The sequence below is a fragment of the Mustela erminea genome, chromosome 17 (assembly GCF_009829155.1).
Source record: "Mustela erminea isolate mMusErm1 chromosome 17, mMusErm1.Pri, whole genome shotgun sequence".
Classification (NCBI taxonomy): Eukaryota; Metazoa; Chordata; class Mammalia; order Carnivora; family Mustelidae; genus Mustela; species Mustela erminea.
Window position 1 is genome coordinate 45,733,541 of NC_045630.1, and position 66,780 is coordinate 45,800,320.

Genomic DNA, 66,780 nt, shown 5'->3' on the forward strand with positions numbered 1-66,780 from the left:
GAAGCGCTTTGCCAATTACTATGCAACCCCTGCTTGTACGCTGTGAGCTGATTTCAAAGATGCTTAAATATGAAAAATAACACATACTAAGATCAGCAAGATGATTTGAACGACACAGAACACAACGCTGCTATCAGTCCACCTGGCTTTGGTATATGAATCTTTTTATTGGATGTTTATCCCAAATTCAATAGCAAATGGGAAGAGAGTACAGAAAGAGAGAGCGGAGAGGGAGTTTCCCATTTTTGTGATGCTCTCAAAGCCCACTAGAGATTTAAAACATTATGGTTTCATTGCATAGGAGGAATTGTAAGGCTGGAAGACATTACATGCTCCCAAACGCCACAGAGGTAGAAGTGGTGTGGGACACAATACTAGGACTTCTGTCTCAAATTCCAGTGCCTAAACCACCCAAGTGTCTGATCGAAAAACAAGATGTGATATAACCATACGGCGAAATATTATTCAATCAGAAAACGGAACGAGGTACAAGTACGCGCTGTAACACAGATGAACCTTGAAACTATTGTTCAGTGAAAGAAGCCAGACATCAAAAGCTGCGTGTTGTATGATTCCCCTGACATGCAATGTTTAGAACAGGGAAATCTATAGACACAGAAAGCAGGTGAATGGCTGCCCGGGGCTGGGGGTTGGGGGTTGGGGGAGAGGGAGGAGTAACTGTTAATGGGTGGGGAGCTTCCTTCTGGAGTGATGAAATTTCTGGAATTAGAAAGTGGCAATGGCACACCATCTTGTGAGTGTACTAAATGCCCCTAATGGTAAATTTCATGTTATGCGTATTTCACCAAGATTAGGAAGAAAGACCGGGGCTGGGTGGGTGGAGTTCCATTCCTTTTCCTCTGTGATGCTATGATAGCAGCAGGGAGGAGGGGTGGCAAGGGAGAAGGAGAGAGGATGGGGGTGCCAGAGTAGAGGGCACCCAGGCACTTGGCAGGCCTCCCACCACCACGCACCCCCGTTGTGACTCTCCCTCCTCGGGCAGGAAGACAAGCAGAGCTGGCCTGGGATCATCCGTCTTCATTACACCATCCCTACCGGCTCCGTCACTTCTTGCCAGAAAACTCATCAATATTCCCCTGTGGCTTGGCAGACCCAGCCCCCCTCCCTCCCCTGCCCCCACCCTGGCTCCTCCTCTTTTTCCCAGGCTATGAGCTTGGACCAACACACCCCAGCCCTCCACTCTGGGGTCCCTGCTCTTCTTTCTCTCTCCTGGAGATCCAGTCGTGCCCTCCCTCCCGGGCTGCATTGGATACATGTCCTGGGGGTGTGGAGGGGTCTTCAGGAGCCCACCAGGCTCAGAGGTACTGAGTGTTGTCAGCCCCTTCTAGAAGCCATCCTCACCTCTCTACTTGGAATTTCTAAGCACTTCCTCGCACTCGTGGACTCCCTGTGTCTACTTCATTTTTCTCAAGTCTGAAGCATCAGTCATTTTCTAATACAAGTTACATATTAATAGCCTCTAGTACATACTTACGCTGTTTACTCATCCCCCTATCAGAATGGATGCTCTGTGAGGGCAGGGCTCCGTCACACGCATTCACCGGAGCACGTCCAGCACCCAGACTGGTGCCCAAACTAGTAAATGGAATGAATGGATGTCTCAGGGCTGGGTCCAGATGCCCAGCAACAAGGTGTTCGCAACTTCTGCCTTTATCTCTATTCTGTCCTACTCTGCCTCATCCTCTCTTCCAAAGCTACCCTGGACTTCTTGCAATTCCCCCTGCTTACTGCCAAGGCTATTCCCATTCTGGGTCTTAGCACTTGCTCTTTCCACAGCCCTGATTCCAGGGTTATTTCCCATTCCACGTTCAACCAGCCTTCAGATGGCCTGTCTCACACTTCCTTCGGGTGTCAGCTGAAATGTCATCTCCTCCAAGAGAGGACTCCCTGAGCTACCACAGCACCCCTGATGCCCCGTCACCTGCCTTCAGGCTAGGTCACCTGCCTATCTGGCTAGGTACTGCAGATCTTCCTTTCTATCTCTCTCACTAGACTATAAGCTCCATGAGGGCAGGAATCTAGGCTTCCCCCAGGTAGCAGGTGCTGCTGGTGTCCCAGCTCACCTCCTTTGCCCTGGCCCAGTCCTGCACAGCAGATTTGACTCCAGCTGCGAGCATCTGCATTTCTTTGCATGATAGCTTGTTCCCGCTGTGCCCACATTGCTTGCATCTGCATCAAGCAAAAGGGAATTAACAGGAAATTAACACACAGATGCAGACACACACAGAAACACTCATCAAGGCTGCTGGGAATCGGTTTATACATCCCCTTGCTCCCTTCTCCTCTGGCAGGGTGGCTCTGAAGTCCAAGTTCTTTACGGACTCCCAGAGTTAGGCAGTGGCCTTTAAGCTTCAATTATTCTCAGTGGTAATTTTCTTGATAATAATCCTTTATTGGCTGCCTTCCCTTCTCTTTCGCCCTCCCCTATGCTCCTACTGGTGTTTCCTGGGATCACTTCCCAAATAGAATCGTACAGTTAAACTCTTATCTCAAATTGGATCACCCATGCCTTGCTAGTGGGGATGTAAGATGGCCCAGCTGCTTTAGAAAACAGTTTGGCAGTTTCTCAAAGTGTCAAACATGGAGTTACCATATGACACAGGAATCCCATGCCTAGGCGTGGACCCCAAAAGAACTGAAAACATATGTGCACACATGTTCGTAGCAGCATAATCTAGAATAGTCAGAGCACGAAGCAATCTCAGGGACCACTCGCTGATGCATGGAGAAGCAAAATGTGCAGATCGATACGGGGAATAGTATTCAGCCAGAAACACGAAGGGAAGTGCCGGTCGCTGTTGCGGTGTGGGTGGCTGTGCTCAGGGAAGGAAGCTGGTCATGAAAGTCCACGTGGTGTATGATTCCATTCATACCGAGTGTCCAGAACAGGTGTATCTCTAGACAAAGCCCAGTCATGGCTGCCAGGGGGCGGGAAGCGAGGACAGCAGGGAAAGACTGCTAAGGGCTGTGGGATCTCTTTAGGGGATGATGAAAATGTTCTAAAATTGAGTGTGCTGATGGTTATACAACTCTGTAACTATACTAAAAATCCCCAAAGTATACACTGCGGAGGGATGAATTGTACAGTAAATGAATGCTATCTCAATAAAGTCTTTTAGTTTCTTTAGAGCCCTTTTCTCAAGGCCCACTCCTAAAAGAACCCAAAGGAAGGTCACCAGAACCTAGGATTGGGCCTGGCACGTAGCAGGTGCTCAATCAACATAGAAATACACGTGAGGGGGCGCCTGGGTGGCTCAGTGGGTTAAAGCTTCTGCCTTCGGCTCGGGTCATGATCCCAGGGTCCTGGGATCGAGCCCCGCATCGGGCTCTCTGATCAGCAGGGAGCCTGCTTCCTCCTCTCTCTCGGCCTGCCTCTCTGCCTACTTGCGATCTCTATCTGTCAAATAAATAAATAAAATCTTTAAAAAAAAAAAAGAAAGAAATACACGTGAGTAACAATGAATGGGAAAGAGCTGCAGGCAAAGGCTTGATGACAAATCATCCTCGTGTGCTACTGGGAACAAATCCCCAATCTCACAGGCACTTCTGTTTGGAATTATCTCAGTGGGAGAAGGGAGCAGAGTGGTGTGTGTATGTGTGTCCCTGAGATGGGGAGGGTGGGAAAGTGTGTGTGTGTGTGCACGTGTGTGTGTGCAAATACAAGTGTATCTGTGTGTGAGGGTGTGCCCATGTGTAAGCGTGGAAGCATGCATGTGTGAGCATGTTTGTGTGTATGGTTTGCCTGGTGTGTGTATGTTTGTGTGTGTGCGTTGGGGGGGTGAGGCAAGGGTCAGAGTAGGAGCCCCAGGGAATCTTTTTTTTTTTCTTTTTTTTAAGATTTTATTTATTTATTTGACAGAGATCACATGTAGGCAGAGAGGCAGGAGAGAGAGAGAGAGAGAAGCAGGATCCCCACTGAGCAGAGAGCCCAATGCTGGGCTCGATCCCAAGACCCTGAGATCATGACTCAAGCCGAAGGCAGAGGCTTTAACCCACTTAGACACCCAGGCGCCCCGAGCCCCGGGGAATCTAACAACAGAATCGCTGGGTGCTGTGCGGGGAAGGCTCTGAGCAAAAGGGACCACCTCCGGAGACCGGAGATCCAGGGAGATCCTCCCTGCCCCCTTCTTATCTCCTCCAGGCCCATGAAGCAGACGCTGTCCCTTCAGCAGAATGTTCCTACCTGCGAGGGCTTGGCCCACGTTCTCCGCGGCTCACTGCTGGGCGGGTCCCCGGCGCAGGCGTGGAGGGCTGAGAGAGTAGAGCGACCCCTCCACGTGCATAATCCAATAATTCAGAACTTTTCTTGTCCGTTACCAATAAGAACAGTTCTTAATCACCTTAGAGCATAATCCCCGTTAGAATGTGCGTCCAATTATCTGTGACTCATCATCCCACTCAACAGAGACTTCAGAGTCCCCCAGCCCAGCCGCCCAGGGCTCTGCCAAACTCCCCGGATTAACTCTGAGCCGCGCACGGAGTCTCCTTCGAGTCTGTGCAATGCGTGGGAAGCGCCCACGGGTGACCAGAATGTGAGCACTGGGTGGCGCGGGGCAGGGCCCCGCTTGCTCCCGGTGTGGTAAGGGCATGGGGCTGGGAGTCTGCTGACACTGACCTTCCATGTCCTGTGCAACACAGGACAGCCGTCCTCCTCTCGCCACCTTGGCAGCCACCGCGACCACCCCCTCCTTCTTCACACCCCCCGCAGTTCCAGGCAGTTCCAGGAGTGCCTGCCCAGCCGCCCCATCACATTCTGCAGGGCCATGTGGACTCTCCCTCTAGCTGTCCCCGGTCCAGGAGCTCAGGGGCAGAAGACTAAATCCTCTTGGCTGGCTCCGGACTCTGCCTCCCTGGGCACCTGCCCTTCCCGCCCCAGCAGATGGCCACAGCGCCCTCGGGAGCTGAGAGCAGGAAAAGAAGAAGCATGGCGCCGGGACCTGGCGTGCCCTGACGTTGCCTCCCGTGACCCTGCCATCTTCCTTTGGACCCTGCCCCCAGAGAGCTCTGCTCCTGTCCGGGCAGCACTGGCTCTCCACCCCAGCCCATGCCAGCGCTCCTACTGACCATTTAGTCAGTCGGCCCCCAACAAATGGCCTTGGCCCATCTAATCTAGGCCAGGCACTCTGCCAGGTCCGGAGAAGACCAAGATGAGTAAGGAAGTCAGAGGGTCCCTGCCCTCGAGGACCTGGGGAGAAGCAGACAGGTAACACGTAACATGTGGTAAGAGCAAGACTGGCGCTCGTAAAACATGGTGTGAGAGCTTACCGGGTCCAAGCACAGTTTGTTTTTGTGCAATTACTGTTTAAACACACCTCTGTTAAGTCATGAAGTCTCACAACGACGCCATAGCATGGCTATCACAAGGACAGAAGCTGAAGCTCAGAGAGGTTAGGTGACTTGTCCCGGGTCACCCAGCTAGTACAGGGGGTGAGGATGGATTCAAACCCATGCCATCCACCTCCAGAGTGGAACTTTTATTTATATATTTATTTATGTTTTAGAGGAGAAGGGGCAGAGGGAGGAGAGAGAGAATCTTAAGCAGGTTCCACGCCCAGCACAGAGCCTGAGGCAGGGCTCGATCCCCCAACCCTGAGATCGTGACCTGAACTAAAATCAAGAGTTGGGTGTCTAACGTACTGAGCCACCCAGGTGCCCCTAGAGTGGAACTTTTAAACAATGTTAGTTTGCTTCCAGAGTACAGGAGAGAGACACACAGGGGCCATCTCAGCTGCCTGGAAGAGGAGGGAGGGACTACTAGGTCCTGAGAAAAACCTTAAACTTGGCTTTAAACACAAGGGTGGGAGGTACCTGGCTGGCTCAGGCAGAGGAGGAGCATGCAACTCTTGACCTCAGGGTCCCGAGTTCAAGCCCCACACTGGGTAGAGAGATTACTTAAATAAATAAATAAATAAATAAATAAATAAATAAATAAAGGGGGCTTTGAGGCTCCCAATATTAAGCCCTTAATCATCCAAGCCTTTTCATGAACTGAAGGGCAGCAATGTGGTCCTTGGTATAGGGGGGCAGGGTCAAGGTGCCAGGAATCTGTGACCACGAGGGACCACAAGACACCACGTCTCTGGCAGCTGGTACCCCTGCATGAGCAGGGGGCAGTCCTGGGACCCTGGCAAGGATTTCCTTCACTCCCAGGATACACTGCACTTTCACGGTCATAATGCACCACACTTGAACTTCACCGTTTCACGGTTTGTCTGCCTGTCTTGTAATTCTCCAAGTTCCCTGGGAGCCGGGGCTATGCGTGTCTTACTCCAGGTCATGCCCCCGACTCCCAGCCACGCTTGCCTCCTACGGAAAACACACAGTAAAGTCATTGAATGAACGGGTGGGCGGGTGATGGGGTGAGTGAATGAATTTGAGCCTTACCATCCTCCAGGAAGGTGGAGTAGGTAATATCATCCCCTATTTGAAGGGGTTCAGAGCGGAGGCAGGGCAGAGCTGCCGCACCCTAGTGTTGGTCTGACTCCAGCCCAGGGAACTTCTTTGGGTCACACTAGGGCAGGTCCCCAGCATCACAAGAATCAGGGGACAGCAGACTTCTTGCCATCCCAGGTCCCATGTTCCTTCCTCTTTGCCTTCTCCTTCTGTTGGTCCCTCCAGCAGCATGTGCATAGACCCCAAAAGGTTGCAGTCCCTTCCTCTGGCTTGGCTCATTGCTGTGTTCTTGATGCCCATCGTAGTGGAACGGACGTGTGGCTGGGGAGGGACCTAAATATTACACCAGCAAAATCCTCTACACCGGCCCCTTCACTGCAGTGAGGACCCATGTCCCCGACTCCCAGGGAAATCACTCCATTCATTCGTTCACTCGCTCAGTACATACTTATTAAGGGCACACAGTGTACATGGGACCAGGGACGCAGGCATGACCTCAAGTGACTCCCAGTCTAGCAGGAGAGATGGACAGGCCGTCACAAGCCAATGGGCTAAGCAACAAGCATTGCGTTGGGTGCCCCGAGGAGGATAAGAAGGAGTCACCTCCCGGAGGGGCCCAGACACAGAGATGAGAAATAACACAATTTGCAGGGGGTGTGTGTGTGGCGGGGGAGGAGAGGGAGGATTATAAGAAAAGCCAAGCAGCTGAAGCAAATCTATGAGGCAGGAAGGTAGCAGGAGAGGAAGCTGGAGGAGGAGGTGGTAACCATCCCAGTCACCAGAAAAACTCATTTAATTCTCACAAGTCTATGAGGCCAGTAGTCTTAAAATTCTGATCTGGGAAATGGTGGCACAGAGAGGTTCAGTAACTTGCCGTTGGTCACACAGCTAGGCAGCAGCCAGCAGGATTTGAACCCAGGAAGTCAGGCTCCAGCCTCTGTGCCTCTGATCGCACATGGCACAGCCTTGGCCGGCAGGTCAAACCCTTGGCTCTTTGTGGTCATGCTGAGGAGCCCAAGATGATCCCACAGGGGATGCGGAGATCCTGCAGACTTAAATGGCACAGAGGGCTGCTCAGCACGGCCCCTTGGGGGGTAGCGTGGAAGCCACGTGGAGGATGGGTTTGGGGGTGAGGCAGAGAGAGCGGTAGGAGGAAGCTGTTCCTGCAACCCAGATGAGGAGAGGGAAACAGGTTGGTGGGAAACGGGTGCTGGGTTTGAGATAGGCTAAGGTGACCTTGGCACAAGGAAGTGCATGGCAGGACGTGAAGAATCAGAAAGAGGAGGCAGGGGGTGGGGGCGGGGGCGGGGGGGGGGGGGGACCCTCCTGATTTCTGGCTGGTGCTGAGGGCCTGTGCTCCTCCATCTGGGAAACAGAACTCAGGAGAAAGGTGGGGAGCGCCAGAGCTTAGGCGGGGACATGCCACCCCTGAAATGCCTTTAGGACACCCAGGTGGTGATGTCCCACAGGCCCACTGCTGCCTCCCAGGCCCCACTTCCTCCCACCGCCACCCCGCCCTCTCCCCCAGCCAACCACTGCCCACCCCCCAGTCTTCCACAGCGCCCCAGAGCCACCGGCTTGTTGGAAAGCCCCTTCCAGGGCCCTGCGGTTCCCAGGGCCCCTCCCTGCCTCCTTTGGAGGGGGCCCTGCGGACCTTCCCCCACTTCCCGCCTGCCCCCTGACGGTGGGATATGGGACTTTTCCACTTTGGTTTCCCCTGGCAGCGGCAGAACGTTCTCTCTCTTTACGGGACACTTTATGTGACACGACCGCGGCCCATGACCGCACCCCCGATAACCGAACTGGCGCCAGACTGAGGAAGACCCCGCGCCAGTGTGCCTAGGGGAGCGGGCACAGGGCTCCTGGAAGGGAGACCTCTGGTCTATGGCGGGAGATGGGGAAGAGCTGAGTCTGGCAGGCCATGCTTGGGAAGGGAGGGGACCCGAGGTGCACAGCGGGCACTGGTCACTGGGGACTGGGAGGCCTCGATGCTATCCTAGCCCTTTGGCCGCCTCGACATGTGACCTTGGGCAGCACAGTCACTTGCATGGGTCTCCTCTGTACCATACATGACATGAGCTCTGGGCCCTATTGCCCTCACCTCCCGTTGTGGGGAGCCTCTCCCTCCATTAGGAGAGGGGGAACCCAGAGGGCCACACAGTGCTGTTCTAGAGGGAGGCATGGCACTTGGCAGAGAACTCAGCAAGGTGTTTTAGCAACAAGCCCGACAATAGAGCGGCTTAGAGCTGGGAGCTTACTCTGCCGCTTCCCGCTTCCCTCCCCTCTGTGTCGGGACTTGCCGGGGTTGGGTGTCTGCATTTCGGTAAGCCTCTTGCTACAATAGCATTCTCGGCAGCTTCAGTCACTCAGACCACAAGGGTAATCCGCTCCGGAAGAGCCCAGCCCAGCCCAGCCCAGGGGCCTCCTGTCTGGGGCAGGGAGCCCGCCCCAGGTGCCACGGCTCCCACTGGTCTGCCTCCCCGTATCCCTTCTCCCCTCCCCTCACCCGCCATTCCCCAAACGCCCACCAGCAAGCACCTGTCAGTGGGAGGGCGCACGGGTCACTCTCAACTGAAAGGAATCCGTTAGACTGTAGGAAGAACTGTCCCAGGGTTGGGGGGGTTGAGTAAGAAGCAATGTGGTCCCTGTGTGTCTAAAGAGTTCTAAAAGTATGAGCGGTTTTCTTGCCTGAGGTACAAGTTAGCTGAGTGGAGGTTTGGCAAAAGGGCAGGGAGATGGCCATTAATCCTTCAGAACTCTCCAGAAAGGAGGTGAGTGGGAGTTTGGGGTAGGTGCTCTATCAAAGCTGTGCATGAGGAAAACCCCCCAGGAATAGCTCTCCGAGACTCAGCTCCCCTTTGCCTCTTGAGGTAATAAACTTGAGTGTGCGTCCTGAGTCCTGGGTGTGAGTCTGACTACAAGAACCTCTCTGACCCACTGTTTCCTCTTCGGTCACACAATTTTTGGATGGAAAAACATCTCTGACCTGACACCCTCAACATTTGATACTACTCATTTTCCTTCCATTTTGAAATCTTCTCCCTCAATTACCAAAAAGTGGCATTCTTTAGGTTCTCCTTCTTTTGTGTGAATTAAGGATCTTCCCTTAGCAGGAAACAGAAAACTCTACCTTACTGACTTAAACCATAAGGACCTTGGTTCATTCACCAACAGCTCACAAGGATTGATGGGACAACCTCAGGACATCACCGAGGGCCAAGCTTCGTTCCCTCTCCCGCTGTCTTCCTCAGCCTAAGGCTGGCTCCTCTGGGGGTCCCCGATGGGGGTCAAGTTCTCTTGGTCTGACATGGCTCTTTGTTCATGTACCGATGGAAAGAGCTTCTTTGTCCCACTGTCCATCAAAAGTGCTGTCATTCTCTGATTGGCCTGACTTAGGACAAATGTTCCCACTGGACCAATCGTGGTTGCTAGAGGGGCTCCATGTGCCCCACTCAGGAGCTGCTGGAATGAGGAAGGGGGCTGACCCCTGGGGAGACCCATACACACACCCGGCCCCGAGCCCGCCCCTTCTCTCCTCTCTCCCTGCTGGCCTCAGCCTTCCCCCACACCGGCAACAATACTCCCTCTCCCAGCTCCAGAGGTCATGTCCATGTGGCCGATTCCCTCCTGTCTATGTCTCGAGCTCTCTCTTCCAATATCCACGCAGGATATACCCCCAGAGCCTCACTGGGTGCCTGAAACCACAGAGAGGACGGAGCCCAATGTATGCGATGTTTTTCTCCATATGAACACACCTCCAATCAAGTTTAACTTATAAATTAGGCACAGTAAGAGACGAACAACAATAATAACAAAACAGAACAATGATAACAATAGACTGTAATAAAAGTTATACGGATGGGTTCTCTCTCTCAAAATCTCTCACGGTACTGTACTCATCTTTCCTATGATGCTGTGAGATGATAAAAAGCTTATGTGATGAGCCGAGGCGTGGAGAATGACACAGGTGCTGTGACCCAGCGTGAGGGTGCTGTGACCTACCGACGATACTCAGAAGAAGGGTCATACTCAGAAGAAGGGGGGGCTATGGTATCCTGAAGATTTCTTCTTCTTCTTCTTTTTTAAGATCTTATTTATTTATTTGACAGAGATCACAAGTAGGCAGAGAGAGAGTGGGAAGGAGGCTCCCCGCTGAGCAGAGAGCCCGATGCGGGGCTCGATTCCAGGACCTCGAGATCATGACCCGAGCTGAACCCACTGAGCCCCCCCAGATGCCCCTCACAGAGCATTTCTATGTGATGTCCTCGAATTCATCCTCATATAAAAAGAATGAATCATCTTTTCCCGCCCACTGACCCGTCACTCATACACACCGCTTACCTCTCCCGTTCACCCTAACTGAGGCTGGTCCTTCTCCTTTGCCCTCCCACATCCCGTCATCCTCTGTCTGGAACCCGTGCCTTCTCCACTGTGTCCACTGTCATCTTAAGCCTGTACCATAGAAACACCCTCTCTGCCTCCTTCCCAGCGGCCCCCCTCCTCGCCACTCTCGCCTCAGCCTTCCTGAGGCTTCTCCAAAGCCTTCTCGGCTCTCCCCATTGCCCACACGACCAAATCCTCCTCCCTTAGCCTGGCATGCAAGGCTCTTTGCCAAGCAGCCTCCTCGAACTTCATGGGCTCCCATTTTGCCCTCCACTCTGCGCTCTGTTCCAGGCCCCCGCCTGGTTCGCTCCAGACCCTGAAGGACCTTGAGCCTTTCTGCCTCCTCACTCTGCTTCCAGCCGTTTCTGGAAGGCCATCCTCCTGACAGCCTTCCCTGACCCTTGGAGCCCAGCAGCCTCTCTGTCGCAGTCCGCTGCTGAGCCTCCCGTCTGCAAGCGTGTGTGCCAGCCTGCCCTCGGCGTCCCAGCTGTGTCCACAGCCTCCGCACAGAATAGGTGCTGCCTCAAATCCCCTGGGAGAACCTGTTCTCTCTTGAAATGAGCTCACGTCTGTGGAAGCCCCTGAAAGGTTCCCAACCCCCCAGAGGAGTGGTCTGGGGTCTGACCAGCAGGAGTCATCAGAAGACATGCTATGAGCTACCACCCCAGCCACCCCACTAACAAGCAGGGAGGTCTTGGTCACTCCCTGAGCTTCAGTTCCCTCCCTGGGATGACATTATCACACCTGCTCTGCCTGCATCCAGGGGCACCGGAGGATGACATGAGGTGGGAGAAGGAGTGTTTACCCAGCCGTCTGGTCTCAGTCCAGCCTGCCCGAGAAAGAGCAAGAAGGAAGCCCGACCCGCCCCCATTAAGAAGCCCTGCGCCAGTCTGGCCCTCAGCGGGGTGCGGGGGGAGCAGGAGCTGATCAAAGGCCAGGCTCGTAAACAGCGGGGATGGCACCTCTCCCCACGCAGGGAAGCTGCAGACCGACTCCATCTGACACCCTCCTGGCGCCAGCAGGGCCCTCCCGCCCTCTAGTGGGCACCACTGGAAGGTGCACCCACTTCGGTAGCCAGAAGGCAGGCAGAGCCGCCTACCAGAACTGCAGCAAGGTCTATGGACTTGGGGGGATGCCGCCATGTACACCGTGAACCGTGCTACGAGATTTGGCTCCTTAGAGAAGTCTCCACAGTCCTCCAAGTTCTATGTTATCATCCCCTTCTTACAAAATCCTAGGGTTTAGAGGTTTGGGGATTGTATAAGCCCCAGGGTTCATACAGGTAGAGCTGGGATTCCCAGTCCAGAGGCTGCGTGGAGGGGTCCAGGTCCCTTCAGGATTCCCCTAGAGAGCTATCTAAGAGCTGGGAAGATGCAGGTTCATCACCGGGGAATCAGGGCAACTGGCTCCAGCAAAGGTTTCCCAAGAGCCCACCTCCTCCTTCTGCTCCTTGGCCCCACAAAGCCCACCCTTTACGCCCAACCCTACTTCCCACCCCACCCCGCACTTCCTACCCAGCAGCCAGGCTGCTTCCCCTCCCACATGGGGGCCAATTGTGTGGCTCAGGGCCCTTTTTCTCTAAGGTTGGGATCCACAAACTTTTCTACAAAGGGCCAAATAATAACCATTTGAATCTTTGTGGTCCTCTGGTCTGTGCTAGAATTCAAGTCTCCCCTGTAGAAGGAAGCATTCCTAGAGAATGTATGAGTGAACGAGCACGGCTGTGTTTCAATAAAACTTTACCAACAGACACTGACATTAGAATTTCATGTGATTTGGGGTGTCGTAAAATGTTCTTTTTTTGAATGTGTTCAACCATTTAAACATGTTGAGGGTTCGCCAGCCCTCCAGCTTACAGGAGACTCCCTTACCTGTGCATTTGAGAAGGCATTTTTCTTCTCCAAACCGCCAGTGGCAATGAAGTATGCTCCAGAAAGCGTGCCAGTGTTGCTGCCCCTGTGGCAGGGGTCTAAATCCTGATTCTGGCACCAGCAGGCATGGGATCCTTATGTTGTCCTTCTCTGGGGCTCTAACTGTGTCCGTGTCTCGTGCTGTGTCGTTGGAGAAGCAGTGTGGTGCGGAGACATGAGAACTGAGTTACGAGCCAAGACACCAGGCATCTTGTCTCAGCTCTGAAGTTGGGGGGAATTACGGGGTGCTGAGGTGTTAAAGCCATTTGCATCGGGATACACAAACCTGGATCTCAGAAGAGATGAAGATTTGGGCTAAGAATAGATTGTAAATATTCTCACTCCCCCCATTCAAAACTTAACATGCAAGGCCATGGGATGTGTTAACTGACCTTATTGTGGTCAACATTTGTATATAATACATATATCTCTCTCTCACATCGTCAGGTGTACACCATGAATTTATAATGTTATATTTCAACTACATCTCAATAAATATTGGAAAACAAAACCTGGAATAATTTATATATATATATTGAGAGTCAGCAGCATACAAATGGTCACAATGCCCTGGGAGAGGATGACATCTCTGGAGGGAAGTAGAGAGGAATCCTAAAAAACACCCAAAGGGCAAGTCTTAACACCTTGTGGCCAGGAGGTGGCAGCATAGGCCATTAAGGAGCCTTCGGAGGGGCAGGAAACAGGCTGAGGAGAGAGAAGTAGGCCCCCCAGACTTCAGATTTGCCTAAGGGTTTGGGCAGGTAGGGTCGGGTGTGGGGCTGGGCCAGGTGTGGGGGGGAGGGGAGCTGAATCAGAAGGTGTTGTATAGGGGCGCCTGGGTGGCTCAGTGGTTAATACCCTCTGCTTTCTGCTCAGGTCATGATCTCAGGGTCCTGGATTGAGCCCCACATTGGGCTCTCTGCTCAGCGGGGAGCCTGCTCCCGCCTCTCTCTCTCTGCCTGCCTCTCTGCCTATTTGTGATCTCTGCCCATCAAATAAACAAATAAAAATCTTTACTAAAAAAAAAAAAAAAAAAAAAAAGAAGGTGTATGTATATGTTAGGTAGAAAGTATAGCTAGCTTTTTTCAACTAAAAACTCACTGGAAGGGATGAAGCAGGTTTTATCTGGCCTGCAGCACTGACCTGGGAGCCCAAAGGGCAGCCCTCATTTGGAGAAGCCTTCTCCAAATGATGATCTGATCCTAAGCTGCCTAAGTTCAAATCCCAGCTCTAGTGTTTATGAGCTGTGTGACCTTGGGCAAGTTACTTAACTTCTCTGCTTCGGTTTCAACTATACAATAGGAACAATGATAGCATCTCTACCCATAGGGCTATGTAAGGATTGGATGGACTGATACATGACAACTCTTAGGACTGTGCTTGGCACATAGAAAATGCTTAAACATGAGCAATTAATGTCAGTAACTTTAAGATCCCACACTGAATGAGAACCCCACCCTGTTCCTTACTTCCTATGAGGACGCCCCATAGTCTCAGCCTGGGGATCCAGAGTGATAGCAGCCATGTCAGATCAGCCCCTGGGAGAAGGGTCCAGGCAGAAGTGGAGCATGGCTGACCAGCTCAGGGGTCACAGATCTCAGGGGCCATACCCACTGAAGGGTCAGAGGGCACATCCCCCCGATCCTGATCCCTTTTACCTGGTCTGGGTCCCCACCAGTCTCCAGGAGGAATTAGAGATAGAATAGAATAGAACCGTGGGGCGTGTGTGTGTGTGTGTGTGTGTGTGTGTGTGTGTGTGTGACGGGCGTGGGGGGAGAAGACCTTGTCTCCACCCCTCACTTCCTCAGCTACCCCAGTCTGTCTCTGATCATGAAGTCCCATGAAGTGGAAGAACCCTGGGCTAGGCATGAGGTGACCCCGGTTCCAATCCTGGCTCTGTGACTTTAGTTGATGTACCTTCCCTCTCTGACGTGTTCCTCAAAGGTCCCTCCGGGCTCTGGTATCTCATGGTCTTTGGGTGGGTTGACGCTTCCTCTCCCCCAGCCCCGCCACTCCATCCCAGCCACCTCTTCCACTGGCTTCTCCCTCATCGTCCCCCACCCGCCATCCTTGCAAAAGGCTCTTAGGTCTAGAGATGGGATAAGTCTTTCTCGAGAGCGAATAAGAGGAGACAGACAGCCTCGCGGCCTATCAGTTTCCCTCTCCCCTGCAGCAATGCTTCCCAGGGGTCAGTAGGTGGGTCCAGACTGCCAATTTAGCCAACGCTGGGCCCCTGGGAACGGGAGTCTAAAAACAGCTACAGGCGGGCAGACGCTGTAGAGGTCAGACTGCCTGAGAGCAGTCAGCATCGGAGGGAGGGAGCGGGGGCTCCGGCTCCGCCTCGGGTTCCAGTCCTGCGACATCAGTGTCTCCAGTGCCTGCCTGGGCTGTCATTTCCCGACAGGCTGCAGCCCTCACCCCGGTGGGTGCCAAGGGCGCCTCCACCCTCCAGAGCCCCAGGGAGGAAGTGAGTTGGGGGAGATGGAGGCTCCCAATGGGGGGTGGGGCTTTTAATACCTCAGGGGGCTAGTAGCATGGGGGGCAGAACCTCCCTTGCCCACCAGACGCCAGGCCTCGAGGTTTTTCCCCAAAAGGCCCTCTCGTCAGAGCAAGCAAGATTGTGACCTTCTGGGGCAAGATTGTGACCTTCTGGGGCGCCTGGGTGCTTCGGTGGGTTAAAGCCTTTACCTTCAGCTCAGGTTATGGTCTCAGGGTCCTGGGATCGAGCCCCGCATCAGGCTCTCTGCTCGGCAGGGGGCCTGCTTCCCTTCCTCTCTCTGCCTGCCTCTCTGCCTGTTTGTGATCTCTGTCAAATAAATAAATAAAAATCTTTAAAAAAAAAAAAAGAAAGAAAAGAAAAAAATGACCTTCTCCCGATACCACGGAGGTGCCCGAAGAGGTCAGAGAGAGCGGCTCTGGCTGGCTCTCGGATTTCTTGGGAGCCGCACAGCAAGATACGAAGAGGAGAGGCTGAGAGACTTCGAGGGCACAGAGAATCAGGAAAGGACAAAGCAGTGGCCTGCTTGGGTTTGGGGCACAGTCAGTCCCTTCTGGATTCGGGGAACTGAACCCAAACAAATAAGCAGGATTGGCTTGATAATTTGCTGGACCCGAAGCAAAACGAAAACGCAGGGGCCCTTGTTCAAAAGGCATGAAGAATTTCAAGAAGGCAACAACATAGGGCGCCTGTGGCTCGGTTGGTTAAGCGTCTACTTTCGGCTCAGGTCACGATCTCCGGGGCCTGGAATCAAGCCTGTGTCTGGCTCTCTGATCAGTGGGGACCCTGCTTCTCCCTCTCTCGCTCTGCCTGCTGCTCCCCTTGCTTGTAGTCTTTGCTCTTGTCAAATAAAATCTTTAAAAAAAAAAAAAAAAAGGCAACAATAAAGCATTCAACCAGGTGTGGGGCCTTCTGAGTGTGGGACCCCCCAGGGCACTGCATGATCACTTGTCTGTGAAGCCAACCGTGCCCAAAACTTTCATGTATTAAGCACCTACTATGTGCTAGACACTTGATTTACATCCTCTCCTGTGGTCCTCCAACGGCCCTATAAAGTAGGCACGATTAGATTCTCTTTATGGATGAGACAATTTAGAGAACTTAAAGCACCTGGCTAAGGTCACACATGCTGGTGAGTGCTAACGGTACCCAGATTCTTCCGAGGCCAGAACCTGTGTCTTTTCTCGAGCGGCGCTGGCCCTGATCTGCAGTGTCCAGGGGCTGCCAGGATCCCGGAGTTCTAGCGCAGGCACTCTGAGGTGGGGCAGAGACTCCCTGCACAGGGTGGCCGGCCCGGGCCAGGATGCTGGCGCCTGCAGGGGGTCCGGACCCGAACTGGAGCATCAGGGCCCTGTGGACTGTACACGGGCCCCAGACTCAGACGGAACTGGATCTGTAGTCAGCTCTGCACTGCGCTGCGGGACTACGAAAGCCACTTAGCTGCTTTTGGCCTCAGCCTCCTCATCTGTAAAATGGGATAACAATATCGAGTTCATGTTATCATGAGGATTAACTGTGATTTAGATTATGTGCCTGACACATAACAGGCCCCCAGGAAAGTAAACACATTGGCTGTCCTCCTGCCCAGCTTTCCTCTCTTCTGAAAGCCCCATTCTCCACCTGTTCCCTATCTTTCCAAGAAGAGGTGGCAATTCCCTCTATCCCTAGGGCTTCTCCTCTGGGCCTGGCTGGCCAGGGAGATCTCCTCAACTGCTTTCCCCTAAATAACCTGGCGGCAAGGTACACTGATTTATTGCTAATTGTGCCAGGAATAATCAAAACGTAAATGTAGGTAAATGACCAAGTTTCAAGATTCTTACAGGGTCATGGTGGGTCCGACTCCTCTTGGGGGTGGCAGCTGCTGGTCCTGATGCCTGTGTCTGCCTGTTTTCCTTCCTCAGTGGGGTCTCAGTCCAGTGCACCTGCTTTCCTTGCCCGCATCCCCTTCCAGGGAAAAGTGAGCAGTCCCCTTCCTACAGGAAGGCCTCCTGCCCTGGAGGCCTCCAACTGGGTACCGGGGCAGGACCTAAGTGCCTTCTAATTCTCAGGGAGAGGCCTGGGGATCTGGCAACTCCCTGCTTAGGCCCCTCATGGACTTGACTTTAGGACCAAGTCTTCTTTGAGTCCCTCCCAGCCCACAGCAGGAAGAAGAGGTAGATGGTTGGGCTGGGGGACTCCTAAGGTCTGAGAAACACCCTAGTACCTGGGAACACGCAGCAACTTCTCCCTTCCTCTCCCCTCCCCTCCCCCAGAACCCAGCTAACTGCAGCCTCAGGCTGCCTGGGGTGACGCCTGCCCCTTTGCCCTCTCTCCAGGAGTAAATATTGGATCAGCTTCAGTCACCAGCTGTTTAACTAAGAGCGAAGTCGTGAGCTCACCAACGGTTGGGATCCTGGGAAAGAAATGCTGAGCGGTATTAACACCCCAGGGGGACCATGGGCCAGCTCCCTGGGGCACACAGGAGGCCTGGGGGTCCAGACAGTTCACAGTTCCTCCCCCCCACCAGCTCTGCCAGGCACTGCCACATACGTGCCTGCTAGCGAGGCTGTCCCCTGGAGCGGCCTGTCGCCCGGAATCGGTCTTTCTTGCCAGGTCACTTGGCGCTCTAGTCTGATTTGGGGCACTCTGGGCTTCCAGATACCGCACCTGGTCGTACCTGTTCATTCTGTTAGACTTACCCCTCGGCCTGGCCTCTCAGGTGTATTTCCCCGGGTAGCTCCTGACCTGCTCATATGTCTTTGGGTTGGACATACCTGCTCACTCAGGCAGAGGGGCCCCCGGCCCCAGCTGATCATTCAGGGGCATCCAACCCGAGCGGGCCCAGTATCCGCTCCATCACTCACAATCACTCACACGGGGTGCTCCTGGGAGCCCTGGTGCTCACACCACGCTGGTCACCGGCTCACCCCAGAGGCCGAGGACTGAGTAAACCCTTTCTCACGCCTTTCTGGCTCCTCCCCCAACCCCAGGCCCATCCAGATTCCTTCTGGTTCCTGATCCCTCCTGACCCCTGCCACTCACCAGGCACTTACCCCTCAGGCCACACCTGGCGGCTTTGGGGGCTCCACCCCTCCCAGGCGGGCAGGGAAAGGGGAAGTGGGTCTGGGAGGGGCCCCTAGGAAATGAGCTGTGACTCCAGGGCTGGGTTCACACGGGGCGGTGGTGCTGTGGCAAAGGGCTCCGGGCTGATCCCAGCAGGCCACAGGCGGCTCCTGCCTAGGCATTTCTCAGGGCCCTGCTAGCCTCAGAGGCCAGAGCCGTGAGTCACCGCTGGAAGGCTGTCCTCGCCTCTTCCCCTTTCCCCAGACTGGGGTGGCGGTGCTGACCCTGCTGACCCGGGGTCCATCAGAGTCAGGATGACCGCGGGGGAGAGAGCCAGGGGCCCGGAAGGATCTCTGGGCGCTTTTCTGACTGCAGGCGGTTAGCTCCCTGGGTGGCCGCTGGGCACTGGCCATCCACCCAACTGCTCTGTTTTAACCGTTAATGTCTTGCAAATGTATGTCAAACAGCACGCACATCTCCTCTCTTTGCCCTGGTTTCAGAGGCTCTGGCTGCTGGGTCTCCTGGTCTCTGTCCCCGATGAACTCGTCTTCTGGCCTGTGTAGACTGGTTTGCTCTGCGGGTCTGTCCTCCATCAGGATCCAGCTGCCGGAGCCAGAGCTTGGAGCGTGGAGTCACTGAGGCCCAGGCCACTCCGTTAGGGGACCAGGTAACTCTGGAGGGGTGTAGGCACCCCCTCTCCGGGCCTCAGCCAGCCGCCTTCTCTCCCTGTCTCCTGTAGCTCCATCCTCACACGGGGCCCTCCCCGCACAGTCACACTGGTAGAGGGCATGGTCTCTGCCCTTCGGCTGGAGATCAGGTTTGGCTAGAGACGTATGGGTGCCCGGAATATCTTCTTGGTGTTTGTTCAAAGTGGACTTAGCAGAGAGGCCAAGTGCTGGGTTGGGGTGGGCACAGAAGACCTCTGGCTTTCCCAATCAGTGTGTGCTCCCTGCTGCCCAAAGCAGAAACCCTGTGGTTGGCCGACGCCACCATCTTGCCACTAGAGCAGACTTAACCCTGAGGAGAACTCACCTCTACCCTGAAAGGGATTGTCAGATGATTTCTCCTACACACGCCCTGTTATACGTCCAGAGATGGTCTGGGCACCTGCAAACTAGCCCACTCCCTCCTCCAGCTTGGCTGTGGAAGTCTCTGGGGGCTGTCTTGTCCAGCCCCCTCCCCCCAGAATCCACCCCGTCAGCCCCCTTTTGGTTACAAACCAGTGGAGAGTGTGTGTGGTGTGTGTGGTGGTTGTGTGTATGTGTGGGGTGTGCGGGGAGCTGTATGGTGGGCGTGTCTGTGTGTGTCTATGTGTGCGTGTGTGCACGTGTGCATGTGTGTTTGGCGGGAACATGTCTGTGGTGTGGGAACATGCGTGTGGTGTGTGGGTGCTTACACGTTCTCAGACAAACCTGGAGCAAACACTTTCCAAAACCTCTCTTTCTAGAAGCCTGCTTCCTAGCGCCCGGCTCAGAAGTCTCTGCAGAAGCCGATGTGGCGCATTTGCCATCTGTGGGTCCTAGGGGTCCGGGTGGGGAGGAGGCCAGATCCCACCTCTCATTCCATGCCCTTTCATCTCCTTTTCCCAAGAACTTCCCAAATCTCCTCCCCAGCTCAGGGCAGAGTCCTGGGGACACCCACTCGCAACTCACAGCCCTCCGTGTCCCTTCCCCCAGCAGGGTCAGAGCAAGGCCTCACCCCTGCCCAGCCCTTCCCCACTGCTCCCCTACCTCCCCACAGGAGGGAGAGGAGTTTAAGTTTAATTACGGAGCAGACACTCGGCAAGGAGGTGGCTCCCGGCGGGGCGGGCGGCGTCTCGGCACCCCGGCTAATGAGACGGTGCCCGGCTGCTGACGGAGGCAGGCTCTGTGATCAGAGCTGTGAGGGCTGTCGCTTTTCCACACAGTCAAGAGCAACAGCCTCCTTTTTCTCTCTCTTTAATCTGCCTACCCGGGAGAAAAGGAGTTCTGGTCTCTCCTGACGTGTTGTACCAACCTGGACATACCATTCGGTGGCACCGGGATCCGGGATCCCTTTGAATGTCTCTTCTGCATATGACGTTATGGGTGCTCATAGACCCGCTGAAGCCCTGTGTGGACTCCCCCCGCCCCGCCCCTACTCAGGGGTATGAAGTTCTCCACGTGCAGGGGGCCTGAACCCAGATGGAGATACCTGAGGGTAGGAACGGTGTCTGTCACCTTAACCACCGCATAAACAGTGCTTTAATTAGTGTTTACTGAAGGAAGGAGAGAGGGAAGAAAGGGACCCAGGAAGGGAGGGCATGACCCCTGCCTTTAAGAAGCTCAGAATCGAATGAGCTGGACAAGCAACACAAACTAAAAGTTTTAAATAACAGCCCAGGAGAAGAGTCCACCAGTAGCGGCCTTCGTTGTGCTTACTGGACAAAATATCACAGACGCAGGACAGAGGGCCACCGGTGCTGTGCGCCCTGGGATGGTGGCGAGGGTCGGTCCAGGGACAGAGGCGGTGACCTTGTAGCCTTCGAGAAATTGTTGTCGAGGTGTACGCGATGTTCCTGATGCCAGTCTTGTTTGCTTTCTCTGCGGGGCAGTGGGATCGGGACAGATGGGCTGGGAGGCTGGTGCCCTCCGTAGGCTCCTGCTGCCCCGCCCCCATCCCTGGTCCAGCCCACTGGCTCCGCAGTCACCGGTTCTCCCAGCTGCCTCCCAGCCCACCGCATACAGGCTTCTGCCCCCGTCCTGCTTCCGGAACTGCCCTCATTAGGGTCAGTGATCCAGTCTCTGACCAACCACCTCCGTTGGCCTGGGGCTTCCAATTCCAGAACTGGGAGACTCCTGGGCAAACTGGAGCAGTTGGTTACACCACCAATGGCTTCCTCCTTGCCAAATTCAAGGATGCCTCTCAGTCCTTAACCACAGTGACCTCCAGTCTCCTCCGGATACCTCGCTCCTCTTCGACACCTTCTCTCCTCTCCTGGCTCCAGTCCTGACTCCAGGCCTCCACGATCTTCTCCTTCTTTGTCAGCTGTCTCCTCTGCCCATTCGGTCCTGCCGTTTGGGTTCTTCAGACCTGTGATGTGCTAGGGACTAGGGATATAGAGACTAAAGGTGTGGCGTCTGGCCGCGGGAAAGCCCGGTAAAGGTACTGGGAGACACGCAGTGAGCGGATACTTCACACTGAGGCGTGATCAAGCCTGTCCGGCCAGCATCAAAGACTGTGAGGGATGGACGCCCGAACGAACGTGTGGAGGTGCGTGCAAGGGGTGTGCACAGAGTTCCACGTGGCCTGGGCATGTACCAGTGTTGAGGGAGGGCAGAGTAAGCCGAGGAGGGAGGCAGAGGCCGACCACATGGGGCCTCTTGTGCCCTTCTTCCCAAACAAGTCTGCAAATGAGCTTCAAGAGGCCCATAGCTCCCAAAAATGAATGGAAAATGCTGGACATGGATGTTTTTGATTCTAGGAAAGGAGTCCCTTCGCTTTCACCAGATTCTGAAGGAGGGGACCAAAGGCCAACGGTTGGGGAGAAGCAGGAGAAGCAGCAGGCGGCGGAGCCCTTTGTCAAATCTTCATTTGGAATGAAGATCTCCCTGGGAGCTGACCAAAGGCAGGACGAAGACGGGTGGAAGCCAGAAGCCAGGTTGCCAGGGACGCCTGCAGGGTCTGGGCTTCAGCCCGCTTCCCAGGCCCCGAGCAAAGTTTCCTCAAGGCAGTCTTCAGCCCTCCTCCAGCCTTGTCCAACAGACCTCCCCGCCATCTCCAGATGTCTCCGCCAGCACGCTCTGCAGGCTCCTCACAGTCCGCCTGGCCCTCGCTGAAGCCAGCATCGGCGCCTTTCACGTGGTAAATACCAAGGGAATGTTTCTAGACTGAATTGGGGTCCACCTGTACAATGAGCTCACGAGCTGGACTTCGGCGTCCATTTGGGGGTCAGCCAACTTACTTTTACCCAGAAGTCTCAAAATTCTTAGGGTTGTCTGAAAAGACAACCTATGGTTCCTACCCTTATTTAGTAGTTGAAAAGGAATTGCACTATGATATGATAACACAAGCCCATTCTATAGTACACAACACTGAGCATGTCTTCGACCCCATCTACAGGTGAGCAAACTGAGGCCCAGGGCTAAAAATAAAATGGACTTCGCAAGCACAGGTGAACTAACTCTCTTTTCCTTCCCTCCCTGTGTGACAACCCTCTCCCCTTAGTGACCTAATGCTAGCCAGCTGTGGTCTGCGTGCTCACCCCAGTGGCGGGTCCAGTCTTGTTGCTAAGGGCCACTTTCCCATATTCCCTGCTTTGTGGGATGGTTTCGTTGCCATGGCAGTGCAGGTTGTGTGTGCCTGTGGTGTGTTTGGGAGGCACTGCTGGACCCAGGGGTGGGGTTCTAATTGGTTTGGTGGTTGCTAGGGTCAACAGGGCTGTGATTGGCTTGCTCTGTTTATGTGCCCACCCCCTCCTGGAACCCTCTGGAGATGCAGCTGTTGCTCCATCTGAAGTCTGGAGCGGTTGTACATACCGCGCATGAGTATGTGTGTGTGTGTGTGTGCGCGCGAGCTCACACGCACAAGGACATCCATGCCTGTACATTTAGCACAAGCAGTGAGGAGACGGTGTGATGCTTGGTGCCGTGACCAAGTGGCAGCTTCCGGGCTCTTTAGTGGAATCACACCGGAACCAGGTAAATGACATTTGTCTCCTAGTCATCCCCACTCTCCGGAAGTCACTGGAAAACAGTGGTCTGGATTTATTTAGAGGAGGAGGAAGAATTGGCCGCGTCCAGCCAACTCTTGCTGTCCCGACTGACTAGCGCACTTGGAAGGAGCTAGGCCTCAGGGGGTTTGGTCCGTGGGCTAAGGTCCCCACTGCCATTCTCCTTCCTGAGGTTCTTGGGGAGGGTTTCTCTGTGGTCTTATTTCATTTCTCATTTCTCTGGTCTTCACTTGTCTCCTAAGAACCCTAAGAAGGGGGCGCCTGGGTGGCTCAGTGGGTTAAAGCCTCTGCCTTCAGCTCAGATCATGATCCCAGGATTCTGGGATCAAGCCCCACGTCAGACTCTCTGCTCAGCAGGGAGCCTGCTTCCTCCTCTCTCTCTCTCTGCCTGCCTCTCTGTCTACTTGTGATCTCTGTCTGTCAAATAAATAAATAAAATCTTAAAAAAAAAAAAACCTAAAAAAAAAAAAAGAACCCTAAGAAGGTCTCTTTGGCCAAACACTAATGATCTCATAATACATGCAGATCTTTCTAGAGTTTACAAAGTACCTTCACATTCACCCTCTCACCGAACCCTCCTGAGAGGCAGCTTCCACGTCATTCCCATTTTTCAGAGGAGGAAAACTGAGGCCCAGATAAATGAAACGACTCGTGTACCTTAGGGCAGAGTCAGGTCTCTGGCCCTCCCCAGGGTCCCCGCAGTGCTTTGGAAGACTGCTGCCCGTGTGCGGGTAGGACCCGAAGGGAGGACAGCCTGCGGCAGTTTGCAGAAAGGAGATTGTCTGTTGGCTGAACTCTCGCTGTCTGGATGTTGCCCCTCCCTGGGGAAAGGGGGGCGGGCTTGAACTTTGGTTTTTCAGAAGCTATTCGAATGCACTGCCCACACAGTCTGTGAGGGAGAGCTGTTTCCAGCTTCCCCGCTCAGCCCTCGGGCACCCAGGGACGCCTGTCCTCTCCGCAGAGCAGTGGCATGTTATCCGCAGCAGGGGGGGGAGAGAAGGGATTTGAGTGGAGGAGTGGGCTGGGCTGTGCCTGCCCCCCGCCCCCCCCCCCGTTGTCATCCTGCCAGCACTGCCTTGCGGTGACCAGGGTCACCCCCAGATGCCATTTAGGCTAGCAGAGGGGAAGGGGCCTGCAGGCTCTAGAGGGGAGGGGTCCCGGAAGCCGGAGCGCCAGACACCGCTCACTGAGAGTCTCTTGTCTAACCCTCTGCAAGGAGGCTGTGATCAGGCAGAGAAGAGAAACAAGCCTTGACTGGGTGCCGAGTTTCCATCACATTTGAACCTCATGAGAGCCCCATGAGGAAGGGACTATTGCTGTCTCCACGTTACAGACTGGAAAATCAGAGGGGTCATAGTCTGTGGCTGTAAAGCCCAAGGTCTTGCTTGGTGGGGCAGGAGGGCGGGAGTCCTTCCTTTGTGGAGGACCAGGTAGGGCTGCTTCTTCTAAGCCGGGCTCCTTGAGAAATATATGGAAAAAATTGGCATGAGAGGCAAGGCGGGGGACACCAAATGGTTTCACAGGGAATTTTTAGAAGGGCACAGACAGGAAACAGAAAAATCAGGATGGCCCAAAGAGCACACACACACAGCTAGCAAGCTCTGCCCACATGGCCACGTTCGCTCTTACCTCAGTCCCTTCCTCTAACTGCCCGTCTGCGCGTGCCCTTCCCTGGGGCTGCCAAGGTTCTGCAAACAATTCCCTGGGTTCCACACAGACACCCCCCTGCAGTCCACCCCCTTCTCCCAGCCCCAAGGAGCATCACAAATGCGTTCAAACGGAACATTTCAGATTGTGAAACTCAATCCCATGTCAAGGAGTAGGGAGTTGGAGGGGGTGTGCTGGGACCATCTCTGAACAGATAGCTGGCCCTACGTTGTTTAAGTTGTCACCTCTCCCTTGTGAAGTTGTCCCTGAGTCTTTGAGCACCATTTCTTCCTCTGTCCCAGCCCATATTGCTTTGCTATATGACTGTTTCTCTGCATATCTCTCCCCTACTGGATGGGGAGCTACATGAGAATAGGGACTGAGACTTAAGTCCCAAAGATAGAGGACAATTGGTGGCACATGTCAGATCTTCAACAAAGGCTTGTGGCAAGGACAAACAATGGTAATTACATCTACTATTTATTGAATTCCTCTTAGGAGTTGAGCCTTGTGCTTTGGCACACATTATCTTTAATATATACAACAACCACGCAAGATGAATATTAGTATCTTTGTATTACAGATTGCAAAAACTGGGCTCGGAAAGGTTAAGTCATTTGCCCAAGGTCATACAACCAATAAAAGGAGGTTCTAGGAATCACAGCAACCCTAAGAAATATCCAGCTTGGTCTATCACACCAGAGGTTGCTCCCGTATCTTCCAGACTCAAACAGACACAAAGTTCTGTGATCCTGGCTCCTAATCTCAAATCAGCCCCCTCCCCTTTCCCTGCTACCACTGCTCCAGCCTAAGCCGGCATCAGCCTTCACTGCAATCAGCCTGCAAACTGGGGTTCCTGTCTCCTGAAGTGCCCCACCCTCCATCCCCCTCTTGACTGGGGATCATCCTACATCACAAACCTGAGGATTTCTCTTTCCCCCGGAAATGTTCCACATTTCCGAATAGATCAAACGTGGGAAGTTTTTTCGGAATCCAGCACCGGCTCCCTCTATGACATCACCTCCAGTCCCAGCCCCTCTAAGCTCTGACCTCTCAACTCTCAACTCTGCACAGGTGTTACCTACCCTCCTGGGAAAACAGAAACCCCTTCCTGCCCTCCACTGTCCTCTCATCCCGAGACCCTCAGCGCAAGCAGCAAGACACCCCAAACAGACAGCCTCAGCTCTAAGCTGGGTCACACAACATCCCGACTCTTGTTCCCTGTCCCATTAGACTGTGAGCTCCCCGAGGGACTGTGTTCTTTCCACCCCTTGTGCCCAGCATGCTGGCTATTGTCGGGCATAGAAGACATACTAAGAAAACTTTTGTTGAAACTTCTTGACCTCATCCATTCCCCTGATTCCTTGAAACTCTACCCTTTGGTCCATATTCTCGAATCCTCTAATACCCACAGTTCTTTAGCCATAGCCCTCTCCCCTGCCCTCCCTGTCTTTTCCTGCCTCTGTGCCTCCCGTGTTATTATTATACACGTGGATTATGGAGCCCTGCAGCCTGCTGTCCCCAAAGCCTGGAGGTTGTGTATTCATCCAATCTTTGTACCCCTTCAAGCACTAGGCAGATTTCTTTTTCTAGAGGGCATGGCCCAGGAAATCTGCATGCCTTGGCAGAGAAAACAGAGGTAGCGGAGTTGGGAGGCCCTTTGTGGGGTGCCCCTGTGGACCAGCCAAAAGTCACTCTCTTGGAAGCACCCGGGGTCTTCCTTCTTTCTGCATCTCCAGCGCTCCTGGAGTCTTGAGTGATCTCGTGTTGCAGGACTGATGTGCGCTGGTGGCGGAGGCCAGGCAGTGGTCCTGAGAGAGGGACCTCAGACCTGTGGCTTCCAGAAAGGAAACAAATCCATGCTGTGGACCACCCACCTCAAGACACACTCCCCCCAACCCCAGGAGGACACCCAGATTTCAGGGGTCATGTCCACCAGCAAGGCAGAGGACACAGACCTCTTTGGTTTGCTGCCCATATGATCTGATGCCACCCCCCCACCCCCCGCCTCACAGTCTTCAGGAGGTAGCGGGGCTGGGCAGGGCCCAGATGGGGCCTCTGTGATCTTCCCTGCTTCCCGGTCTCCCTTAGACCCCTGAAGTTGGATGGTGTGGCCTTTGGCCTCGGTCCTAGTTGTGGTTTGTCACTAACTCTTTGTGAAATGTTGGGCCAGTCCGATCTCCTTCCTGGGCCTCAATTTCCCCTTCTGTAAAATGAAAGCCGGACTAGGGCTAGCTATTCTGTAAGATTTCTTGGATGATTCTCGGTTGGCCTGTGGGGTTTAATTCCAAAAGGACAAACTGAATTATCCTTCAGGGTAGGAAGTTGGGGGTGATGGCTAACGGGGAAGCTTCAAGGAGGCCCGGAGAGGTGGAGTCAACCAGGTGGGAGCTTGGTCCCAAAAGGTAAGTGACAAGAACCACTGGGCTGGGCCAAGGGAGAACCCCAGGGCCACTGCTGCAAAAGGCCACGATGGCCAACAGGACGGGCCTGGGCGCATTAGCGCCTGCGGTGCCCTGTGCTGGGATCCAGGATCAGACTCAGAAGGTGGGAAAGCTACCTTTAGAGAAAGGCACTGTCAGTAAATCACCCCTGGTGATCTGGCCCCAGTCCTGGGGTGCTCCGATCCAGAGGGGCTCAGCGCATAGTCAAGGCTCTCGGGGCCAGCCCCAGAAGGCTGGCAGACGCCGGGCCTAGGAACGAAACCGGAAGAGGCACTTGGACCCTGGTTCCCAGAGTGGGAGAAAGGGGTGGGCACCCGGGCAGAGGGAGCCCTGGGGATTGGCAGTGGCTGTGGGCAGGGCAGGAGGGACGGGGGAGGAGTCAACTTGTACACGTGAAAAACTCTGGCGGGGGCCGGGTTTTTCCCTTCCTCCTCCTCCTCCCCCTCCCTCCTCTTCCCCACCTTCCTCCACCCTCCCTTCCCCTCCCCTTCTCCCTCCTCCTCCTCCTTCTCCACCTCCTCCTCCAGCTCAGGTTGCAGCTTCTCTGGGGAGCCGCTCACCTTTCCGGAGTAGCCCCCAGCCCGGGCAGGGACCCCAGCAGGGCGCAGGGCACGGCGCCCAGCCCCGCGGCACCCCGGCTGTCGCGGGCGGGAGCCGGCACGCCGCGGCCCCCAGGACACGCGCGGTGAGTCCGGCGGGCGACGCGCAGTGTCCGGAGGGCTGGGCGGGCGGCGCGCCGCGGGGAGGAAGGGGGCGGTCGGAGGAGGGGGCACCGCGGCGCCGGGGAAACCGAGCAAAGGTAAGCGGAGCGGCTCTTAAAGGCGCCGGTCTGCTTTTGCCCTGGGGCGGGAGGTTGGAGGGCAGTGCAGGCGCGCCGCGGGGAGATCGGAGATCACGAGGCGCGCTGGCTCGCGTGCTGGGGGTGGGCGATGCCCCGAGCAGGCCCCTCCCAAGTTCCAGGTGCGCCGGTTCACCTTCGCAGACCCCCGCCTCTCCCCGACCCGGGAGTCTCCGCCGAGACTCACTCCGGCCCCCGGGCTCCCTGAACCCTAGGAAGCAAAGTTTATAACCCAGGTTCAGACCAGGCGCTTTCTCATCGCCCTTCCTTCTGGGAAGGGCAAGGGTCGGGAGTCTCCGGTGACGGGAGAACCCGCGCGAGTGTGGGGCCAGATTGCACCTTGAAGGGCTTTCTGGGCTCCGGTGAACTTTCCAGAGCGGCAGGCTGGAGGGTGGGAGACTAGAGCCCTGGGGTGAAGGTGGAAGGACAGCGTGGGGGCGCTGTGGCCTCTAGGGATCGCTGCCTCTTCTCTGCCCCCCAGGAGACCACAGGGGCAGTGGCTCCCAGTCCGCAGCAGCAGTAAGCAAAGGGTTAATAGAGCCGTGGGGAAGGGCGGCTGGTGGCCTGTTGAGCTGTGCGGGTGAGCATTCGGCCGCATGGGGGGCAGGGGATGGGTTGGGGGAGAGGCTCAGAGGATCGGTAGTCGGTAGGGGCTGGAGGCCTCCCTTCTCTCCGTGTTGGCAGCGGCGGGAGTTCCCGGAGCTGTCTGCAGGCCCTGTGGGCGTCGGGCTGTTCAGACAGTGACCGATTTTCTGTGCTGTAGGGTCAGCACCCTCCTAGGCACCAGCAGCCTCTTTAATGCTTGGTGAACCCTTTCTGGACAGCAGGGGTAGGAAAGTTAGAGCTGTGTGAGGGGTGGGGGGGGGGTCAGCTCCCCCAGAATCTCATCCCCAGGAATTGCTCTGCAGTTCCTCAACTGTGGCCTGGGCACTGTGACTCACTGCCAGCACCAGCTTGCCTTGCCCCCCACCCGGGCCAGGACCCTGTGAGATGCAGGGGGCATCTCCCACGGGGCATGGGCACACAGCACATTCTGGGACACTGGGCTGGGGTGTGCAGAATCCTGGAGGATGCTGGGAGGACTGGCTCCCGGGCTCTGCCCGCCCCCACAGAGATCCTCTACCTTTAGTCTAGCCTTGGGAAGCGACTGGGACACATGGCGAGGGGAGGCAAAGGTGGTTCAAGGCAACCCTAGCTTCTGGGTTTGGGTCTGCATCTTGAAGGCTGTCTAGAGAGAGGGTCACCTTGCCAGAGCAAAGCTACTGGCTCGGATTACTCTCTCTGCCCCAGCTACCTCCTGTGTAGCGGAAGTGGGGCTGGCTTCCCCCCACCCCTGCAACCTCACCAGCCTGTTGGGTTCCTGGGACTCTCCCCACTGGCCAACCATGACCCTCCAGGAGAATGGATCCCTCCTTCTTCCCATATTTATGGGGGTTTCCAGAGCCAGAGTGGACTCCGTAAGCTCCATCTGAATTCTGAATGCCTTGGTGGCTACCAGTTAGAGAGTATCTGCTGGGTTCCCAGCAGATGCAGTAGACATCGCGGTCCCGTTTTATAGGCGAGAAAACAGAGGCTATGAGAGACCAACTTTCCCTCAGCCTCACATTAAGTGGGATCCAGCCCACTTCCATCTGAACCTGGGCTTCCTGCTAGATAGTCCCTGCCCCATCTGGGGAGCTCCTGTCCCGCTCTGGAGTTCTCTGGTTTGACATCAGTCCCCAGGAGAAGGAAGGATGGGTGTGGTGCTCTGGGTAAGAACGTTCCCGCTTGTTCTGTGCCACGCAGAGCCAGGCTTTTCCGTGGGTCGCAGGAGAGGAGACACTAGATCCGAGGAACCTACAATTAGGTTCTTGGTCTCAGATCTCCTGGGATCCAGCCGCCTGCCGGGGAAGCCACCCCCTGGGTCCCTGGGGTCATGATGCTGCCTTTTGGACCACACTTGTTTTCTCTGTAGGCCCAGACTCTGTCATCTGTCAACGTGCCCCATGCTGTAGGGCAGGGCCTGGGTTGGTCTTCCCAGCTTCTACCCCAACTGTGCCTCTTTTTTGGTGGGGGTTGCCCTCTTTGGGACTTTGGGCTCGAGCCTCTATCCATCCCTCCCGATTCCTTTCCTTCCCTGAGTTTGAGACCTAAAGGGGAGGGAGAACCGGGGTCTTGTTGGAATCTGGGTCCAGAACATACTAGCTGAGTCCCCTCACCCCAGCAGGCACCTCCGAGCCTCAGTTTCCTGGTCTCTGAAATGGGAATCCTCGTAGGTTGGGTGGTTAGATGAACGAAATGAAATAACACACAGTGCCTGGCACGTAGCAGATGCTCAGGGACTGTTAGCTGAATCGTGCATGGTTATTTGGGAAGGAAATTTCCCAGTTATCACACCATGCCTGGCTCTGGGGTAGAGACCGAGGCAGGCTTTCCTAATCCCTGCAGGCTGGGCCCTGAGCATCTTTCCTGCTCTTCCAGCTTGGGGAGGAAGGGGTGGTTGGAAACCTGCCAGGAGGGGACCAGGAATCTGGGTTGTGGGGACTCTGCCCTCTAGTTTCTAGCATGAGTGAAGTGGGCACTGGAAGCTGGGAATCCAGCAGTTTCCGGCCGGCCTCTTTGCCCTGGGGTAAAAAGACCCTCGCTCCCTCCTTTATTAATTGCTGTCCCTTTTCTCCTCTGTCGCCAGTGAGGGAGTGGCTGGCCTGGGTCCAAACTTATCTGATTAGCGTCACCTCGTTCCTTGGGAACAAGTCACATTTCTCTTCTGTAGCCCCGAGTCCTACCCCCACCCCTTCTGTCGCCAACCCTGGACCCTTTGCCTTTGGCCCTGCCATCAGCTGCTGAGTGGGCGGCTCGCCATCTCGGGAGGGTGGAGCTGCCCAGGGCTGGGCTTGTCTTGTCCTGGCCCCCACAGCTGTGTGCATTTCCTGGAACCCAGCTCTAAGGCCGGGCTAACAGCAGATCGGGCCAGGGCCTGGGGCCCGGAATCCCCAAAGAGCTGGGGGCTGGGCCTGGCTGGAGCTGGCCAGGGGTGCTGCAGCCGATCAAGAAGGGGGAACGCTGTAGGCGCGTCTCAGCCAGGACTCCTGTCTGAAGGAGAGCCCATCTGCTTCTGAAATCTGCAGTTTTATCTGCAGGGGAGGAGGGACCAGGAGGCAAGTGTGAGGACTGGCCTGCAACCAGAAAGGGTCTTGAAGCTCCTTGCAGACACGAGTGTCCCTGGTGAGTCAGGGCCCCCCTGGGTAAGAAGACATGGGCCAGAACTTTGGAAGGAACGGTGGCGAGACCCTCTTTCTTGGAACTGTGGACCGGGGTCTAACCCTGTGCTGCCTTCCCGCCTACCAACATTAAATCGAGTCTGCCTTCGAATGAGAGGGGTGGGGACAGGCAAGGGGACTCTGTGATGGCCAGCTGGGGCGTTCCTTCATTTATATGCGAGCGCCCGCCTTCTGTCCAGCATGGGGGGCGGTTTGGCGACTTCAGAGTGGGTTCCGGTCCTGCCCCTGCTGCGGAGCGAGGGGCTTCCAGTGCAGGACCTCGTTCACCCAAGCCTTGGATTCCTCTGTGAGAAAGAGAGCGGGAGCATTACACATGAGGATGACAGTGAGACACTGGCCACCACACTTCTGGCTTTTTGCCTCCCCTCGTGTCGTTAGCGAGGGCTGGTGGCTGTCCGAGTCCCTGGGCCACACGTGGCAGTTCTCAGTAGCTTGACTTCTGCTCTGTCCCTGTAGAAACCACAGCTGAGGCCTCGCATAGGGGAAGGGGACTGTCCTTAAAACGTTTCCACTCTCCCTCCTTCCAAGGACCTTCTGTGCTTTATTGTTATGGGGGTTAAGTTCTGACAAAACTCCAGAACGATTTCTCTCTTTACACCCTTACGTCTCTCAAGAAGCCTCCATTTTCTTGTCTTTGTGGGGCCGGGGTTGAGGGGGAGGTCCCTTCAGGAACGAGGGCTGCTTCTCTCCTGTGGTCCCAGCAAAGGAGACCCTTGCTGGGGGACCAGGCCCTGCTCTGTCCTTTCCCGGGTTGTGGCAGGATCCAGTGCCTGGGAGCAGGTAGGAGACAGGTCTTGTGCCCGAGGTTTCACTCATAATGTCAGCAGTGCTGGGGCCCCAGACCACCTCTGCCACCCGGGCATGGGATGAGGCCCGAGAAGGGGTCCCAGAGCCCCTCCCTTACCAGCTGACAGTACCCCCCACTGTGGCTGGGCCGGGTGCCCTGCTCTGTGCGGAGGCCGTAGCTGAGATTGCTTCTTCCCAAGGCAGGGTGGTCCTTGGGTGGGCTTGCTCGGGGACCTCTGGGCAGGTCCTCGAAGTCCCCGAAGGAGCAAAGAGAGCATTGAAGTCCCAGTCACAGGCGCTCAGTTCTGGTCTCAGCTCTGCCCCTTCAGGCTGCATGGCCCGAGGCGGGTCATCCCCTTGGCTGAGTCTTTCCTTCTTCTCCTGAAAAAGGAGGGCACAGACCAAGGGATTTCTAAAGCTCCATCCAAGATGACTGGTTTGTGGTTCCAGCTTTTGGCAGTCCTGCTGCTAAGGTGAGCCGTGCTCTGGGACTCCGGGAGGGACCCTGCCTTCCGTTCTTTTAAACTTGGGAGCCCAGACGAGGGCTTCCCCCAGCCAAGGCCTGCCGTGGCTCAGATGACTGAGGAACCCCTGGGAGGCCTCCTCGCGTCAGATAAGAGGAGAAAAGAACCTCCCGAGGGAGTGGGTGCTGGATTCAAACCCTGTGCAGACACCGGGCGCTCAGGGGCTGCCTCCGGGAGTGAGGGCACGTGAACCAAGAATGGTCGGCATGGTTTTAAACAGTGGGGAAAATTCAAAAGAAGGAAAAAAAAAATACTCCGTGCCACTGAAAATGATATAAAATTCAGATTTTTGCGTCCACGAGTTAAAGTTGACCGGAAGACAGCCCCACTTGTTTGTGTCCATCCTGTCTTTGGGCATTTTCTACAAAGGGCGGGGGCGGGGGTGGGGTGCGGTGGTGTGATTGCGGCGGAGACGGTATGACCCCCAAAGCCGAAAATATTGACTATCTGGCCTTTTACAGAACAAGTGTGCCAATCCCCGTTCGAGATAATTATAGTCCTCCCCAGGCTTGCACTAAAGAGTTTTGGAATCTCAATCTAAAAATACTTTTCTTTTCATTTAAAAAGAAGTGTTACTTCTTTTAACATAAGCAGCGAGTGGCCATTATGCAAGTATTGGAGGAAGCAAGTAAGCAAAAAAGGAGATATTAGAGTCACTCCTGGTTCTGCCACCCAGAGAGACCTGCTGTTAGCCATTTATCTTGTATCCGTCTGGAATGTATACAGTGTCCGTGTTTATAAGCGTGAGTCTCCAGCGTGTGGATACCCAGCCTGCACGGAGCGTCACAATTGTACATGTCGGCCCTTCTCACTTGAAAACACATCTCAAACTGTCTGCTCCCTCCAGACCCAGTGAGGTTTATCCTGGTGTGTCACAACCCCTGGGGATGTCCAGACAGCTGGGCAGGGAATCCTTTGGACCTGCTTATTGCCACTCGGGGGCTTGCTGGGGCCAGAGCTCTGGGTCTGGGAGTCATCAGCACGAGGCTGGCGGTTTCCACCACGGGAAAGCATGAGGTCACCAGGAAGAATGCTCAGAGGGGAAGAACCGGAGGGCCAGGGCCAGAGAGGGAACTCTGGGGAGTGCCAGCTTTGAGAGACAGGTAGAGGAAGTGAGTCTGGGAGATGGGAGAGGGAGAGGGAAGCAGGAGGAGAGCCAGGAGGCCCGGGGAGGGGAAGACTGGGCGTGGCGCTTAGGACAGTGGCTGCCCACCGCCCCCACCCGCACCCCCGGCTTGTACCTGTAGCATGAGTGAGTGACTAGGAGAAACCAGCACCTCCCCCCCAGGAGCCTAGGCTCTGGGCAGCAGGTGCCACTGAAGGGGGCACTTAGAGAACAGCTGAACGAGGGGGAGATGTTCAGAGGTTTCTCGGAGGGGGCCTTGGAGGCAGGGAGGAGCGGGAGGTGGTCCGGGCCAAGGGGGCTACCTGGGCCCAGCCTGGCAGGAGGGAAGCCATGCGGAGCCTGAGGAGGCCAGCTTGCCCTGAAGGTTGGAGCATATTGTTGGGGGTCCTGTTGGAACGCGGGCCAGACTGGAGCGGGTGGGGGGTGCTGGGAGCGGACTAAAAATAGGACTGCAGGCTAGAGACGCTGGAAAAGCTCCTCCCGCCCTGCCTGCTCCTGAGACTGAGAGGTCCCCAGGGATGCCAGCACTTGAAGTTAACAAAGATCCCAGGACGACCACCGAGAAAGCTGGCTTCTTGTTTGGCCGAGGGGGAGCTAGAGCGTGGGCGAACTTGGTCCGCATTATTTCTCCCCCGTTTCATTGGGTGGAAGATGGTGGGCACCAGCCCTGGGGCTTAAGCAAATGGTGAGGAGACAGGTGTGAGCTGTTTCCTTTGGGACTGACCTCAGAAAACGTTCTAGACTTTGGGATTTCGCAAACGCCGAGTGAGGTGGCTAAGGGACCTCCCGTGAGGGTCTTCAGCGGAACCCGCGAAAAGGAGCAAGGAAACGGTTTCCTCTGCCTGGGAGGGAATGTGGGGATGGGTTTTGCCTTTACTGCCCCTTGCTGTAGCCTCTGGTCTAGAATGTTCTGCACAGCCAGGACCAGAGCTGGTGGGAGGGCACCTTGTTACATCTTAGCATTTGCAAATCCAGAGCCTCCCCAAAGACTGCAGACCAGACTTAGCTAGGTCTGAAAAAGGGTCAAGAAAAAAAAAAAGCAGAAGATGATAAATGGGCCTCCGTTCCTTGAGCCTTAGGAAGCCAAAGGGAGCAACAAAGTGAGCATCAGCAGGGCTGATGTGGGGCTAGAAGTGGACAGTCAGGGGGTCAGGAGAAGTCAACTGTAGTTGTCAAGGTCTGTCCCAGATAGTGCACCTGACCTGTGAGGTCCTAGGAATCTACCCCTGAAGGAATGGGAACCCCTGAGGAAGGCCTCAGGACCCTATGAAATCCCCTTGCCACAAGCCCCATAGACCCCAACTCAATGGTGTTTGGTGGGAACCTAGCATTGGGACTTTCCCCATCCCCAGTCAAGAAAAAAAAGTATCCCTCGCTGTGGGTCATCTGCACAAGAGGAGACCTCCACAGACCTCGCTAAGGGAGTCGCTGCCCAGCAGGCAGCTTCCCCTGTGCCTCAGTGATGCCCCTTCCTCCCCACCCCCACCACTGCCATCAGGGTCAAGAGCAGCCCAGGAAGGTGGGTTAGGTCACAACTAAGGCTTCGAGTCCAGAAGACAACTGACAGTTCCTGGCTGCTCTCTGGTCTCCAGGTAGCCCCTAGAACTCGGGACTTGTAGCTTTCAGATACTCACTCGCTGGCCATTTGAGGGTTTGCTCAGTGCCAGTCCTGGGGGTGTAATGATGGGTCAGACCCAGTCCTTGCTGTTAACCTGCTCGCAGGCAAACCTGTGGGTTAGACAAATGAACAGGGACACCTGCGAGCCAGGTGCTCTGCTTGGGAATGTCCAGGATGCCATAGGCTGGTGCCAGTGGGCTTTCAGACCAGGGGAGAAGCGGCAGTCCTCACAGAAGGCCTCTTGGAAGAGGTCGTGCCTTTCTCCAGCCTTGAAGATGCGGACACTTAAACTGGGTTTCTCCAGTCTCTGGCCCACCAGTCCCGCCGTTCCAGAGAACCAAGGATGTCCGGGGTCTTGGGCTGGTTCTCTGGACTGCACACCTTGCTATGCTTGCCCAGAAAGAGAGCAGGGCTGGGCCCACCCCAGGTGTGCTCAGGACCCACCTACTAGGTATGGAGCTGGCCTCGTGAGATAAACCTAGAAATGGGCTTTGGCCGGATGAAAGGAGGAAGAGCCCCAGCGTATACTGCCTTTGTCTTCAATGGGCCTTGTATGTATGTAGAGAAAAGAGTTTTAAGTAAGCCTTTGGGGCTCAGTGGCCTGTGGCCTCATTCATTCCAGTAAGGCACTGGGCAAACAGCTCACCGAACCCCGCTCTCGTCCTGGAGGGCGTCACAGTCTGGTGATAAATGTACACAAGCTGGTTTAGCAGTGACAAGGAGGAAGCGTCCCAATTGTGGTCACATGTGGCTCTGCGGAGGAAGCAACACGAGTTTGGAAGTCGTCTTACCAAGGGAACAATGAGGAAGGGCATCCCGGGCCAAATGAACGGCACGTGCAAAGCTATGGGGCACGAGTGTGGTTTACTCTGGGAACAACAAGCACACCCCATAAAACTGGACCCTCCCGGGAGTGGTGAGAGCCGAGACTCGAGAAGGAGACAGATCAAAACACAAGAGGCCCAGTCTGCTGGGCCCTGGAGTTTGGACTTTTGTCTGAGGGCATTGTCAGGTTGAAGGATTTTAAAGAGGGGAGTGACATTGTCAGAAAGCAACCAAGAAAGTTAAGTCCGGGAGTCTCTTGGCAGTTGGGTCGGGGACTAGATATTCTCCCCATTAGGCAGACTGGGAAACCGAGGCATGGGCTGTTTTCCCAGGTCACGGTGCTGGTGAGTGGGAAGGTTAACGCTGCACGCTCCCGGAAGGCCTTCCCCGCCTGCTTCCCGCATTCCCAGCAGAGGCAGTGGGAAGCACTTGTCCACTGGCCGGCTGCAGGCCTCTCTGTGGCCACCCAGGAGGCCCCAGGCTCCCAGCATCTCCTCCAGGCCGAGCTGGCACAGGGCGAGGTCAATGATGAGGCCCCCTGGGGCTGCTGCTGATTGCCCCTGAGGTTTGTCGCAAGCCCGGGAAACCAAGGCCCCCTGGGCTGGGTCAGCTGCAGGATGGGGGAAGAGATGCTATCTTCCAGGGCTCCCTGAGGCTCGGTCTCCTTGGGAGGAGGGAGTGTCTCTGAAGTCCCAGCTCATGACGTCTGCAAGCTCGGTCAGCCGTGGCCTCTTGTTCTTTTGAAACCCGCCCAAAGGCCCAAAGTGGCTGAGTGGCCGAGGTGGGGGGGCGGGGCAGGGAGAGGGTGGCAGAGGGTGTCCTGGCCAGTGATCAGCCTTTGAGACCAAGGCTCAGCCCCTCTGGGCTCCCGAAAGTGGGCAGTTGTGAGTTAGAGCCTCAGCCCTGCCCCTGGGCCCTCAGAGACTGAGACAGGGGGACTTGGAGAAGCACCTGACTCGTTCCTGGAGCCCAGAAGGTGCTCACCGTGGGCCTGTGTGATGTCTGTGAGCAGCACCAGGCCGACAGAGCAGAGTGGCCCCGGGGACAGAGGCACTTGAAAAGTCTTCGCCGGAGCCCGGGAGAGGATGCAATCTCCCGGCCGCCTGGTGGCCCTGGGGGTCGGGGAAGCCTTGCCAGACTCCCGGCCTGAGCTGGCCTAAATGTGGGCAGGGGTACCGGCGATGGAGCTGAGCTTGGGTTGTGGGGAGCAGGGAGACCAAAGCCGTTGGAGGCAGGAGGCTGGATTGAAGGACCTTGGATGCAGGCTGTAAATTGGGGCTTCATTCAGGGAGGAGGGAAAGGGCTTCTCAGAGGGGTTTGCTTGAGAGGGGCTTCTCAGAGCCTGGCTCCCTGGAGGTTACAGGAGGAAGCCGGCTGCTGCCCTCCATACCTCCTTCCGGGAGAGAGAGGCTGCCCAGCTTCCCCGGAGGCTCTGCCAACCTCCTCCTCTGCCTCTGTAGTCTCGCTGGCAGGGCCTGGCAGGTGGCCCGGGCCTGGGGCAGGTGGGGCTGGGACCTGGCAGAGGCTGTCCTGGGGGCAGCCGGCTGTGTCCGCCCTCCCTGGACACTGGGCCTGGGGGCCAGCCAGGCCTGCTCTGGGGAGCTTTCTCCCTTGCAAGGACCGGGGCTGAGAGCGGTCAGCTGGGAGGCTGGGGTCCTCTGCCCCGTCTGTCTAAGTCAGGGTGGGGGGAGGCCAGGCCCGCCTGGTCTTTCCCTCTTAGTCGGGAGCCTGGGGACTGCCCGGCTTCCTGCCCTTTTCCATCGGGGGTCCCACAGCACTTCATACGCTGTAAGGAGGTCTGTGAGGGACACGTCTCCTGTGTTATCGGGGGCCTCCTTTCCGGCACATCTTTGCGTCTGAGCCGGAGCTTGCGAGAGGAGGAGGGAAGTGCAAGGTGTCCTGGTGTCCTCGTGCTAGGGCTGTGTCATGTTAGCTCACCCGGCGTCTGCACTCACATGTCTGCTGGACATGAAACACTGGCCCCAAACCCAGTTTCTGGACTTGCCTCCTGAACCTGTGCGCCAACATTCCCTGCGTCCCGCGGTGGCCGCTCCGTCCTCCCAGGTGCTCCAGCCAGAGCCCCTCAGGGTCTTGCTCGACTCCTCTCTGACACCCCGTTCTGCAAATCCCTTGGGCTCCACCTGCAAAATATAACCAGACCCAGACGTTTCCACTGTTCCCACACTGCTCTCAGCCACCACCTTCTGTCACCTGGATCTCTCCAGTAGCCTCCCAATAGGCTCCCTGCTTCCTCCCTTGCCCACACAATCTGTTCTCAACACAGTAGCCAGAGGGAGCCTGTTGAAATCTAAGTGCGACCACAACCACATCCCGAAGCTGCTGAAACCCTTCTGTTCCCTGCGGGGGGGCCCACACAGTCTGCTCTGTGCTCCCCTATGGCCTCCTCTGCCTCCACACTGCTGTTCCTAGAGCATACAAGCTCACTTCTGCCTCAGGACCTTTGCACCTCCTGCTCCTGCACTGATCTGCTTCCCCTAGATTCCACATGACTAACTCCCTTGCTTACACCTTCTTGGAATTCTTCCTGAGATGTCACGTTCCCAGGGAGACCTTCCCGACCACCCTGTTTCAAATTGCAACATCCTACCCTCCCCACCCCCATTCTTCTCTGCTGCTTGCTTTTGCACCTGTCACCATCTAACTTCCTGTGCAGGTTATGTATTTATTTTCTTGTCTATGCTGCTCCCCATCATTCAAATGGAAGTGCCATGAGGGCAGAAATTATGTCTGATTCTTTCATACGTGGATTCTCAGGGTCTACAACAGTGTCTGGTATGTGATTCTATTTGCCAACTGAAGGACTGGCGCCAAAGCTCAGTTATATACATTATATACCCTAAGTGCCACCCTCCAGCCCTGCAGAGAGTGGCACCAGAAAATGAATTTGGCTTTTAGGTTGGGGTGGGGGTGGAGACTTGGAGGAGACTTGGAACTGGGAAACAGCTCTTACAGCCTAGGCCCCAGAGAAGGGCAGGGTGGGGAGGGCTCCCGTTAGGAGAAGCAGGGAGCAATATGGTCATGGAGTTTGGGCCCTTACTAACAAGTAGGAAATTGCTGTATGGTTTTGAGCAAGTCGGGTCTCATCTGGGAGCCCCAGTGTCCTCCCCGGGGCAGCAAGGGGATGGAACGGTGGGTCTGTAAGTGCTTCTCCTGCTGCGGTTCCCAGCGTTCAGCCCTTTCTCACTGGAGTTCAGCCCTTTCTCACCGGGCACATGGTGGCCTCTGGGCAAGTGTCAGCTCCCTCGGGGCCTGGCTCCTCCCTCTCCTGGGCCACCCGCTGCTCTGGCACCAGCAGGAAGTTCTAGGCTGGTTGGTGTGTGCCCAGGAGGAAATGACAGGAGGTAAGCTGGGAACTCCAGGCTTACCTGGCAGGCGGGCAGGAGGGAAGGACTGGTTGCAGGGTCTGCTTGTGGGAGGTCTGTGCCCATGGTTCCCGAGGGGCCCTCTTCTCCAACACCTCCCCGGCCAGCCCAACCAGGCCAGCATCCCTGGATGCCCAGCTCCCTCTTCCCCTGGCACCAGTTGCACGAGGACAGCCCCAGATGGCTCCCTGGCCTGGGGACAAAGGCCACACTGTGCCCGGCCTGGGGCTGGCCTCAGGCTGGGTCACACTGAGCCCTTCTGTCCCCAGATGGGGGTGAGGGGCAGACAGCAACAAGGTGACAGGCCTTTTTCCTGTCTCCCTTCCCCCTTGACCCCCCAAAATTGAAGAGCTGATTCTCTCCAGGGAAAAGTGACAGAGGCATCTTATGCCTTGAGCGAGGGGACAACAGAGAGCATTCACGACTCCGTCTGCCCTGTCACACCCAAGACCCTGCCGGGTTCAATGCCCCGATTGTCCCCAGCAGAGCGAGGCGTCCACTCTCTGCTGTGGTCACCACCCCTGCCGCCTGCCTTGCTGTCGCCATCAGTAAGTCCATCCTTACATCCGACCTCCATCCCCGTCCTGCTCCAGGGGAAACTGCTTCCTCTGGGTCTCTCTCGAGTGGGTGGAAGATAACCGGTCTCCCTCGCTCTGAATCGCCTGGCCCCGCGTTCCTGCTAGAGATGCCGTCGCAGCTTTGCTCTCCTTCTAGCTCCCCAGCCCACCTCCATCGCACCCCAGGCCCCAGCTGGTGGCCCCTTGCTCCTAACAGCGCTGAAGGGAGCGGAGGGGACGGCAGGAGCAGGTGCCCCTCAGGGCTGGCTCTCTATTGTTTTGCAGAAATCGGGGGTCTCCCTCCTAGAAGGCTTCTGATGAGCCCCCCTCCCCCACAGGCAAGAGCAAGGGTATAAGATTTATGGCAGCTACTGGTAGATTCCTGAACTCAAACCCAGCATGCCATCCCATAAATCCCAGACGGCAGGACGGCTTTATGGGGGAGCCCTGTTTTTAGAAGGGGGCGTGCCTAGTCCCTCTTGGCAGAGCTCAGACCTGAAGGAGCCAAGTGCCTGGCTCCCGCCATTGCCCTAGGCTAGCCATGACCGAGCTGGGACATCAGTCTGCAGGGCAGACGTTTCTTCCCCTTCCGGGTTGTGGGGTGTTGGGAAAGAGGGGGGGCTCTGCTGCTCCACTCAGCCTGACATCTGCCCTCCTTCTCCCCAGCTCGGAGGATACCGTGTCTCAGCACAGTAGGGCAATCTGGAATCCTGGGTGAACTACCATCCCTTACCCAGACCTCAGATGCTTCTCACCAAGGCTCCAGATCACAAAGAATGCTTTTTTTTTTTTAAAGATTTTATTTATCTATTTGTCAGAGAGCGTGGGGGGCACGAATAGGGGGGAGTGGCAGGCGGAGGGAGGAACGGGCTCCTTGCTTAGCAGGAAGCCTGACGGGGGACTCAATCCCAACACCCTGGGATCATGACCTGAGCTGAAGACAGATGTTTAACTGACTGAGCCCCCCAGATGCCCCTGGGGATTTTTTTTTTTTTTTAAAGATTTTATTTATTTATTTGACAGACAGAGATCACAAGTAGGCAGAGAGGCAGGCAGAGAGAGAGGAGGAAACAGACTCCCCGCAGAGCAGAGAGCCCGATGTGGGGCTTGATCCCAGGATTCTGAGATCATGACCTGAGCCGAAGGCAGCGGCTTAACCCACTGAGCCACCCAGGTGCCCCCTGGGGATGCTTTTTTAAAAAATTTATTTTCACAGTCACCGTCTTCAGTTCCAGACTCTGAGAGGGAGACCCAGGAATCTGAATTTTTAAAAATCCTCCCTGGTGCTACTGAGGTTCAACAACTCTGTAGACAACTGACCTGTCCAGTGGGGACATCTCCACCCTCCTGTCCTCCTGGGAAATGTCCGGCGACGGGTAGGGCACATCTAGGTCCCCCTGTCTCTGGAGCCCATGTGCAGCTGCTGTCCCGAAGCTTCTGTTAGGGGATACACTCTGGCCTCCCACCGGCTGCACACGGCAGGGTAAGGCGGGGTGAGTGCCTGCTGGGAGCTTCACGTCTGTCCGTGCATCCTGCAGACCGTGGGCCTGGGAGTGCAGGGGGCCAGGAAGGAGAGGTGGAAGGTGGCAGGCAGGAACGAGCTTAGGGACGGGGACTCAGGAAAGTCCAAGGTGTTGGGCTTTGCCAAGGAAGCTGGAAGAAGAGCTTCGGATGCCTTCTTAGAGGGGGCATCGGGAGCCCCTGAGTTCCTGGAGAACAGGGACCACACTCGCTCCCCATGTGACTCCATGTGACCCAGGACGTAGTAGCTACTCGGTCCTCACCTGTCTGAACTGAACCTAGGGAGACTCCGGGGCCCAGGGACAGAGATGGCTCTGCCGGAGGCAACCTGAGGGAGGAGGGCCTGGCTGCCACCTGCCTTCATCTCTGCGCTCAGAGCTGCTGCAGGTAGCTGCTCCGGGAGTGTGGGGACAGCCAGGAGCCTCCTGGCCCAGGGAAGAGCCCTCTCCGGGCTGGCTGAGGACAGAGGATGACCGTGAAGCAAAGCGAACATGTTATGACCCAGAACCCCTTAAACCAGGAGGACTCAGAAGGGGTCTTTGGCCTCAAATTACCAGCTAGTGATTGGGAAAGGGCTGTGCCTGGCTGTTCAGGTAAAAGCTGGGAGGAGGTGCGGGGTGGCCCCCCTCCCATCACAGGACTGGCCCTGGATGCCTTCTTGGCCCGTGTCAGTGGGGCGCTTGGGATGCCTCTTGGTCCTCTGTTCACCAGGGAGGTGTGGGCCGAGCAGGACCAGGGGCAGCTGCACCGAGAACTTAGGACATCACGGAGGGAAGTGGCGGGGTGGGGGTGGGGGTGTTGACTGGAGAGGCAGGTGGGTTTTCAAGGCAAGATATGGAAAGAGGGGGAAAGAGGGGTGTGCAGGAAGAGGCAGTCTAACAGAGTGGACAGCAGGGTACCCCCTCGCTCACAGAGCACTAGGCCTGGGGAGCCCCGGGAGGGAACACTTTCTGGCTCGCGAAGGGCCTTGCGGGGAACAGAGCAGCCCACCCTTCCCGCGCTATGTTCTCTGCGGCGTGGACACTCTGCCCCCTCAGGGCTCTGGCATGGGAGGGCCTCGGCCTCCTGTCCCTGGGGCCCTCGTTTTCCGGCAAGCTTCTGTGTTTCCCCTGAGACCTTCAGCTGTTCCTGACCTCCCACATTTCAGCTGGAGAGGCGGCACTGGGCCAGCTCAGAGCACACGTCCCCTCCCTTGTCCCTTCTCCTTTCCTGCCTCCCAGAGGCCTAGGACAAGCCAGAGAGGGACCTCCAGGTGTCTGTGCGAGGGTGAAGTGGGGTTTGGAGCAGACTCTGTCACGAGGCCGCGGGCCAAGCTGGGGTTCAGCTGCTGGGCGTCAGTAAGACTAACTGGCTGTTGACATACTCAAGCTCTTACACACAAGTTGGTGAAGAGCTATTGGCCTGAGTTCTGGTCCCCTCCCTGCCACTCCAGGCCTCTTGGAGAATTCTCTAGACCTCCAGCAGCTCAAAGGTCTGGCCCTGGTGAGGCCCCCAGGATCTTGCTGGCACGTATGGCTGTTAGGCAGCAGTTTGCTGGATTAGTCCATAGTGTGACTACCTCCCAGGGGCGGGGGCGGGGGAGGGGTAGTGATGGGGGAGTGGGATTCACAGGGAGGGAGAGGGCTATGTCCTGGAATCTCCGCGAAGAAGGCCTCCCTGGGTGCAGGCCTCAGAGCTTGATGGGCCAGCGGAGACCCAGACCCAGAATTCGCATCTGCTGTCAGCCCAGCCTTGTGCCTTGTTCTCACCCACTCTGTGTCCCCCCCCGCCCGCCCGCCCCGCATCCCAGGCCCCACCGCCCGGGCCCCGCTGACCATGAACAAGATGAAGAACTTCAAGCGCCGCCTCTCCCTGTCTGTGCCGCGCACCGAGACCATCGAGGAGTCCTTGGCCGAGTTCACAGAGCAGTTCAACCAGCTCCACAACCGGCGCAATGAAGGTGAGGGGTCCAGCTGCTCCCCTGCCCTGCCCTGGCCCTCCCTGACCCAGCCCTCATGGCTGGGGGAGGACAGAGGTGGGAGGCAGTCTCCCTTCCCCTCACCCCCAGCCCCGGGGCGGAGGGGCAGGGTGGGCAGCTGACGCCTCCCCCTCTCAGACCTGCAGCTTGGGCCTCTTGGCAGAGACCCCCAGCCGGAGTCCAGCACCTTCTCCCCGACGGACAGTGGGGAGGACCCTGGGCAGCTGTCCCCTGGTATGCAGTACCGGCGGCAAAACCAGCGCCGCTTCTCCATGGAGGTGAGGGGCGATGGGCTCTCCCCGGGGACCCAGCAACAGTATATGCCCAAGGAGGGGGGCCGCCTGGGACCCCGACTTCATGGATTCACATCCCAGCTCTGCTGTCGGTCATCTCTGTGACTTTGAGCAAGTGTTTCAACCTCTGCATACCAGTCTCCTTGTGTTAAAATGGTCATCGGGAAGATTAAGCAAGTTAATATATACCAAGTGCCTAGAACAATCCTGGTACATAGGAAGCTAGACAACTTGACTGCTGTTCTTATTACTCAGAGGCCTGGACCCACGTATGAGAAAAATAGGCTTCTTATCCATTGGAATCTCATTCTTTAGATGGTTATACTGCAGCCCAGAGAGGGGAAGGGAACTCTTGAGGTCACACAGCAACTCCTGCGTGTTCACATATGTCTCTGAGCGCAGCTTTGAAGCAGCTTTGAGCCTGGGGTCACAGCCTGTGGTTTGGCCCTGCTGGGGTTGCTCTACAGGGAAAGCCAGGTCCTGGGTGATGAGTGAGGGTCCCACAGCACAAGGTAGCCTGGAGCAAGCACAGTTGTCCCCCTCTTACCCCGGCCACTGCAGGACATCAGTAAGAGGCTATCTTTGCCCATGGACATCCGCCTGCCCCAGGAATTCCTGCAGAAGCTACAGCTGGAGAGTCCGGACCTGCCCAAACCGCTCAGCCGCATGTCCCGCCGAGCATCCTTGGTGAGTCCTAAGAGGGTCAGGGGTCACCAGGGGAGACCCAGCTTGGACACATCAGATTGGGTTTGCCTGGCCCCGCGGAGCCCTGCAGCAGTTTGTGGGCCTCTGGCGCCACCTGCTGGCCTCAGCGGATTCCCAAGCTTGTACTCCTTGGTCAGTGACGTGCATTCCCCTAGGTGAGTCCCACCAGGGCTGGAGCAGAGCCCCTAGCCCTCTCTGGGCCCCACGGTTTCCACTGCGGTGAGACCCCTGGACCAGATGGATGGCATATGATAAGCAGTCATGGCTGCTTATCATATTTCTTTGGGAGTCCCTTGCAAAACGTGGACTCTGGTCCCCCACTTCAGATACCTATAGAGTCAGACTCCAGGTGGTGGGGCCCAGGAAACTCCGTTGCTAAGGGTCGGGTACCACTGAGCTAGAGGAAGTATGCTGATGAGAGAGACTGCTGGGGAGGCAGGTTCTGAACTGGACACTTGAGGTACAGTGGGGAACAAGGCAGTTTCTGCTACGAGGCTCTAGTATTCTGAGCACGGTGGAGATGGACAGGTTTTGAAGGTGCGTGGCAATCCCAGGTACCTGGGTCCTGACTCCGCCCCCTCCACTGCCAGGGGAGGAAGAAACTCATACTTCCAAGGGTTCCTTCCTTTCTCATGGGGACAGAGGGGAGAAACCAAGAGGCAGGACTTGTGGCTGCCCTCATCCCTGCTAGGCTCTGTTGTTCCCTCTCCCTGATGGGGGTCTCATTCCCTTCCCTCCTGGAGGCTGGCGCGGGGGGCGGGGGTGTCCTGCACGTTGGGCTGTGTGGCCTTCACGCTCACAGGACCCTGTGTCTTTCCCTCTCAGTCAGATATCGGCTTTGGAAAACTGGAAACGTATGTGAAACTGGACAAACTGGGGGAGGTAAGAGGCTGGGCAGGCGGTGAGGAGCAGGGACAGGCTCTCCCGTGCCGCCCTGTCCTGCCTTATTGCCCCTGCCCCGTGGAGACATACCATCTTGGCCATCCAATCTGGCCCAGCCTTTTGCAGGCGTTGAGGGGGGCCCGGGTCCTGGAGGAGGGCATGAGGATGGCATGGGGCCCGTGGGCTCTGGGCGTAAACCAGTTTGTCTGTTTTTCCTGCAAGTATTTCTCTGGGTTTGAATCCTGTCTCTGCCATTCATTAGCTCTGTGGCCTTGGGTCAGTTATGTGACCTCTCTGTGTCTTTTTTTTTTTCCTCTGTCAAATGGAGATGCGACGGCTGTGTGTCTTGGGGCTGTCGCGAGGGCGGGCTCCGTTACTATAATAAGCTTGCATGCACGCTTACACCGTGCCTGGCACAGGGGCCGCCATATGGGCCGTTAGCTGTCTTTGTTACCACTGCGCCCTGCTTTGTGGCAGGGCTTCGGGGCGGCCAGAGGTTTACAGACAGGAGGAAGACACAGCCGTCTCCCTCCAGGAATCTAGAGAGGAGACCTACCTGTAAACATCAACATAAGGAAGAACAAAACTGGCGTTCTGACAGAAGGGCGCCTCCCCTGCTGGGGGCTCAGGGGAAGGACGTTCATTCGGAACAGGGAGGAGGGAGGACGGAGTCAGAGAGAGATGGGCTTTGGAGCAAACAGGAATTTCAGTGACAGGAGAAGAAGGGGGAAGGGCATAGCCCAAGCAGACACACAGAGAGGAGGGCGCTGGACAGAGGAGTGTGCGCCCTGAGTGTGGCCGGCGCTGTGGGGGTTCTTGTCCCCAGGGAACCTACGCCACGGTCTTCAAAGGGCGCAGCAAGCTGACGGAGAACCTCGTGGCCCTGAAGGAGATCCGGCTGGAGCACGAGGAGGGGGCACCTTGCACGGCCATCCGAGAGGGTATGGCACCCTAGGGTCCTGAGCTCCTGGGGGCTCCTGGGAGGAGGGCTTCATTGACGTGAGCCCCAGTGGGAGCCTTGGGGCAGAAGGTCATTGCCGGAGTGGGGTCTGCTAGGGCTGATCCCAGGAAGAGAGGGTGTGAGGGGTGTGTGGGGCCACAGGGACCCAGGCAGGCCTGTCACCCCACAGTGTCTCTCCTGAGGAACCTAAAGCATGCCAATATTGTGACCCTGCATGACCTCATCCACACGGAGCGGTCTCTCACCCTGGTGTTTGAGTACCTGGTGAGTTGGGCTGGAGCTAGTGGCTTCTCCCCTGTGCGGTGGGGCATGGGGGCGGGGTGGGGGTCAGCCCAGGCCTTGTTCTAGAATCAGGTTCTCAGATGCTCCCATGCAGGAGTGGGCCCATGGGGTGTAAGGGCAGCTCAGAGCCTGAGCCCTGCCCAGGGAGGGGCTTCTGGCCAGAGGTCAAGACAGGTCAGGGCTGAGCCAGGCTCTGTGTTCCAGGACAGTGACCTGAAGCAGTATCTGGACCACTGCGGAAACCTCATGAGCATGCACAATGTCAAGGTGAGGGCCTGGGTAAGGGCTGCCTACCCCCGGGCGCCCCATTTCGGTCGCCATCTATTCTCAAGCCCAACACAGGCACCGTTCTTACCACCAGGGGCCCAGCAGCGAGGTTGCTCAGACCTTTCAAGGTATGAGGGCGTGCAAAGTCACTGCCATTCAGGGAATCCCAGGAACTGTGCTAAGCACTCTACCCCACCAGTGCAGATACACACCCTCTGCCACCATCTAGCCGATGATACAAAATTCCCTCTCCAACTCTGAGCATCAGTTTTCCATCTGTCAAATGGGTATATGGACGAAAGGAGGCTTGTGGAGAAGCTTGAAGAGAGGAAAGACCCCTTCTGGCCATTGTGAGAGAACCAAGTGCATGGCTACCCATCCCGGTGGCCTTCCTGGCCCTGCGTGGCCCCCCTCAGCTCCTGGCCAGACAGTGCTCTGGCCTCCAGCACCCTGCTGCCTCTTCCACACACCTGGGGCCCTCCCCTGTGGATGGGACTCCCTGGATGCATGGAGCCCAGGAGGGGACGGAGGGCGGGTGGTGAACCAGCGTAGCTCCCCAGGGACCTCACCGCACACACCGCCCCCCGCACCCAAGCCATGGGGCAGAAATATAGATTCTCCCAGGCGGGACACACCCACCTTCCACTGCTCACCTTTCTCATCCCCTCCTCCCTCAGATTTTCATGTTCCAGCTGCTCCGGGGCCTTGCCTACTGCCACCGCCGCAAAATCCTGCACCGCGACCTGAAACCGCAGAACCTGCTCATTAGCGAGAGGGGGGAGCTGAAGCTGGCTGACTTCGGTGAGGACGGGGCCTGCTGGGGCCAGGGGGCGGGTCCGGGCCAGGGGGCGGGTCCTGCCCGGTCTTCGCAGGGGCTGGGTGCTGGTGGGGGGCAGGGAGCTGGGAGGCTCAGTGACGTGTCCGTCCCCAGGACTGGCGCGGGCCAAGTCAGTGCCCACGAAGACCTACTCCAATGAGGTGGTGACCCTGTGGTACAGGCCCCCTGATGTGCTGTTGGGGTCTACCGAGTACTCCACCCCCATTGATATGTGGTGAGTGAGCACCGTGGGACCAGGGCCAGGGGGGTTCCCACACCTCCACATTCACTTTTGCTGTCTCAAGGCCCTCTGCCAAGAACTGCCTAACCTCCTTTGACTAGAAGCCATGTGACCCCCTCCTGAAGTAACCGGATGGGAAAGAATTAAGTCTGGACTCAGTTAGCGTTCCCGGGGCTCTAAGTAGACCCTCCCCGGCTCTGCTTCTGAAATACTGCCGCAGGGATCCCTGGGAGGTTCCCAGAGGGTGCGGGAGGGCCGCCACTGTGAATACAACGACTCTTCCCCAAGCATCAGTTCTACTGAAAATTTTGGAAAGGATCTATTATTTGTGTGTGTGTGTGTGTTAAAATTAACATGCATATGATTTGGTGTAGAACGAAAAAAAAAATCAGCCCAATTTTAAAGCTGAAGCCCAGGTTTCTGATTAATGCCACTGTGTTCTGTGCGCCGGGGTCCCCAAGAGAGTGGATTTGCAGACTCGCCTCTTCCGTGGGATAGAGTCTGAGATAGCGCTGCTTTCAAAACTCTACATGGGTGCAGACCCAAACTCTATGGGGTAAGGGGAGAGGTTAAAGCGCCCTAGAGCCCAGAGGAGCCCCAGAGAGAGACCCCAGTGGCGCATGCGGCTGTGCTAGCCTCCGCTGTCCTGGGCCGCCCACCCCAGAGCCAGGACCCTTGGAGCCACGATGGCAGGGCGTCCTTGGTGCCCTGGTGGAACAGCCCTAGGAAGGGCGGGTGCGAAGAGGCCCAGCCTGACGCCGCCCCTGCCCATTGCTCCCCGCAGGGGCGTGGGCTGCATCCACTACGAGATGGCCACGGGGAGGCCCCTCTTCCCCGGCTCCACGGTCAAGGAGGAGCTGCACCTCATCTTCCGACTCCTCGGTCAGTCTCCGGCCGCTCCCACCGTCTCGCCACCAGGGGGCGCCAGAACTCCGCCCAGCCCAGGCTCACAAAGGGACTGGGAAGAGGGGCTCCCACTCGCTCTCCACGGGGCAGCGACCCCTGTGGCCTCTGTCATTGTCTGCCCCCACCTCCTTCACTGCATCCTTCCCAGTCGCCCGTGGCCCTGGCCCCTCACTGTGCGCTTCCCACGCCTTCTCATCTCCCCAGGGACCCCTACGGAAGAGACGTGGCCCGGCGTGATGGCCCTGCCCGAGTTCAGAGCCTACAACTTCCCGCGGTACCTCCCACAGCCACTCATCAGCCATGCTCCCAGGTAGCCCTGCTGCCCCACATCTTCTATCCTGGTCTTGGCCCGGGCTGTCCCTCCTGGAGGTGGCCTCCAGTCCCCCAACCAGGCCAGGCCTGTGCCAGTTCCTTCCTCCTGCAGGTTGGATACTGATGGCATCCACCTTCTGACCAGCCTCCTCCTGGTGAGTGTGCCCCCCGGTAGGGCCCAGGGACAGGCAGCCTGAAGTCCCGAGACCCCACCTGGGCCCTCCACCCGCCTCTGAGCTCACAGTGCACACCCTCCCCCATATTCCACCCCAGCACTGGTTCCTACACAGAGGTGGGAGTGGGCGTACTCTGAACTCAAACCCTCTTACTATGTAGCCTTGGACAAGTTCTAGAACTTTCCTGAGCTTCCATTTCCTCCATTGCAAAGAGGAATTGATAATTCATATTTCCTAAGCTGGTCACAAGGATACACTGAGATGATGGAACACACTTAGTGTGGGACCTGTCTTGAAAGAAGCGCACAGTAAAGGGGAGTTATTGGTATTACATGTTAGTGTTGCTGTTATTAATGTTATGGTCACAGAGGCTTCAGCCTCTGGGTTTCCATCCCAAGAGGAGGTCACTCAGGAAGTCCCATTTCTGGTTTTCTCTTGGTGGCTGGAGATCTGGGAGCTGAGCCCGGAGACTGCCTCAGGCTGGCTTGGAGGGGGAGGCTGGCAGCAGACCCTGTGGGCTCCTGGGTTAGACTCGGGCCCCCCTCATGCTGGCCATCTAACTCAGTGTAGGACTTGCTGCACTGAGGGGTCCCCAGAGTCCCCCAGCCAAGGCCCCATAGCCCACCCTGTGCCTTTCAGTACGAATCCAAGAGTCGCCTGGCAGCAGAGGCAGCCCTGAACCACCCGTACTTCCGGTCTCTGGGAGAGCGTGTGCACCAGCTTGAAGACAGTGCGTGTGGGGAGGTTGGGGGAGGGACCAGGGTCACCCCAGAGTCAAAGAAATGGGGCGGCAGGTGTGGGTGGAAGAGCTGGAGCAAAGAGGCCGGAGGCCCCCAGTGCAGCCAAGTGCTTGGGCACAGGACTTCCCCTCCTTGGGTTCCCGACTGTGACTAAGGGCAAAACTGGGGGATCTAAGAAGCTGCCTGAAAGGCCCAGTTAGGTGCTCCTGGGGCAGTCCCGAATGAAGGGGTTCCCCAGCCAGAGGGCTCTCTGTGAGTGTGCGGGCTCCCCCCAGGGGCTCGGCCCTCTCCCTACCTCTCTCCTCTCTCCCCACAGCGGCGTCCATCTTCTCCCTAAAGGAGATCCAGCTCCAGAAGGACCCGGGCTATCGGGGCCTGGCCTTCCAGCAGCCAGGTAGGGGCTTCCGCCTCCCCCGCCCCCGCCCCTTATTAGAAGAGACCAGGACAGGCTGCTCCTCCCTCCTGAAGAACAGAGTGGGCAATCAGCATGGCCTCCCCGCAACGTTGGCCTCCCTTTGGGGGGCCCAGGGAGAGCAGGGAAGGGACTGGTTTCCCTATCTCCTGCCCAGGCTTCCTCCCACAGCGTGTCCCTTGTCAGCCCCAACCCGGCATCTGACAGAGCCCTGAGGAAGGTGCATGATCTCTGGCTACATTCTGTCTGCAAACCCTGGTTTGCAGGCTAGCAAGCAAACCCTTGCTAGCCCTGTCAGAGCAGCCCCCGAGGTTGTCCCGCCTGGTCCCCAGGGCACCCTGCTGCCCAGCCCCCTCTCTGCAGCCGCACCCTTCCCCCCAACTCTGTTCTCCAGGCCGAGGGAAGAGCCGGCGGCAAAGCATCTTCTGAGCCGGGCCCACCCTGCTGCGGCCCCAGGGACGAGAGACGAGCGTTCTCCGAGAGCACGACGGCGGGCAGGAGGGGGCCTGCGTGGCCCTGGGAGGACTGAGGAAAAAGGGCTAATGGCCGGCCCGGAAGACTTCTTGGCAGCCCTGCTGGCCACGGCTGTTTCCTCTTCCTGCTTCCCATTGCCTCCCCTGTGGCCTTCTCCTCGACACCCACCCCTCTGTCGCTGGCCCCGGAGCTGGGCCTGAGCTGCTTTCCTGGGAGGAGATGAGGGGCAGGGAGGGACCACCGACCCTTTCCCACCCCGAGGTGCTTGGGCACCAGTGTGGGACCCACAGGGACGGGAGAATCCGGGTGCCCGGCTGAGCAGGGTGCACTGAATGTGGGTCCCACCAGAGCCCCCGCCAGGGGCTGCCTGGCGCACGTCACTCTCTTTCTTCCCCTCTGGGAGCAGGAAGCGCAGGGCACTTGTCTGGGACCCTGGAATCCTGGGTGCTGTTGTGGGCACCAAAACCCAGCGTCTACCTGGAGGGCAGGTGTCTCCAGAGCAGCCCAGCCCTTCTCCACACCCTCAGCCTGTCTCTGTTCCCTCTCCTGGCCAGAGGCCCCATATGCTGCTGGCTGCCCAGCTGAGTCCAGAGGCGGCCTGGTCCCACCAGCTGGCCCCTGCCCGCCCGCCCAGCCTGAATGGGATTGCCTTAAATCGGCAGGGAGTAGAGCATCACTGCCCTTGGAGCTCCGACCCAAACTCCTACTTGTCCCCCCTTCCCCAAGAGCGGCTCCTGCTTAACACGCCTGGGCCCTGATAACCCAGCCCGGGCCAGGGGCCAGGGGACGACACCCCGATAGGCAGGGTCACCCTGATTCTGGTACCAGACCAGCCTCAGCTCCTTGGGGCTCGCCCAGCCTCTTCCCTCCTTCCCAGCCCCCACAGCCCGGTCCATGCTGTACCCCACCCCGGCACCAGCCTCCCCATGACCCCGGCCTCCCCAGAGGGCAGGGTGTAAATGCCACAGTCTGACGTGGAGGAAGGTGGGACAGGACGCACAGGCTTTGAGCCCGAGTTGAGGGCCCGCAGCCCCAAAGAAGGCCCCTCACCACCCCTTCCGAGCACGCCTGTTGTATTCCCAAGGTCTCCTCGACACTTGCCTGCATCTCTAATGGCAAGGCCAAGGGGAGGCCGGGCGCGGCTGTTCTCCACAAGCCCCCTGCCCGGCCCAACCCCTAAGCCTGAGGAGCAACCCCGGAGGGTCTTGGCCTCCGCATGAGTCCTTCCCCTCCTCCCCCCACTGTACTGTGAATGTCCCGTGACTCAGCACAAAGACAGATAATATATTTAATTCATGTTGTACAGAAAAGCTGATTTTGACAGATTGATGCCAAAGATGGAGGACGGAAGACCCTTCTCCAGGCCCCATGAGTGTGGGTGGGGCTTGCTTGTATGTGTATATGTATAAAGTGGACAGAGAGTTTGGTTTGTGTATATCTGTGAACCCACCCTGGGCACGGGAGGGGAGCCCGCACCCTTCCTGCTGTATGCCGGAAGCTGCTGCCTCCGGAACCGGAAGTTCACTCTGGGTGTTGTGGGGAGACATGGAGGAGGCCTTCACCCAGGGACCAGGGACAGGGCCTGAGGGGTAGGGCCAGCCAGGAGAGCAAGAAGGAGTCCCCGGGGAAGGGTCTGGGGGGCCGGCTGCTGAACCTGCCCTCTTGCTCCCCCAACCAAACAGCTCCCTGACTTCTTGCGAGGGAAGAAGGGGAGATTTAGGAGAGGGCTGACATGGGGGGTGGCCAAGGCTAGGGCCCAGAACGAGGTTGCACATGTCCCTAATCCAATCCAGGAATTTCTACAAACTTGGACTCCACCTTCTGCTGCCCAGACTGTCTCTTACCTTGGGGGCACATGACCTCCTTGCTCTCTCCCAGAGCTCTCCATGTCTTGCTCTGCTTTCCAGTTCAGTGTCCAGGTTTTTTTTTCCCCAAGAGCACTGTGAGAATGCCAGACCCCAAACGATTCTTCCTGACCCTACCTGTCCAGCAGCCTCCTGGCCAGCCGTAAGGACTTTCCAATTTGAAGACATGCATGGGTTGGCTGCTTTCAGGGAAGGAAGCTAATGCAGAGGTTGGGTGATGTCTTCCGAGGTTGTGAAAGTAAGGGGCAGACCGGGGCTAGGTTCTCTGCCCAGCACGACCACTGCCAGCCCAGACCTCCTCACCTGTTTTAGGCAGCTGGTCACCAAACGGTAGGACAGTTAGTGCTTGATGGGAATGCAGTGGTGGGAACTGGAGTCAGGCCTCTTAAGCAGAGTTTGGAAGGAGACAGGACAGACCTGAGGTCTGCGAGGCTCCCTCCTACGTGCCGGGAGTGGTGGGGGATCATCGCATTGACCCCACACAACAGCCCACTTCTCTCCCCACTGCGGGTGAGGACAGTGAGTGTGAATGACCTCCCCCAGAGTCCTGTAGCAAACAAGAATCCCAGGTCTGTTTGCCCTGCCAGCGCTGGTCTTGCAGGAGGGGAAGGAGCCAAAACAAGGGGGAGTGGAGAACCAGGCCCTGAGAGCCAGGGAAACCACACAGGAAGGAGCTGGGGGCAGAGGCTGCTTTGCGGGGCCTCCAGGAGAGAAATGGGCACTGGGTCCCCACTGTGTTGCAGGCAGTGGCGCTGCCAGTTCATCCAGGTGCCTGTCCCTTTAAGAACAGGTGTGGAGACTCACCTGGCTGGGGGGATGTTGGAGGTCTCTGTGGAGGCAGCAAGGCAGCCAGAGCTGCCCGGGGAAAAGCCTGGGGCACCCAGGCCTTGTGTATAGTTAGTGCTCAAAACCTTTCAGCTGAGAAGTAGTTCAGGAGGAGGCTGGAGGCTCCAGTGACTCTGGTTATGAGTTGTAGGGGCAGACGGGCTTCAAGGGCTGGCCCCAGGTTCCGGTGACCAGACTAAACAGCAGCCCAGGTCCTGGAGCCCCATGTTCCCTGGGCACCACCACCATCATGTCCTTAAGCCTTATGGCTCTCACAGGCAGGAACCTGCCCGTTTTGCTGGAGCCCTGGGCAAAAGCACGCCTTGGGGAGTCTTTCCTATCTCCTGCTGGCCCCCCTGGTGCCATCTACTTCTGGGGTTGGTCAGGGATGCCCATGGTCCCGACTGGCCTTTCCCTTCACCACACCCACTTGGCCTTGGCCTTGGCGGGGGACTCTGGTGGTTTGCAATAGCCCCACAGCTGCCTGACAAAAGATGCTCATGGATATCGGCTGCAGGGGTCAGGGTGGGGGCTGGGGCTGACTCTCCCCTGCCCCACCCTTCCCTTCTATGAGCTCCCTGTCGTCCCGCCCCTACTGCATGGTCCAGTGGCCGGGGCTGTTGTCCCACAGGCCACCACTGCCCTGACCTGCCGGCTGCCCAGGCCAACTAAGTGGTCAGCACTTCGGCCAGATCTCCTCCTCCTTTTCTTCCCGGAAGCAGCTCAGTGCCCTGCGGCCCATTTTCCCACCTCCATCCGCTTGGACCCCTCCTTCTGGTCCTGACGCTCCACGGCATTCCACCAGCCCTTCTGTTTCCAGAGCAAACCACCAGCACCATGAATTGGCCCCAGACTGACTGGTCCTATGCCGGACGCCAGGACGCCCCGATGCAGGAGTCCGCCTTCCCCTTCCAGGAGCTCAGGCCTGGGGCGCAGGGGGACTTTCTTTACACAGATTTCGGCCAAGCAGCCATTGGGTGCCAGGCACTGTGTTGGGCCCTGAGGAGGGGACACTGAATAAACTAGCACGTCCCTGGTGTCCTAGAGCTTAGAGAGATGTCACCCGAGTAAACACACAGCCCATCAGGGGGTCAGCGGTGTGATAAAGCCAAATGAAGCAGGGTCGGGAGAGAGGTGATGGCCCAGGTTGGGGGCTCTATGATAAGATCAGGGGGAGCAGTGAGTAGTGGCGGGGAGTCATGTGGACCCCCAAGGACAGAGCCTTCCAGCAAAGGCCCTGAAGGGTGTGCGTGTGTGTGTGTGTGTGTGTGTGTGTGTGTGTGTGCACAAGGAGGAGGCAGGCTGGGTCACAGAGGCTGGGCAGGCTGGTGAGGTTAGAAAGGACCGATGTCCGGGTCTGGCTCGGATCCCTTCGCCAAGACCCACTGGTGTGGGGCCAAGCATCAGCAGCCAGAAAAGTCTCCCCAGGTGACCCTAACGTGGAGCCAGGCTTGTGAGCCACTCATGTGGGGTCTTGGGCCATGAAGGGAGGAAGCTCTGGGTTTCACTGTGAAGGGGAAGTCACAGATCTCTGTTTTCCGAGGCTCAGAGAGGCCCCAGGAGGAAGGCTGTGAGAGCGGGTGGGGAAGGACATCCACACCCTTCAGGACAAGCCCAGATCCAAGGGAGGAGGGAGGAGGAGCCTCTCTCATGCGGGCTGCTGTGAGGTGGGGGCGGCCATCACATCCCAAGGATGAGACGGCTGGGGTTTGGGGGTGAGCCTGGCCACACTGAGCTAAGGGGGCTGGTCAGAATTTGAACCCAGGTCTGTGCACCTGTGCGGCCACAGGCTCTGTGCTACACCACCTGCCTCCCAGGCAGATGTGGGCCGCTAGTGCGGGCGCTTCAGCTCACTTGTCTGCACGGAGATCCACTTCTGGGATCCTGGGGACTGCGGGCAGCACCCTTGGCCCCACCCCATCACCTACAGGCATAGGTGACCACGGGCACCAGAGAATTAGCTGATAGCCACTGTCCCCTGTCCTCACCACACACCCCCTGCCCTCCCCCAGCCCCTCCTCTGGACCCTCTGGACCTCCCGCCATCCACCAACCGAAGGGGCAGCGTGGGACCTCGGGGTCCGCGTCCTGCTCCAGCGCTCTGGCTGCTGTCCTTTCTGATGCTGCCCTCCCAGGGGCAGAAGGACCGGGCAGAGGCCAGCTTCCCGGCCCATCAGCCATTTCTCCTCCCCCTCCCTCCCTCCTTTGTACCTCTCTCTCCCCTTTCTCCTCTACCGCCCCCTCTTGCTGCCCCTCCCCTCCTTCCTCTTCATGGGGGGCCCTTAAACCTGGGGAGCAGCCAGCAGACCCAGCCTCCTCCCTAAGGGAGATTTTGCAGACTCCCCAAGCCTCCGACCCTTGTGAATTCTCCGGGTGCCAAATGTCATCCTGTCTCTTGTCCTCATGGATTTTCTGGTGACGCCAACACAGACATGGGGGGCCACGGCCTGGGCGGCTGTAGGGGCAGGCAGGGGTGTGGCTCTGCCCTCCGGACCGGCTGCCGTCAGCACTCCTCCCTGCTTGGAGCTTCCAGCCCTGTCCTCATCTTCCTGACTCCTCCTCCCTCCTTCCCTCATTCATTATTCATCTGAGCACTCCTGACTCCGTGCCAGACTGTTTCCAGTACCAGGGATACAAACTTGACCCTGACTTAGACCCTACTTGGGGGAGCTCAGCGTCTCAGAGTCAGTTAGGATGTGGTCTTGGCTTCCTCTCATGAGATCTCAGTTACTTGGGGGGAAAGGGAGTTGTCTTTTAGTCATTCTTTTAAAATTTACCGAGTTCTTTTTTTCTTTTTTCTTTTTTTCCCTTAACATTTCAGAGACAACAAAACCTTTTTTATGTCATCCACGTTTTCCCTGGAGGAGGGGTCAGCTGGGTTCTGGGTTCTTGAGGAGAACTCTTGCACACCCAGAGCTCCAAATACATGGACACGGATTCAAATCCCACCTCTGCTCCCTGCAAGCTGGGTCACCTTGGGCATGTTACTTAACCTCTCTGTGCCTCAGTTTTCTTCTCTGTAAAACAGAGGTAGCAGCAACATCCTTTTTTGCGGGATTTCGAGGATTCATGAACAAGTGCCTGCAAGGGGTCAGGCACCTCCTGCTCATAATGTGGAAGCATCAAGACCCTACCCATGCCCACACCCTTCTCTAAGAGCAGGAATTCCAGCTCCCTCCCTCCCCCAGGGATCCCAGTCCTGGCATTAAAACTGGGCACTTTTTCTTTGCTTGCTTTCTTGACCCTTGATAAGATCTCGATCATTTGTAAGAATATATTAAGCACATTCTACCTAAAAGATTTTGCAAGACTTTTAGAAGACATCCTCAGCCCAGTGTTTTGGGATTTAAATGTAGCTGCAGAAGTCATTATGGAAGAGAGTTCACAATCAAAGCACTGGGTCAAGGTGTCTCAGAGTGGGTCTGCTGCCTTCTGAGCTTGTGAGCTTGGGAAGTGCTCAGGGCGCACTCCAGCTCTGCCAAGTCTCACCTGCTTGCAAAGGACGGTGCCATCTTTGGTTGGCCAGATCTGTACCTGGTCTGACCGTATTCCTTGGGTCTCTACTTTGCCAGGCAGGGCAGCACGGGATGGCCCACAGGTGAGAAGCAGGGCTCAGAGCAGCTAAGGAAACGTGGCACACAGTGGTGCTGGTGTGTGAACCCCTTTCCCGCCTGGATTCCAGGAGGCTGGGCCACTCTCCCCATGAAGTCACTCACTTCATAATAAGACAATTGGCCTTTCCAGAGCAGGGAGTGACCCTGGAGTATGGATAATAACCAGACCTGGGATTCCAGAAGCCGGAGCTGATGAGTGGGAGCGTGGCCTTGGGGAAGAGGGGGTAGGCCCAGGGGTTAGGGGCCAGAACCATTTCCTGCCATGGGCACCTGCCTTGAGAGGTTATCCTCAGCCACCGTGACTGTGCACTTCTGGCCGAGAGCCCCACTGGGTGTTGGAGTTGACTGCCCAGCTCACTGTTCAAGACGGTGGGAAAGGCTAGGACAGATGAGCAAGGGAGCGGTGCGGCGTGGAGGTCAAGAGCCTGGCGGCCTCCACTTGGATCCTGCTCCCTCACTTCCTGGCTGTGGGACCACATCATGTGGCTGCTCTGGGCCTCAGTTTCCCCACCTGTAAAATTGGTTGATCGTAGGAGTACTGTGGAGATGAAATGAGTTAGCACATGGAAAGCACTCAGAAGGTATGGGCCACATAGAAAGCTCAGCATAAGTGTTAGTGTCCTTATCTGCGTCCCATTTAGATGGTGGATGGCCGCAGGGATCAACCACCACCCCCCGTTTTCACCGCTGGTGCTGTGACCAGAGGCCAAAGGGTTCTCACTAGGAAAGAAGGGCTGTGTGGGGGCTCAGGAATGAACAAACCCCCTTCTGTCCGTAGGGAGTATCCGTCCTCCCAAACTGCCGTCAGAGTTTGCAAATTCCCACGTCCGGTATCCTGACAGTTTCCGTGTTACGCAAAGTGCTACAAGCTTAACAAACTACCTAAATGTTCTTTACTTTAACAGACAGTTATTAAAAATCTCCTTGGCCCTAGCAAGTCTGTGAAATACTGAAGATTTGGAAATAAGTAAACAGGGCGCTCTCCCAAGGAACTCCCGTCTGGTCAGGGAAAGATAAGCCGATTGCATAAATTACAGTAGTGGCTTCGAACTGAGCTTAGTTATCTGGACCTCACAGATGCCCCGTGATAAGCCCAAAGGGTGTGAGCGCCTGGCGGGGGTGGGGGTGGGGGTGGTGGTAAGCCTCCCTCCCCTCCCCTTCCTCAGCCTCTGGTGAGTTTTGCAAGCCTCCGAAAGTGAGTTGTACCTGTACCCTCAGTTCAGCTCTGGAGGTGAAGAAAAATGAATTTACATAAAAATGAAGCACCTGATACATCAGGAAACTGCTGGAACCCCCTCTTCCCCAGTCCAACCACCTGCTCTTCCCTACAGCAAGGGAGCGTGCCCCACGCTACCCCTGCCTTGAGACGGGACCTCTTTAGGCGGCGTAAGTGCCCGTTCACAGTCACAAGGTGAAGCCAGTCTTGTTTCTAGGTGTTTCCAGACCCTACTCCCTCCACCCCCCCCACCCCCCCCCCCCCGCTCAGAATGCTTAGGGGAACTTGGCAGCGGTTGAGCTCCAACATGCCATTGAGTGTCCTACTGTCGTTTCTCCTGCAAGGTTCCTGCAACCCGAGCCCTTTGTGCCCCAGCTCTGACCTTCCTTCTCCGGCTTGTATCCCATCGCCCACAGCATGCTCTGTGCTCTGCTGCTAGACCAAGGACCCATCATGCCCTGAGACACTTCCTCCGCCAAGTCTTTGCACTCCCAGAATGTATCTGTCCATGTTTCCTCTGCCTGGACTTCTTCTTCCACCTCCCTCAGTAGCTCCAGCTGAGTCAGACTCCCTGGCCCTTGAGCACATGCCTTCCCCTTGCTGGCGCTCAGTGCCCCTGTTCCTGTCCTGAAGGGGCGTCCCGGATGCCTTGCAGGGCCCTCCCTGCTCCAGATTTTACACCGACCTGTCTGTTTCCACTTTAGCGTTTTGTAGGAGTCATTTCCCTCTCCTCCTTTCAAGCTTGCCTCAAACTCTCTTCCTCCAGGAAGCCCTCCTTTTTTTTTTTTTTTTTAAGATTTTATTTATTTATTTGACAGACAGAGATCACAAGTAGGTGGAGAGGCAGGCAGAGAGAGAAGAAGGGAAGCAGGTTCCCTGCCAAGCAGAGAGCCCGATCCGGGGCTCAATCCCAGGACCCTGGGATCATGACCTGAGCCGAAGGCAGAGGCTTAACCCACTGAGCCACCCAGGCGCCCCTACAAAGCCCTCCTTAATCAACTCCGTGAACACTCTATGTTCTCAGTTCTGTTGGCATCAAGTAAGGCTGCGCCCATTGCAAGGGCATCAGGGGTTTTCAGCCCCTCATAAGCTCCATTGCCCGAAAAGCCACCCAAATATGCACAACCTGAGTAAAAACAGAGCTTAGTATGGAAATGTGACCTCTAGGTAAGTCCTCCAACACTCTCCACCTCTCATCCGTTCTCCCCCAAGCCCGACTATCTAGAAAGTCTAACAGCTTGCATTCTTTTCAAGATTCTTTTTTATTGATTTGAGAGGGAGAGAGAGAGCGAGCAAGAGCAGGGAGGGGCAGAGGGAGAGGGAGAAGCAGACTCCCCACTGAGCAGAGAACCCAGACAGATGCGGGGATCATGATCAAAGCCAAAGGCAGGCACTTAACCTCTTAACTGACTGAGCCACCCAGGCGCCCCTCCCAGCCTGTGTTCCGTACTCAAGTTCCCAGTGTCTGCCAGGTCTCTTCCCAGGGTTCAGATCCTCAGTTCCCTGGGTGGTCTTCAGTGTGATCACCCCCAGGATGCCACCCCCACCGCAACTGCTTTATTGGGGTCATGGTGCCCGTGGGTGACCAGGTAGTCCCTTGGCAACAATGGTGGTACTTTTACGCACAGCAGACCATTTTGCTCTGAAAACATCCTATGAGGTAGACAGGGCAGGCACAATGACCCCATTCCACAGATGTGGAAACTGAGGCTTAAGGAGGTTTAACACCTTGCGCACAGAGTTAGTTAAATGACACAGCAAGGCCTCCCACCAGGTACACCTGAACTGCTTTGTTTGCCTGCTAGGACTTTAATTCATTCCGACCCCGAGCTGTGGAGCCCTTGGCCTCTAGCCCTGGCAAGGGAGCCAGAATAAGCAGATTTGACTTCTAATCTGACTTGCCCAGCTGGTTCAGAATGCGGCCGCTCCTCACCTTCCCTCATCCACAGCTGCTCTGGGCCCCTCTCTGCACCCCTCCTTCTCCTCCCCGACCCCCCCCCCAAAACTCGCTCTGGGAGCCCTGGGGTGGGCGTGGGGTGGGGTCCCCAGGAGGATGTGAGCCTAAGGACAGGCGGGATGTTTTTCCTAGTCCACATTGTTCTGCCCGTGCCCATTGTGTGGGCTGAGAGCTGGACGTCACCAAGTCGCCTGGCAGGCTTTCAGCAGAGCTGGGGAACATTTCCGGAGGGAACTGACCCGTTATGAATGACTGAAGCTTCTCGAAAGCATTGGCATTTCTTTGGATCGGCCAGACTGGGGGAGGCGAGGCAAGGAAGACGAGGGGATGACACCCGTCTCCTGGCCCACCTGCCGTTTGCCAAGAGGTCTTTGTCCCACAGAGCAAGGGGTTGGAAATGTCACGTGGAGGGGAAGCGGGGTGGGAGGGTGGAGGCGGACAGAGGGCTCGGCCAGGGGGAGCCAAATTGGACGATCATTTAGTTTCTGTCACCTGATTCCAACTTGGAGTTCCCACATCTGCGGATGGGAACCCATCTAGACACCTTTGAAAAGCCCCCATTGAGTTCACCGCACAGGAAGTGCGAGGTCAGGAAGGTGTCAAAGCAGCTGAGGGTTTGTGGAGGATGAGTAATGCGGCTGTCCACTCCCAGGGAAGGCATTTATTCACGCATCCCTCTCTCTATCCCCAGGCCGGGTGTGCCTCCAGACACGTCCCTCGGTGCCTCCAGACACGTCCCTCGGTGCCAGCGGCTGGGTAGCCGTGTTCTCTCACGGTCTGATTGAATCCTCACAGCAAGACCAATGAGCAGGGGTGCCTGGGGGTCTCAGTCAATGAAGATTCGGCCTTCGGCTCCGGGCATGATCCCAGGGTCCTGGGAGTAATTGAGTCCTGCATCGGGCTCCCTGCTCCATGGGGAGCCTGCTTCTCCCCTTCCCTCTGCGGGCCACTCCCCCGGCTAGTGCTTGCTCTCTCTCTCTATAACAGATAAATAAAATCTTTTTTTTTTTTTTTTAAGATTTTATTTATTTATTTGACAGAGAGAGATCACAAGTAGGCAGAGAAGCAGGCAGAGAGAGAGAGGAGGAAGCAGGCTCCCTGCTGAGCAGAGAGCCTGATGCGGGACTCGATCCCAGGACCCTGGGATCATGACCCGAGCCGAAGGCAGAGGCTTAACCCACTGAGCCACCCAGGCGCCTTTAAAAAAAAAAAAAAAAAAAAAGCAATGGCAAACATAGTAACCCACATCTTCTTCTTCTTTTTTAAAAAGATTTTATTTATTTATTTGACAGAGAGAGATCACAGGTGGGCAGAGAGGCAGGCAGAAAGAGAGGAGAAAGCAGGCTCCCCGCTGAACAGAGATCCCAACTTGGGGCTCCATCCCAGGACCCTGGGATCATGACCTGAGCTGAAGGCAGAGGCTTAACCACTGAGCCACCCAGGCGCCCCCCGACCATAACCCACTTCTTATAGATGAGGAAATGGAGTCTCACAAAGGTTAGTTCCAGACCACACACACACACACACACACACACACACACAGCTATTTCTTGGCCCAGCTGAGATTTGAACCCATGTCTCTGACACTGCGAAGTCCATGTTCTATAGCAGGGTTTCCCAAACATTCACAAGCGTAAGAATAGACTGCGCGCTAGCTAAGAATGCAGCTCTCTGGGCCCTGTCCCCACACCGTTCCCCATTCTCATTCAATAAAGCAAGAGTGGGTGGCAGGAATTTGCATTTTTGCCAAATAACACAGGTGGTTCTGAAGCAGCTGGACCATAGGCTGAGAAACACTGCCTTGGGGTCTGGGCTCCATTCTATGACTTTAGCCAAAACGGCCCCCCAACCTGGTCTGAAAACATGGGTGCAGCTCCAAGCCCTTGCCAGGACCTCAAGGGGTGGCCCTCTTACCTCGCTTGTCTCTTACCTGAGCAATGAAACCCAGGAAAGGCAGCCTGGAACCTAAGAAGACAGTCAATCTGCAGTCTAGAAAAGTCTCCTGTTGCCCTTTGTAACATTTTAAACCCACAAGAGGAATCCATATAACAGAATCAGGGATAAAGGGGTCCTTGCTCATCCCTGGGATGTCTGTGGACCCCTGCCATGGGAAGAAGCTTGGCACAGACCCCTCAGAGAACCTGAGATGGCGAGGGGTAGAGGTTTCTCAGAGCTGGGTACAAGCGGGAACCTCCTGCCTTAGAATTATTTGGGCTTTGCTAAGAATTCAGAGTCCTGAGCCCCAACCCAGACCTCCAGAGTCAGAAGCTCTGGGAGTCAACTCTGGGGCCCTGCATCTAAAACATATTCCTCAGGCAATTCTGAAGCACATAGAGGCTTGGGAAGCAGTGCCCAGGCTGTCTGGAAGGCAAGGAACTCCTGAAGCTCGGGGACCCCAGGAAGGCTGCAGAGCTACAGCACGGCTGGGAGCCCTGGGCTGCCGCTGTGGGTTAGCAGAAGGAGTGTCACCCTTGGTGTGTGCACATCTGGGTTTGTATCCTGGGCAAGTGACAACCCCCCCACCTCAATTCCTCACAGGACAGATGAGGTTCATCTGGGTCACCTCCCCACATCACTTGGTGGCCCAGGGAGGGCGCTGTAGGCACAGAATGGGCAGCCGTGGGTGTGCAGTGGCAGAAGCTTATTCTAGGTTTTTAGGCGATGCCAACAGAAGGCTCCGGGCAGCATCCGGCATCCAGCTTCCAGCTGGCTCAGACCCACTCCATTCCACTGGGGAGCCAAAAGCGGGGTTGCGTGTGGGGGGTTGGAATTCAGAATTGTGCCTCTGGACTCCCGTAGAGTGGCCTGGGGCATCGTGGGACGGTCAGGGCTCGGGCTATGGCTGGTCGAACTCCGAAGCCCCGGTCAGACCTGGAGGGCCGTTGCCAGCTCTCCATCTGCTCCCCTGTCCGTCCATTCTCAAGCCCCTTCACTCCACTTCAGGGGGTCACACCGAAAGCATGGGCTCTGAGGAGTCAGCTTGAGCCCTTCCTTGTCGTGTTTCCCTGCTGCTGTCCCTGCTGAGCTGGGGGACTCACTGTTCCCCTCTCCTCCCTGCCACCCTCCGGCTGGTAGCCAGGTCCTTCCTGGAGACGGACCTGCTAAGCCAATTCACGGCCAGGCGTGAACTAGGCAGACCCGCGCCCTCCCCGGGAACATGAGCCCTTCATGAGAAGCTGCAAATGACAGACACAGTCAGCTTGGATGACAACCTCTCCCCGGGCAGTTTAGTCTTGTGGTTAGGGGCACAGCCTCTGGAGCAGAAGGGTTCAAATCCTGGCTAGCCCATCCACTAGCCAAGCAACCGGGGCCACCTGCTTTGCCTCTCTGTGTCTCAGTTTCCTTGTGTGCAAAACCAGAGTTGTCATCAACGTGCCCACTTCCTTAACATGGGGAAAGCACTCAGAACATATCTGGCGCATATTAAGCTCTAGGTAAATATTAGCCAGTAGTGCTTATTAATTCGAACACTGGGCTTCATAGGTAAGTGCCCTTGTCTGCCCAGGGTGTGTGCTTGCCGCATCTAGGCTTACTTAGCCCTGGTTCTGTCGTCACAGGGTTTTCCCCGAGATTTCCTGAGAGGATGAGTCCCAGCCTGAGACCCTCACCACTGGCCGGATTAAGGGAGAGTCTATGAGAATATCCCTTAAGTCAGGGCATAAATAGTTGGGAAAGGAACTTGACCTCTGCCATTTCTTTCAAGTTCAGCTCCCCTGTGAACTGGGGGCGGGGCTTGGTGAGAGATGGGGGTACCGGGGGCCATTGGTGAACCACTGGGTCTGTCCACGCTGGGAAACCGGGAACAAGCCAAATTGTCTGGCAGCAGCTTTTTTCTGGAGGAATCTGCAAAATGGCCAGAAGACTCCAGTCCTCCGGGCAAAGAGATGGACAGTGGGGCCCTGCTCCACTCACTCCTCCTGCTCCCATCTCCTCCCCTCTGGCCAGTGTCCCTCCAGGATGGGGAGGGCAGGAAGACTGGAAGGCTCCTGGAGTCGGGTGGGGGGAGGGGTGGTGTGCAAATCTCTGCCCTAAATGTCACCTCATCTCCCAGCCCGACTTGCTCCAAAGACATGAGAGCAGACCCGCCATCCTGGGAGGGCCCTCTCCTCACATCGGACCCCCACGGGTCGGTCCAGCACCCATCGCAGGCTTGGAAGACACCGCCCTATCCGAGGACACTGCTTCGGGAGCTAGGACAGCCGCCAGATCAGGCAGAACACCGAGTTCACACCCCAGAAACTCTGATACACAGAAAGGAGACACCAAAGCGAAGTGGGGACCGCAGCCAGAAGTCACTCTCTTAGGGCCTCTGCCGCGCAGAAAGCGGAGGGAGCACGAGGGACTCCCTGGGAGGCCCACAGCTTCCTCCACACCTTCCTGGCTTTTGTGGTGAGTCAGGGGCTGGCCTCCACCTGGAAGAACAGTGACTCAAGACAAAGGCCACACACTTGCGGACTTCAGTGCACAGGAGACAGTGGGTTACCGGGGCACGGAGGAGGGCGCCCCTGATTCTATCTGGGAGCAGGGACATTTGAGCTGGACAGGCTGGGTCGTGTTCCTGAAGGACAGGGGACAACAGCCAGGGGACTTGCTCAGGGGTCACAAATCCTCCGGGGTGGGGCGGGGGTTGTCCGGGAGGGATGGAGAACAGAGGAGGGTGGAAAGGCAGGCAGGGCCCTCGAGAGGCCTGTGGAAGGGGCCGAGCTGTATCCTGCCAACAGTGCGGAGGAGGAACGGACAGGACTTTTTCCTGATTATTGGAAGCCATCTATCTTTATCATAAAAAATTGGGGGAGAAATAGCAAAAGGAGAAAGAAGGAAATTAAATCACTCGGATGCCAATTACCCAGAAATAACCACCGTTAACATCTTGATGTTTTCCCTTTAGATTCTTTTTTATAAAGAGAAATTTAAGAAGAGGATATATATGATCAATACGACATGTAACATACGGACTTTTTTTTTTAAAGATTTTATTTATTTATTTGAAAGACAGAGATCACAGGTGGGCAGAGAGGCCGGCAGAGACAGAGAGAGGGGGAAGCAGGTTCCCCGCTGAGCAGAGAGCCCAATGTGGGGCTCGATCCCAGGATGCTGGGATCATGACCTGAGCTGAAGGCAGAAGGCCCAACCCACTGAGCCACCCAGCCGCCCCCATAGAGGCATTTTAATAGAGTGAGATTGTGTATTTCATACTAAAAGATGATGTTATATTAGAACATCTTCTGAATTCAGAGAATACATATTACCATACAAGTTATTTTATAGTAATTTATTTTTTTTTAAAGATTATTTATTTATTTGACAGAGAGAGAGCACAAGCAGGGGGAGCAGCAGGCAGAGGGAGAGGGAGAAGCAGACTCCTCACTAAGCAAAGAGCCCAATGTGGGGCTCGATCCCAGGACCCTGAGATGTACCTGAGCCAAAGGCAGACATTTTACTGACTGAGTCACACAGGTGCCCCATTTTATAATAATTTAGTATAATATGCATGCTTTTTATTTTTTACTTTTTTGGTTTTTTAAAATATTTTATTTTTAAGTCATCTCTGCACCCAACATGGGACCCAAACTCATGACCATGAGTGAGATCAAGGGTCATGTGCTCCTCGTACTGAGACAGCCAGGTGCCTCTGTGTGTGCTTTTTGAAAAACTAGACTGAAATTCTACAAAGGCGGAGTTTTAAATTTTATTTATTTATTTTCAATAGACAACACATTCATGTGCTCCGTAATTCGAAAAGTCCAAGAGAGTATATAGTGAAAATGTTCCTTTCCGCCCATCCCCCCCAGCTAGCTTTCTCCTTGGAGTCAGTGAATATTGCTGGAAACTTCCAGGGACTTTATGCGTAGACAAGATAAACACATCTTACCTTCTCCCCATTTCCCAAATGTTACACAAGTGTTAGCCACTGACTCTGCATTGCCCCATTTTTACTACGTATATCTTTGATACTTTTCCTATCAATATATAGTTTTCTCATTTTTTTATGATGATATAATATTCCATGATACGAAGGTATCTCATTTCTGTCCCTACTTAGTCATTTTAGGGATCTTCTGCCTGCATAAACAGTGCTGCAACCAATAACTTTGGACAGGGGTCATTTTGCAGAAGAATACCTCTATCTGCGGGAGAGCCTTCTAGAAGTACGAAGATGACGAGGATGATGGGATCACAGGTCAGGGGTCAGGTGCAGTCATAAGTGTTGATGGCTGATGCCAAATAGCCCTTTGCAGACGTGACACCAATTGCTTTAAAGTGTCCCTCTTTGGGGCACCTGGGTGGGTCAGTCATTAAGCGTCTGCCTTCAGCTCGGGTCATGATCCCAGGTCCTGGGATTGAGCCCTGCGTTGGTCTCCCTGCTCAGCGGGAAGCCTGCTTCTCCCTCTCCCCCTGCTTGTGTTCCCTTTC

General features: G+C 56.3%; 1 protein-coding gene and 1 long non-coding RNA gene across 7 annotated transcripts; one reads left to right on the plus strand and one right to left on the minus strand.

Moving 5' to 3' along the window:
* Positions 1 to 1,107: 1,107 nt before the first annotated feature.
* Positions 1,108 to 4,943, minus strand: LOC116576607. Its single transcript, XR_004280223.1, has 3 exons — positions 4,637 to 4,943; positions 4,205 to 4,361; positions 1,108 to 2,190 (listed from the first exon to the last, which is right to left on the minus strand). It is a non-coding gene; the product is annotated as an uncharacterized LOC116576607 (long non-coding RNA).
* A 22,518-nt stretch (positions 4,944 to 27,461) lies between these two features.
* Positions 27,462 to 52,316, plus strand: CDK18 (cyclin dependent kinase 18). Of its 6 annotated transcripts, none has more exons than XM_032318272.1 (17): positions 27,605 to 27,712; positions 39,753 to 39,935; positions 43,255 to 43,404; positions 43,561 to 43,700; positions 44,277 to 44,402; positions 45,246 to 45,302; positions 46,129 to 46,243; positions 46,433 to 46,527; positions 46,750 to 46,812; positions 47,490 to 47,613; positions 47,744 to 47,864; positions 48,655 to 48,752; positions 48,981 to 49,086; positions 49,201 to 49,243; positions 49,904 to 49,994; positions 50,321 to 50,398; positions 50,811 to 52,316. In XM_032318272.1, the coding sequence occupies exons 3-17, from the start codon at positions 43,281 to 43,283 to the stop codon at positions 50,843 to 50,845; spliced, it is 1,416 nt and encodes a 471-aa protein (XP_032174163.1). In that variant the 5' UTR covers positions 27,605 to 27,712; positions 39,753 to 39,935; positions 43,255 to 43,280; the 3' UTR covers positions 50,846 to 52,316. The 6 variants fall into 6 exon arrangements, with proteins under 6 accessions (XP_032174159.1, XP_032174163.1, XP_032174162.1 ...); XM_032318273.1 differs by lacking the exon at positions 27,605 to 27,712 and adding an exon at positions 27,807 to 27,826; XM_032318269.1 differs by lacking the exon at positions 27,605 to 27,712 and adding an exon at positions 41,161 to 41,427 and having other exon boundaries at positions 39,847 to 39,935.
* The last annotated feature ends 14,464 nt before the right edge of the window (positions 52,317 to 66,780 follow it).

Excerpts from the sequence above, each read along its gene's own strand:
- CDK18 (XM_032318268.1), top strand. The coding sequence starts at position 43,281 with ATGAACAAGATGAAGAACTTCAAGCGCCGCCTCTCCCTGTCTGTGCCG. Across the intron at positions 43,405-43,560 it reads CCACAACCGGCGCAATGAAG|ACCTGCAGCTTGGGCCTCTT; the intron begins GTGAGGGGTCCA and ends TCCCCCTCTCAG. Across the intron at positions 50,399-50,810 it reads CCTGGCCTTCCAGCAGCCAG|GCCGAGGGAAGAGCCGGCGG; the intron begins GTAGGGGCTTCC and ends TCTGTTCTCCAG.